This window comes from Daphnia pulicaria, chromosome 6, assembly GCF_021234035.1.
Source record: "Daphnia pulicaria isolate SC F1-1A chromosome 6, SC_F0-13Bv2, whole genome shotgun sequence".
NCBI lineage: Eukaryota > Metazoa > Arthropoda > Branchiopoda > Diplostraca > Daphniidae > Daphnia > Daphnia pulicaria.
Window position 1 is genome coordinate 3779015 of NC_060918.1, and position 60948 is coordinate 3839962.

At 39.3% G+C, this 60948-nt stretch overlaps 3 protein-coding genes and 1 long non-coding RNA gene across 4 annotated transcripts; 3 read left to right on the forward strand and 1 right to left on the reverse strand.

Moving 5' to 3' along the window:
- Positions 1-21545: 21545 nt before the first annotated feature.
- On the forward strand, positions 21546-23460 carry LOC124342446. The gene is made up of 2 exons (XM_046795436.1): positions 21546-21915; positions 22230-23460. The coding sequence occupies exons 1-2, from the start codon at positions 21777-21779 to the stop codon at positions 22835-22837; spliced, it is 747 nt and encodes a 248-aa protein (XP_046651392.1). The 5' UTR covers positions 21546-21776; the 3' UTR covers positions 22838-23460.
- Positions 23461-23953: 493 nt separating this feature from the next.
- LOC124341687 lies at positions 23954-24774 on the forward strand. Its single transcript, XM_046794621.1, has 2 exons — positions 23954-24289; positions 24368-24774. The coding sequence occupies exons 1-2, from the start codon at positions 23971-23973 to the stop codon at positions 24772-24774; spliced, it is 726 nt and encodes a 241-aa protein (XP_046650577.1). The 5' UTR covers positions 23954-23970.
- A 154-nt stretch (positions 24775-24928) lies between these two features.
- On the forward strand, positions 24929-26346 carry LOC124341696 (spectrin beta chain-like). The gene is made up of 3 exons (XM_046794630.1): positions 24929-25077; positions 25149-25634; positions 25705-26346. The coding sequence occupies exons 1-3, from the start codon at positions 24964-24966 to the stop codon at positions 26344-26346; spliced, it is 1242 nt and encodes a 413-aa protein (XP_046650586.1). The 5' UTR covers positions 24929-24963.
- Positions 26347-49004: 22658 nt separating this feature from the next.
- Positions 49005-57525, reverse strand: LOC124342514. Its single transcript, XR_006918896.1, has 3 exons — positions 57363-57525; positions 53750-54017; positions 49005-49089 (listed from the first exon to the last, which is right to left on the reverse strand). It is a non-coding gene; the product is annotated as an uncharacterized LOC124342514 (long non-coding RNA).
- Between the last annotated feature and the right edge of the window lie 3423 nt (positions 57526-60948).

Here is a 60948-nt window from a genome sequence, read left to right on the forward strand (position 1 = left end):
AAAGAATTGAAAAACTCCGGGCGGAAAGACGAATGTCTTTCGAAATGGAGGGAGTGAGTCATTAAGACGTAAGAAGTTTAGATATATTATTTGGAAGTTGTCTATTATAGTCCTAATATATATAAGACTCTCTCTGTTGCGTCAATATAGCGAGAATAAGAAACCAAACGGTTGACATCGTTGGCCGTCGTCGTCGATCGGATCAAATTGGTCGACGCCAACTCCAGCTGCAATAGCGTGAAGCGTCCGATTTATTCGATGCGGATGGGCAAGTGGTTGGCCGCGGGACAACCAGAGAGAGTCCCGTCTCTCTTCAACAGCACGGGGAAACTATACACAAGTAGGCCTATATGTAGCCTATAGTATAAATAAGTAATATACTTAAAAGATATCGTCAAAAAGAAAGAAGAAGAAGAACGAGTATTGGTCGATAGCTCCGATTGGCGTTTGTTTCCGATATCATCAAAGCGCATACACATAAGCGGGGAACAACCCATGCTAATACAGGGGAAAACCGTAACGTATGTTAGTCAAGGGTTTCCCGTGACGTTCGGTATGCTTTTACGAAAGAGGAGCAGAAAAAAAGCGGGTTACATAGGGAAGAAATTTGAACCGCCAAAAATTTAGCAACCAAATTACACTAACCAAATAATCAAAAAATTATCAGTTAAACAAAATAAATGCATAATCTTATTAAAAAAACCGAAAAATGCATTTTCTGTTCACATTTACTTAGTTAAAAACTCACAGATCCTCCCCAACTCTCTCTATTTAAAATTAGGCGCTTAGGATGCAGCGTTGCCATTTTCACAATTTACTGAAATTTCGTAAAATTTCTTACACACCGACGTCTGATGGCCCCAAGGCCCCAGATTATGACGTCTGTCTGTCGGAAATTAAATAAAGTTGATATCCCTCTATTTTTTAAGATATAATTTGGGCTTGCTAAACAAAGTTGATTTTTTTACCGTTCACGCCGATTTCGGGATCGCGTCACGCTTGAACGCCCCGGCCGCCAGTCGACAGACGTGGCTTTTCGTGTGTGTCATACCCCCCTTTACCATATTTTAACCTCAAACCTTTTGCTAAATCAATGTCATCTTTTTGGGGCCCAGCTCCCAGACTATTAGGGGAAAGTGGGTGAATTGGGTAAGTTGTCACTTATAGGTACGAAATAGGTGCATCCAGAGACTAGGGACTAGGGTTCGAACCCCCTAGTGAGCATTGTTGGTTGTTCATACATCCGCCCACCCGCTCTGGCGCCACTGTGGCGTCACATGTAAGATTAGGCTATCTATAATGTTCATATTATGTGGGAAGCAATTATGTAGCATCAACTGTTTCAACAAATTGCCACAACCAAGGCAGACCATCGCCGGTACTGCTTGCAGACTGTTGCGTACGGGCATACTTGGGGCAGTTTAAACTATGGGTCCCAAGCAGGGGTTAAGGGATTGTTGCACGTAAAAGAGTATCTTGTGGTTCCTTACGTGTCCTTGCGTGTACCGCGCAGGCTGTTAACAAATGTGGCAAGTAACATCACGTTGATGGTATCAAGTCATCTTTCACCACCGGGTCTGTCGGCCGACCCGTGATGCCTAGTAGAGGCCGTGTGAGCATACATACAAAATGACAATACGAGACGCCAAGTTTTTTGTTTTTATTATTTATTCTGATGCCACCATAGTTGAAGCCACCAGTACTTAATTTCACGTTTAATCTTTGTAAATGCGTTTTGATTTCATCTGAAAATTGGTTGGGATTTCCCTTTTCATGTTGGTGGGATTGATTATGTCCGTTGTGTCCATGTGTCTTGCTTCCAGCAAGATCTTTTTTATTTTAATTTTTATAAAATTGGTGAATCAATTGATTTCGATGATTTCAATGTCGTTGATTTAGTTTCTACATTTCTTTCCTTTTTGTTGTTAGGAAAATTCCTTCCACACCATCCTCAATCAAGTTTTTGAAGTATCTCCATATTAATTTTTTTTCATTAATTGAATGATTCCCTCCAGCCTTTTACTTAAACTTTTCTATGTTATAAAGCAGACAAATAACTAATGAAATGCACATGCATGATTGCATAATGTGTACATATTTGCGTATTTTTTTTCAGAATCTTTTCCTGATTCTACTCCGATTCATTTATTTCCAGATCATTTATAGACGTCAGTAGATAAATAAGGTACATAAATTACACTTAACCGTTCAAATCACTTTCACAGTTTGCTCTCTATTGGCTCATTGGCTGTTTTCAGCGTCAATAAGAAGGGGAAACAGGAGAAAACATATGGCTTATCAGTAGAACCCAAAACAAAGACGATTGATTATATTCATTTTCATGTTTTTTGAATTTTTGTTTTTTATTCAGGATCTGTTACTTAGTTCATTTTAAAGCATTGAAGGAAACGATCAACAGATGGTGCTAGATTACTAGTAAATAGTCGATCATTTTTTGTCACTATATGAAAGGAAAAACAAAATAATAATCAGAGTCCTTAATTAGGGATCTGTAATGTATGGACTATTGCTAATTTTGACGTACAGTATCCTGCACGGAAACTGGGACAGCCGCTAGAGATTTTACACAGCATACTCGTAAGAACCACCTAGCGGCTGTCCCAGTTTCCGTGCAGGATACTGTACAACTTTGAACAATACCAACGTCTCATAGAATGTGGCCAGCTGTGTTCCTATGGAACGCCATTGGATGCGAGAGAGCACTAAATTTTGAGCACTTCTTTTTGGAGAGCACTAAATTAGTGCTAACTTTGGAGCAGTTGATTTTTTGTCCCAATGGCGTTCCATATGTTCCTCGAAACTGTTTTCCCTGTCGTCAGACAAGAACAATGAAAAATGCAATCTGTCAGTATGGTAACTAGTATCACTGACGGCAAAGAAAACAACTGCCAGCGACAATTAACTGTTTTTGAGGTTTACGATTCCCCGCCGATTATTACTAATACAAATACTAAGAATTCTTAAATTTCACAGCAGTGATTAAAAGACTCAAAATTTACAACATGATGACTAAAAGATTCAAAATAAATATCATAACAACCAGAAAGCAGCCAAAAAGAACCAGCATTAAACATTCTAAACAGTAGATATGAACATTTTGATGTTTCTAAATTAAATTAGCCATAAAAAAAGGTGAAAGTCTTTCCTCGTGCATGGAACTCTTGGAAAATTCAATCTTTCTTTAGTTTCTTTAAAAATACGTGCCACCAAATTTCAATCACGATTGAAATTTTTTAATATACTGAAATTGATCCGAAAATTTGATAAATTAATAAGAGAGGTTTCCAAAATAAGTTTAATTTTAATTTCTAATCCATCTATTAATATGTTCTGAAATCGTATACTACATTAGTGTCTGTTTGGATTTTTTTGATATATTACGGAGTGAGATGACTTATTACAGTTGATTTAATTCTTTGCGACTGCTTGAAAACAGGAGGACGAAAAAAGGATGTGTTCGAACTTCGACCACCTTTGAAACACTCGTGATACTCTACAGAATACAGTGCAGATACATGTTGTACACAAAGCAGGCATGAATATGAAAGGCATATAAAGTAGGCATGAAAAAAATATATGTAGCAGTAAATCGCCCCATCAAAATATCTATTGTTGAATTTCACATTCTGTTATCTATGACTTATAATATGAGCCTTGCTGTCCCATCAATTAGCGTAATTATACAAACGCATTTCTCTAGACACTGTGCTGCTGAACTGTTAACGATCGTATTTAACTGCGTAATCTTCGTGTATAATGTAACATGTGTTTTTTTTTCAATATCTTCGTATTTTTCCATACAATCAGGGGGTACCCGGGGGTGAACCGAAGGCAACTTGGTTGCAGTCGGAAGCTCTCCCACTGAGCTATACTACCAATAAATGTCGACACAAACAACAAATGCGAAAAGCAGCAAGGCAGCAAGAATATTCAATGATTGGAATAAAATTAAAAATTGCGCCACAATACATGGGGTATTGTTGTGCGAAGAGAACAAAACCATGTAGAAGTACACACTAATAGAAATCGAAAAATATAACAATACGAGCTCTGTATGTTGAGAATAGAAACGAACAATGCTGCCCAACGAAATGATGGGATCAAATACGAGTTACTGTGTATGTCAACGCAGGATTTTCAATAAAGTGCTTTGAGGATATGACTTGACAGGCAACGTATTCGTTGAGACATTTTCACCCTCCAACGATTTCACGGGAATTTATGAAGGGCGATTTAATTGAAAATTGCATAATTTAGCTGCTACTCAACGAAAGAAAAATGACAAACAATGGATAATACGTTGTCATGTCCAAATCATGGTTGCCAAGCAAATACGGTAACACAAATGACTATAAATTTGTGTTCTCATTTAAGCACTGCATCAGCAGGCCTCACGAAGCTCAGGACTCATCAAGATCATTTTTCGTCATTTTTGTTGAAGTCTGACAACTTGAATTTAAAGGTAAAAATCTAAAAAATAGCAATGTGTGTATGTTTTTTAAAGAATTTGTTATGCCCCAATCCTTCACAATAAATTCCTTTTGTTTTCTGTAGAAGTCATAAGTTAACGTACAAAAACGTAAAAACTGTCCAAAGAGGTTCTCACGATGAAGCTAGCGTGGTCCATCCTCTTCTTGGTTATTTGTAATGCGGAACAAGTCATCGGCACATGGTGGCGTAATAGCGTCGATCATCCAACGACAGCTATTGCTCCGGTCAACGGAAAACATCTTCGTTTGCTTGCTAGTCCAGTAAGTCGCGTTTTATTGTAGTCCAGAATGATGATATTTTATGAAATTTGTTCGATATTTCTATTGGGACACGAAGCTCGAGGGAATTTTCGATTTGAAAAGAAACTCGACTGGTCATGTCGTCCAGTTTGCAGGACCCCTTCCTCTCGCACTCGATTGGCTTTCACGTCGCTACAACTTCACGTAAAACATAGCATATTTTTAATAAACCACGAATTTCGACTTAGAAGGATTAGGCTACTTATATTTTCTTTAGTTATTCATACGTCCCCATTATTGGGCCTTATTTACTCGTCGATGACTTGCCCGACAAACGTGGAGGAATGAGCTTCTTACTTAAAGGGGTTAACTCTAGTTTACAGTTTACACTTTATACAGAACAAGACTATTGACTGTTGACTAATAGCAAGCACATGAATTTTAGGAGGCTGACTTGTTCGTCGGTGCTGTTGTCGGAACTCTAAACAGATTCAAAGATTCAGATTTTTCAGCTCCGTGGATGGCTGGTCCATTCAGTATCCTTATTCCAATCCCCGAATCTTCTGTTAATATTGGCGCATTGGTTGAACCGATGAGCACAGAAGTAATAACCTAATCAAGCTCTAAACAATTGATTTAACAATTTTCACAGTACTACATTATTCTGAAATGTGTGATGGGACCGATTTGGCACTATTTGCCATTTATTCAGGTGTGGATTTGTATAGCTGTATCTGTACTGGCCGTCATTGCAAGTTTGATTGGTCTGAGTAAATGTATTAACGCACTGAACGAAAGAATAGAACCAAAAAAAACAGAAAAAAATTCTGGTGGCAGCAGTTTTCACATTATCGACTACGTCATCAGCGTCCTTCTTTCTCAAGGTGCCAATCTGTTAAGACACATTAATATAAAAAATAACACGGAAAATTTAACGCGGAAAAAATTCCTTATGTCAGGTGCATATTGCGAAAAGAGACAACTTGCGATTCGTATAGCAGCGGCTGCCTGGTGTCTGGCTTGTTTCGTTCTTGTTCAAGCCTACAGTTCGACGCTGATCGCTTTCATCACGTCACCCAATACTAAACCCATAATCAATTCAGTAAACGACATTCCCAATGTCCCGGGTCTAAAAATCACAGTCTCTAGAAACCTCGGAGCAGATTTAAAGCTACAGGTATTTTCTTAAGCGTTTATACCTTGAGAACAATTTGTTTATTTTTGTTATTTTAATCAATCTTTCTTCTTTGGTGTAAGCAGCAAACTGATTATGGTATTTACAAAAAACTTGGTGATTCACTTAGAGAAGATCCGAGTCTTCGTTGCATTGAAACGGAAATTTGCCTGGACAAAGTTCGATCTGGAAATTTCGTTTACATTCACGTAAGTTGGCAAAGAAATTAGTTTCTGGTCGTCATATTACGAAAAGGAATTTTTGTCTCATCATTGTTTCATCAAATAGGGAAACCTGGTCATCCAGAAAATTATTGCCATGGAACGAGAGCGGACAGGGTCGTGCCATTTTACTGTTGCCTCAGAATCCTTTATGACGGGCTATCTTCATTGGCTGTTATCAAAGAAAAGTCCCTACACAGAAACCATTAATCGAGGGTATTAAATTAATATATTCTGCGTGCAGCATAGTTTAAAAATAAACTTCATATTTTTATTGTATTGCCAGTATTTTAAAGATGCAGGAAACTGGTTTATTGGGAAAGTGGATGGACACATTCAACCCTGAAGCGAACGAATGTTTAATAAAGAATATCGTTAAGAAAAAACGAAATCCTCGAATTAGCCTAAAAAATTTGACAAGCGCTTTCATTCTTTTGATTTTTGGAATCTGTGTTTCATTTATTGTCTTTATTTTCGAATTCACGAATCACAGATTCGGACGCGACTCTAATTGTAAGAGATCTCGAATATCTCGCAGTTTTAACTAGGGTTTATGTATTTCAAACGTGCGGGTGCAAGTTTGAAATTAGGCCTAGATAGATCCCTCACGTTTGAGCTATACTATTTATCCTTTTAGAATGTAACTGATGGTGCTAAATGAGTCACGATGTCACACTAAATGTTACACAAAAATAATCACTTGCGCAGCTGACAGCGCTACAAAAGTCGTGAATCAAGTTCAAAGAATCATCAAGTGCCTGAGTTGTGCCTGGTTGGGCGGCTGACGGCTCTGAATCAAATATTCCCGCCGGGGCATTTACATTTTTTGTTAAAAGCAAATCAGCTGTCAGCATAACAACTAGTATCACCTAACCGCAAAGAAAACAACTACGAAAACCAACTAACAAGTGAAAGTTGAAAATCTTCAAGAGCTTTCCGATTCCCTGATCCCTGATGATTCTTACAAGAATTTGTTTTATATATTTACTATATTTATACTATTTTATTATATATTACTGTATATTATTACTATACTATACTATATTTATTTTACTTACAAGAACTTTTTGAGCACATACAGTAAACAAACTGAAAATAAATAACCAGCATTTTAGTTAGAACATGTGTTTGTTTGTATGGTGAAATGATGTAACTATGAGGCCTACTATATTTACAGGCGAGAAAAAGGCTCAGACCCAACCAAAGGGGGGGGGCACCCGCTTGCTGATTATATTTTTCTAGAGTGCTTATTGTGTCTGCGATACATGAATTTTTTTATCGCCACCGATTTTCTTTAGAAAATTTTGAAAAACTGGTAGTAGCGCCAAATATTTTTATTTTAAAAAGGGACCCCGGTAATGGCAGCTGCTGACGGGTTTTTGGGGGTGAGAGCAACGGCTATATAACGGCGTCCATGCATGGCATTTAGACTTGCGTGTGCGATGTGTGTGTGTGTGTTTCTCTGTTACCATAGCTGCCATCGTTGAATCATTAGCCATTCAATGAACTCTGACTTCCTTTTCATTTTTGGACCAAATTCTCCGTCATTTTTCATTGTTTAAAAAAATAAAAAAACAGCGGATGTCACAAAATCCGGATTATTCAGTAAAATCTGTGAATGTTTTTAAATTCAATAAAAAAAATACAAAAGTAAATCTCAAGTTCAATGTCAGAGAACACACAGGATGTTTCCACAAATCACGACGAGAGAGAAGAAAGACTAAAGCCGAGAGGAAAATCGCTCTGTGTGTCTATCGATCCTTTTCTAGTTGTATTTGTTTGCGCGTATAAAAGACTCTACTAGACGAGATGAAAAAGAAGACTGTCTTCCACTCTTGTTTATTTATTATGGCCGTCGTCTAGTATATAACCAATGCTCAAGTGCTGCAGTGCTACTAAATTCTCTTCTTCTCGTCTCCTTGTGTTTTTATTATTTCACTTTTCTTTTTTTTTCCTGGCTGCTGCGTTTGTTATAATGCCCAGCTCCACTCTCTCCGGCTGGTTGGGTTGCTCGCCTATAGACTCCAACAAGCCAAGTTCATTTATATCATTGTGGTTCACGTCTTGTTGGAACTCTTACCCAAATACCCCAAATGGTCGGAAAAGTTTAGTCGAGGACACCCAACAAAAAAATTTTAAATACAAAAAAAATGTCAATTCTGCACTTTTTTTCTATTTTCCCTTCTGATGTGATCCAACGACTGCTGTATACACACGCGAACCAACGAACCGGTTTTTCGTTTGTCTTCGCATGTTGACGTTTGACGTAAAGACTTTTTCTTCTTCTTCTTCTGCTCTTTTTTGGGTTTTTCCTTTTTTTGTTTTAGCTTGTCACCCGCGTTTGCCATCGGAAATGTGTGAGGATTGCGTGCTGTTGTCCACCGGGTCGGCGGAATAAATATTTATGACTTATTGGGAATCAGCTGTTTGGCTACATTCCAGCCAACAACAACAACACAAAAAGGTCTTTCTTGTGTTGTGCGCCATCACGAAAGTCCGACTTGTGGAAGTCGATTTATTTCGGGTCGATTGGATGTTCGTTAGTTAGCTACTTGCCGGTGTGTTTTATTGTTTCGGAGTCTTCTTAGCGACGGGGTCACGCCTTTCTCATTTCCATCGCCTTGTTTTAAAAAACTCACTCGAGTGGCATGTTGATGGACGTCGCGCAGGTTGTAAAAGCATCTCGGATTGACACCCGCTTTTGGTCCCCTTTCTTCTCCGTCCAAATAGACGCCAACAAGGAGTGACGAATTGGGCGGAGGCCATTCTTTTCGGGGTTCGGCCGTCCATCTTCAACCCATGTTGTATAGTAGCGCTAGCGCTACAGGGTCGCGGTGGCCTAGTTGTTTTTCTTCTTTTCCTAGAAAAACAGTTTGTCATTCCGCTTGTGTAGGCCAAGCTGATTGTCATCAACCTGGCAACACTGAAACACCGACAAAACCGGTTATCAAATAAGGCTTGTTTAGACTGCGGTCTTTGAACTATTGTGTTATATATCTGTATATACAATATATAACTATATATATATATAACAATATATAACAATATATAATATTCATAATTGACGTGTGCAAGTTGGAAAAATGGAGGGGGGAAAGAACCTTAGAACCTCTTTAGCTGGGCTGGCCCATTGGCTGTCATCGCGTGTTCTCGAAATATCCGGCCCTCGGGCTAGCTAGCGCTGCTCCCTCGATCCTCACGCGCACTCCCTCTGGCCAAGTAAACCGTACATGTCTAGGCTGTGTATCATGTTCCAGCAAAGGGGGAAGAGCAGCAAGGCCGGATGGGGGTCTCTCTTGGCCGGCAGGGTTACTGCTCTCTCTCTCTTTCTCTTGATGACGATCATAACATCTGAAGATATGAGCTATTGTTTCCCCATGCGTTATTTACGTTGGTTAACGAAGATGGCGACCCGACGCCCAGACGCCGGGCGATTGCGTCGGTGGCCGTGGCCCACAGCGGGCGATGGCGCTGCGCTGCCACCCCGGAGAAAAAAACAAAAGAGAAAAACGTTTGCGTTTGCGGTCGGGCTTCTTCTCCATCGAAACAAATGGGAAACGGGAACAACATTTTTCTTCGTGACCGTTGCCTTCCGGCCAAAAAAATTCGTACACTATACGCACACACATTAAGCACACCTTTAACTTAAAAGAAGAAACAAACTTTTCATCGGATTCGACGTCCGTGTAATGTAGGTTTCACTGCGGTTTTACATAGGTAACCCGCAATGAAATTAGTTATTTTTTGTATCGAATGGATAATCAGCGAAGCGGATCACACTCCCGTTGTGTCCAATATACTTACGTGTGTTTTATCACTTATCTATATATACTGATGTAATTCGAAAATCATATGATCCACATTTTTTTTGGGTCCGGTGTTACTCGCTCAACTATCAACTATGTATAGTTAGGTGTATTTTTTATACCGTTATGAAAATCGACCGAAACGACAACACGTTCAAAAGCCGTGGAACCGTGAACAACTCGCAGCGTGTTATTCTTTTTTTTTCAAAAAGGAAAAGATAAAAACGTAAATTTTTGTTTTTTTTTTTCATCGTGTGTATGTATGCTGTGTGTTCCTGTTATACTATGATGAATATATGGGCATTCCTTTTGTTTGTTGCTCTCTAAAATAAAATAAAAACCTCCCTTCGCTTCTTCTTAATTAGAAAAAAATGCAGGGGAAGAAGAAAAAGAAACAGAAAAAAAGGAAACGAAAAAACGAAAAAAAAAAAAAACACTCACAAATGAAATAAAAAAGGTCGGTGAACCCCCGGAGCAACCAAATAAGAGACCCCGGCGGGGCATGAGTTGGCGCGTTCATTTTATATACATGACGTTATATAAGTAACCCCCTTCTGATGAGGTTTCCTAGACATATTGGAATGCCAATGAGACGAGATTATTATTGTTGTTTAGAAAAGAAGCGATTGAGTCATCACGAATGGGGAATTCAAAAAAAATATATATTTACCAAGCAGTCAGTCGGATAGATTTATCTTCCGATTTAATGGTGATTGTTTTTTTTAGCTCCGAGAACAACTACCACGCGCAAGCTGCATTCTTTTCGTCTCTTTCATCCAGTCTGAGTGCCTGTTAACAAAAATGGCACTCGCAATAGCGACAGAGAAAATGAAGAAAAGAATTGTGACAGAACCTCATTTTTGGGATAGGAAAAGTGTTGTTAGTTTATTGCTCCGAAAAAAAGTGGAGACAAGCGAAGCGACTGCCCAACTTTGGGGCTCGTGAACAACCTCGTGAAAACGGGAGAAAGAAAAAGGAAACGAGAACGTGGGGCGTCCCTACAGGAAACATACTTTCCTATCAACATGTGCGGTGGTCCACATGTGTAGTATGTCATGCTTGCCAGACAGCTGTGTGTATTCGGTTGCCGTATAAATACGTATCTGTGTGTTCTATCGAACATTTCTTTTGGGTCTATGCATCGTCTATCGCTCGATTCAACTTCTTTTTTGGTTGCTTCACTTTGCCCTTTTCGCCTTCGCCAAAATAACGAACCGTACTACAACGTTGTCCGATTCGTCAGGAAATAAATCTTGCAGCGTGATTTACCGAGTGGAGAATCAAACGCATTTTTACGAGACATTCGAAAAATAAAATAAAATAAAAAAGGTGCCAAGCTCGACATGGGCCAGATCTAGGCTTCTAGCGATCTCTAAAACCAGATAGGAGCTAGCATAAGACCGCGCGTGATTCAAAACATGTTTTTGTTTTGCCGCGGGAAATCACGGGCAGGCTACAAAAGGCAATACGCGCGGTCGGCACAAATACAAATCTAAACGTGGTATGTGTCAGTGTCGTAAATAAAAACGCGCGTTGAACCCAAGACCAGCACAGCTGTTCGATTTGACGAGATGCTGTAATCCTCCGCGGGCCTCGGCTGAATGAGGCACTTGCCCAGTTCGGGCGCAGTTTCTCAGCTGCCGCTTTATTTTATACATTATACTACCACAGGGGAACAACCAAACGGGCCTATTATACAGCGCCGGCTTTAACTTGATTGCCACGGCCCCGGCGTTGGCTTATAAGTTGGTTGGATCGGGGGTAGTCTATAGTTTGACACGGGAGAAATGGCCCATTGAGAAAACCTCGACACATATCACACACACTACTATTGGCCGTCTAAGTTATATATTAGCCGCGCCAGGGAGGCACAGGAAGGTTGGTACTTGGTAGTAGCCAACGCGTGTCACACGAGAGTTTCGTCTGATATATATGACGATCGTTGCTTTCTTTTCCTCGGGTTGAGGTACAGTGACGAGTCGACCTGTGCACCACAGGGGGTGTCTCCTGCATTATTTCTTACTCGCATCTCTTTCCAATTCTTTATTTTTAAAACATGTCGTCATCGTCAGAGAGCTAGGCTGCTGCTGCCAACTTGTCGGGATTCATTTCCCCAACAGAGTTCTGGTTTTTTGTCTTTTTGTCGGCCTCGGTAGTATAATGGTCGCCGGCCCACTAAACGTACTATATACGCCGTCTGAAAACGAGCTAGACACGGGTGGTCATTATCACCCGTGAATGATGACCCTGTGCTTTCTTTTCGCGTCTTTTTTTCTTCGTCTCAAAGGCTCTTTAGAGATGGGAAGTTGTGAAAACAGATGGAAAATACTGAGAGAGAACACAGTTCGCTTTCTGGTCAACGCTCCAGCGGATTTATGAAGTAAGAGACCCGCCACCCAATAATACATAGACGAAAGAAAAAAAAAGAAAAAAAAACGAGTACTTGGGGGAAAAAAAGAAAAGAAAATAGTCGAATTATCTAGATGTTACGTATTTTTTTTTCTTTATCTCCTCTCCGTAATCTATTTTGAAAATTTTGCGACAGGAGGGAAAAGACGGATCGGCCTTCTTGGCACCTTGTGTGACGCTGTCGTCTCTGCTTTATATATTTTGTCACCAGTAGTACAGAGGGCCTGGACAGCACCCAACAGGGTCACAAAATTACATAATCGTAGAATGAATCTTGAAATCAAAATGAATCGCCGTCACCGTGGTGTATTTTCGGCTCTGTCAGGCCGCCAGTAATTTATTTGTTTGTTTGCGTTTGTCTGGCCGCTGACAACGACAGTAGGAAAGAAAAAAAAATAAGAAATTTTCGCTTTCTCCTCTAATAAGTTTATTGTAGGGGGATTATTCAACGCCCGTGTACACATCGCTAAACTTTACCTTCTTTTATTTATTCATGATGCATTTTGACTGGAAGGCAAACAGACGGCGATTTGCAAATTTGTGGAATAGATTTGGTTGATTTGGCTAACCAAAATAATCAAAAGATCGGTTAAACAAAATAAATGTATAATTTTATTTAAAAAAAAAAACAATTTACTGCATTTTCTGTTCACATTTACTTAGTTAAAAACTCACATATCCTACCCGAATCTCTCTATTTTAAATTATGCGCTTAGGATACAGCGTTGCCATTTTCAGAATTGACTGAAATTTTGTGAAATTTCTTACACACCGACGTCTGATGGCCCTAAGGCCCCAGATTATGACGTATGTCTGTCGGAAATTAAATAAAGTTTATACCCCTCTATTTTTAAGATATAGTCCAGATTTTTGAAACAAAAAGGATTTTTTTACCGTTCCCGCCGACTCCGGGATCGGGTCACGCTTGAACGCCCCAGCCGCCAGTCGACAAACGTGGCTTTTCGTGTGAGTCATACCCCCCTAACCATATTTTAGCCTCAGACCTTTTGCTAAATCATTTTCATTTTTTTGTCGCCCAGCTCCCAGACTATTACTGGTAATTCAAATATCGTGGAATATTCCCGGCGACTCGATTCACAGAACGTCACCGGAATTAACCACTCTTGTGAATTTCAGATCTCCTGGGGTTCGTTTAGTGCTAGCTCTAGAGTGCTCACTGTGAGTGGTATGCGATGTTGCCAAATAAGATATTAATGTTTTGAAAAAACAGAAAACAGAACGTTGTGCCCTATCTAAAACTCCTTAAAAACCCATAAAACAAATTAATATATTGATTGAAAATATATATATTTTTTTAAATTCTTACTGTGTAGAGTTGGCCCATTTTGAAGGTATTCGATGCCATTTACAACTCAGACATAGTCTATTACAATTTGGCGCGTCTGCGCAATTTGCTGGGACATGGCAGCTTTGTAAGGGGTATGGAGAGAAAGTTATGGGGATCTCTCCATACCCCTGGCTTTGTTAAACACGCTTTCCGTGCCATGTCGAGAGTAGGCATGGTCGAGAGTACTCAAGGCATCATCTTATTGGGTAAAATGTGGCGTCACGTGACTTTTGGCAACGTCTATTGGGAGTTTGACAGTGTGCAAACTTAACAAACCCCTGGACTTACCCCTTAACCTATATTCAATCACGACCACTAGATGCCATGATATGTTTTTATTTTTATTTTCTATACCAGCCGATAGAGGGTTGAGGTTGAGGCAGGGAGACTCCCGGAGGAAAGAAAAGTTCCCATTTCTTTCCTACTCGCCAAGCCGAGAGGGTATATCTGAGAGAAGGTGGGAAACTTCGGGAGCGAGAAATTGATGAAATCTGTCGTCGCAGATTCGGTTGATTTTATGGTGGAAAGGGTAGATAAGCCTAAAGTTTAAAATGTTGGTTGCTGAAACACTAATTCAACAGTAATCCTTGCTCAACTCATTTAAGTCCTTCAACAAAGGAACTAAGCCTGTAATGGCTTTTGTATATTTCTTCTCGTGTCCCAACATGTCGATTATCTGACTCATTTCAGAATCACTCTCATAAGATTTGGGAAGATTTTTATTATAGCTGTTGATACCTTACTCATTAAAACCTTTAGTTATTTTACCAATGAAAATTTAAAAACTGCAAGGTTTCAAAGGACGCGTTTATTTAACCAGAATGGCAGCTGGTTTGTTGAAATACTCCTTCCGCTTTTCATTGAGGTCATGTAGCAGGGGCACCACAATGAAATTGAAAACTCCAAATGAAATAAGGCCTATAATGACTTGAATAAAGCGCTCCTCCTCCCCCAACAAATTGATGATCTGATTCATCATTTCTGAATCTGAAAGTTCACTTTGTTAATAACAGAAGAACGAAGGAAAAAAATAAGACAGGAGGGCGCGAGAGGGCTTGATAGTAATTTAATTCGATTAGACCCGGCCCACCATCCTCGATGAATTATAAAATAATAAAAAAAAACTAAAAGCGAAAATTCCCTGAAAATGAAAAACACAGGTACAAAGGTAAAAACCGCATGTTTTGAAGGATGTGTTTATTTTTTAAAAAGGAAGGAAGGAAGGAAGGAAGGAAGGAAGGAAGGAAGGAATCAAAGGAATCAAAGGAATTAGATTTGAAACTTTTTTGATGTTTCGCTTCTTGATCTCCACATCCAATCTCCACATTTTCATTCCTTCTGTAAAAAAAAAATTAATAAATGAAAAGAATTGAAAATAAAAAAAATTTACTTGTTCCAACCGACAGCAGTATTAGGAGGCTCTGGAGCACTCATAGCCATAGGAGGCTCTGGAACCGGACCCGGATCAGTAGATGATGAAGTTTGATTTAGAGCATCACGAGCAGTGTTCCTCTTTCTCAAGTATTCTTTCCTCTGATCGTTGAGATCTTTGAGGAACGGAAAGACAATGTACTTAAAAACACCAAAGGTAAGAAGGCCCATTATTGTTTGTAGATAGCGTTCCTCGTGGCCCAACAAATTTATGATCTGATTGATCTCACTGTCGGTTGACTTTGCCATGAAATTTCCCATCTGAAATAAAGGAAAACAAGAAGTTCTACTTTAAAAAAAGTTCTTAAAGTAGAAGCTTAAATAACCTTAATTAAGAGTAATTTATTAACTTACTTTTACAAATTGTTTGAGGCTGCTGGCTGCTGAAACTGCGAAAAAATGATGTGATGATGTTACACCGTTGCCATTTCACCATTCTAGTTTCAATGATGGCTGAATGGCTGATTGGTGCGGTAATCGGTAAACGCGGGTTGTAGAAGTCGTATGCGGACCGGTATCCTTGCTGGGTCTGGATACCGGTCCGCATACGGTCGGGAAAGTGAGATTCTAACGAATCGTCAAAGTGCATGATGGGATTATCCTGTCTAACGTACGTCTCGTAGATTTTCTCGCAATCGGACGAGATAACGACGATGCGCATGATTGCAGGTCCAGAAGTCGTCAGGCAATAATCGCAATGTAAAGCGTAAATGGGGTAAATGCCGTCGTCATGCGTCCTTCTGGCCATCGTCCGCACAAACCCCTCTAAGTGGATGAGACTTCCGGATTCATTCAAATGCGGCTTGCCATCGGAAACGGTCTCGTCCCTAACACAAATTTTTGAAAAAAAATTTACAATTACTGTCGTAAAACTAGATGACTACAATGTAAACTCAACTGTTTTTCCGGACAGTCCCTCAACAGTTTCCATTGTGCGGAATAAAAGTGATGCATCGACAATGGCTGGGCCACTGTCATCTGGAGCCGGGCGCGGGTAACCAGTTTTCTCTTGTTCCGCAAGCGTGAGGACATGCTTTAGCATTTGTTTATATAACATTGAATCTGCGGATAAAAATTTAACTTTAGAAAGAAAAATTAGGGTAGAAATTAGAACTGCATTAGAACCTACTGCCAGGTGACGATTGAATAATTAAATCATCAGCTGGTTGTGCCCCGCTAGCGACGTTTTCCCACGGTGTAAAAATTTGAATCGCCTCTTGAAAGATTCTATGCCGATCAAGGCGCAACCGCTGAATAGGGTGATCACGGCCGAGACGAACCATGACGATTGGTGGGATTGGCACGTTTTCGGAAATTATAGCTTCCAGCCGCTCTTCTTCATCAATGGGTAAGACCCTCCAGATACGAGATAAATCATCCGAATGCCATTGCTTCAAACCCTCAAGCCAAGTTCATTGCTTTCCTATTTAGAATTTGAAAAGTGTCTGAGTATTCTTGTTGAAAAAAATTTTCTTACCTTGAACTTTTCTAAAGCCTCGTCCCTGGTCGACAAAGAGTCTGCCTTCATTTCAACATCGTTTTCGGTAGATGAAGAGCTAAACATTGGGGTAGAGATGGGAATGTACGGCGTATAGTCATCCTCTAACGAAAGACTTCAGGTCGTGGTGCTATAGTTCGGCATGGTGTCGAACTGTGTTGTCGTCATGGAGCTGGGAGAATACTCCACGTTTCCAAATCCAAAATATGGCACACTAGAAAATGTTTTGAAATTTAACTGGTGCTTTCACTAAAATTTATCGACTTGTAAATTTTTTGCACAGGACGACAAAAAAGATGTACATGTTAAAAGAATCCATATGTATATAAGAAAACGTTATATATATATGCAACTTGGGTGTACGAAGATTTGGGATTCTAGAAAGATTCTACAAGCTTCTTTGAGAGGAGAGATAGGGAGATTCTGGCCATGGCCAGGGAAACTCGCCAAGTAAAGCAAAGTTCCCATTTCTTTCCAATACGCCAAGCTGAGAGGGTATCTGAGAGGGAGCTTTGAATTATAAAAGCTATTATGAAAAAATCTTTTTTGGCATTTATGTGGAAGTACTTTTCTTCATCAGCCAACACGTCAATAATTTGTCGTATTTCAGAATCATTTTCAGATTTGGCAAGTCATCAAAATTGTCAACCCATCTGAAATTAAGGAAAACAAATCAATTACCTTAATTAAGTTGACTGACAAAATGTATACTTACTTTAAGAAACTTGCAAAACTGAAAACCACTGCTGAAACTATTAAAATTGCGGCTGCGACGTTCGAGCTATATGTATGGCACGCCGAAAGGAAAAAAAAATTATTAAAAAAAAAACAATTAAAAACAGCATATTTTCAAAGGACAGTAGTATTTTCAAAAAGGAAGGAAGGAAGGAAAGAAAGAAAGAAAGAAGGAAGGAAAGAAGGAAGGAATTGTATTTTAAAGTTTTTTTTAATTTTTGGCTTGCTGATCCACCAAAATGTCCACATGTTCATTCATTCTGTAAAAAAAAAAACAAAAAAAAAATTAATAAATGAAAAGAATTGAAAATAAAAAAAAATTACTTTTTCAATTGACGGCAGTAGGCTGTGGAGCACTCACAATAGGCTCTGGAGCCCTAACCGGATCAGTAGGTGGTGGAGATGTTGGAGTCAGTGGAGATCAGGAGCAGTGTTTTTTTTTAAAGAAATATTCTTTTCTTTGATCATTTAGATTTTTGAGGAAGGGGTACACTAAAAATTTAAAAACACCAAAGGTAATTGTAGAGAGAAGTGTAGAGCACCACAGATCTCATACATTTCTCGCCTAGCTTCCTTACTGACAAGAGAAAAACGAGCTACCTAGTGATTTTTATGCAGCGTTTATCATAAGCATGTACACTTGGGTTACCTGCGCTTCGCATCTCTCCTTATGTATTATGCTTTTTGCAAAGTAGAAAGGCTTTTGCAGCTTCACTTCCAATCAGGAAACGCCTAGTTACGGAATTCTTTTGACTCGATAATATCCACAGTTGTGGAAAATGGGATCGTTGGCTTACCCAATATTTGCTGCTACTAGCACAAAACAAAACAATACCTTTCTATATTTTTGAGTACATCGAAATACGGTATCACATTGAAGCTAATATATACCAAAACGATGTCCTGTAGAAATTAAAAACTAAGCAGTAGAAACTTTAATTAATTTTTACTTACCCAATTCTCTCAATTCTCCTTCCGGTGTCTCCAACTCCGATTTCTCCCTTGATTATGATATCCATTTTCATCCCTTGCAGAAATACCAGGAGAACCAGTCCACCCTGGAGAAAAAAAAACAAATAAGTGTACTGAACAGATTTTACTATTAACATGCGATCTCAACGGGGAAAAAATTGGCGAAGCTGTTTTGGCAAAAAAATCCGGAAGGGAATTGTGAAAATCAAGATCAGGTCTATCCAGTGCGACCCAGTTCAGACCCAGTTCACCGGCCCTGTTGGTTCTGCTGGTCCTTCCAACACCCCAGCAACGAAAGCTCCTTACCCCACTCCCGCCTACACAACCGCCTCACCCAGCGCACTCTACTACAGAGAAGCTCCAAAGGACACTCGGTTCAGTTGGTAAAAGTTGTTCCAATTTGAATATTTCGGCTGAGAACTCTAGCACCAACCCTATTTAATGATGCAAAATAGCTACTTTCGCTAAGAATCTTTCTAGAAAGTAATAACACACCGATGTATTGAAAATCTCTGAACTTTTCCCTGTGTACATTGCAAAAAGGATTCGCACGAAATGTGGGAATAAATAGTATTTAATCTTATCCTGCAAGTGTGTGTTTGGGGCGAAAGCTTTAACAAGTGTGGGATATAATAATGATCAAAAACTTAGCTCTCAAAGTTAGTTGTCTAATTTTTTTACGATTAAACAACTTAATTCAGTAATTTGACAACTAAAACCAACGGCGTTTCAAACTTCCAAGCTAATAATATTTTCTGCTAAAAAATAATCAGAACTTGTGTATCAGATAACGAATGGGAGTCTTCCGAGAAAATGGGCAAGATTTCAAGATTCGTCGATAAATAAATCTGATTGAAATGGACGGCAAGGCGTCGTCGTGAACCTGAAGGGATGGCTACTGTTCTTCTCATAATTCACCAATTTTACAACGTTCAAATTTAAATCCAATTCAAATTTAAATTCATGTTGCCTACGTGTAGGTTTTGCGTTGCTCAACTGTGTGTTTTTTTTTTGGTTAGAAATAACGGCATGTTCGGCGGACGTAGTTTTCCAGGCTACCCCCTTGAGCTACAGCTAGTGGGGAAATTCGCGAGCGCGGCCGGAGCTCCTGCGCCTTTGTCGGCGATGAGCATTCCAACTCTTCAGCAGGAAGTAGACGTGGCAACTCTAAACATGTTAACCGAGTACATCATCAACGCCTACCGGCCGGGTGACGTCATTCTAATTGCCATGAGCCAGTCTGCAAGCATCTGCATAGGCCATCAAGATCTGGTAATATTTTTGGGGGGATTTTTATTTCGGGTTTTGTTTGGTAGGGGTTGCCGGCGGTGCGAGATGGTTGACGAAAGCAGGTTTCCGAATGCGTTTTCCCTTGGGCATTTAAAAAAAACCATGGAAAAGCAGTTTACTTTTTTGCCTTCTCCCCGTCAAAGTCCGTCTATATTTTTACACTGTTTAAACGTAGTCTTCCAAGAAACGTTTATCTGTGAGTGCTTAAGTCTTTAGTTGAATGTGTAAATTTTAGACGCGATCTACGTTTGCGGTCGTAACATTAGCCTGTGCTTTACACACAATTTCGAGGCTTCTGGACAATGTGATTAGAAAAGAGGTGCCAGTTGGAGCCCTAATAAAGGGAAAGGGCAGAAGTGTTCATTTTGCTTCGTAACGGTGCTGCTGTGTGTAAGCTGATGGTAATGATGATGTGCTTTACACGAAGTGATAATCAGCTCCCAATTGATTGCAGCAAAGTTCCGTGACCGTAGTGCTCGTAGTTTCTACTGTATCGCCTTTTTTTCTGCGTTGAGAATGTATACTCTGCAATCTCCCCTTATTTCATCGGCGTTGGCTGGGTTATAGCGAGAGCATTTTTTCTACTCTTATAGCATGTCCCCCCACATCCCCCCACGAAACACACACCCAGACGGACACACACATAACTCTCTCATTTGTGTGTGTTTGTGTCTTCACATCGCTTTTGCATCTGACATCTCGTTTTCTGTTTGTTTCTTTCCTTTTCGACTTGTTTCGTTCTGAAATGGTTTTTTAATCAAACGAAAGGAATTGAGACTAGGCCAAGTCCCATTATCTTTGGAGCTTTGAAGAATAGTTGGAAGTCATTGCCATGATGATCGATGCCTTCCTTTATTATTTTGGGGGGAGTTAAGAACGAGGCTCAGAGGTAGCGGACAACATAGGCTGGATTGTCCCGTTTACATGGCGGCGGTTGTTAGATTCCGTGCCTCACATCAGGTCCTATCCATCCATGACGATGTACGGCTGTACGCAATCACGTTTCACGTCACCGACTCGTCGTTGGTGTTTGGCCTTTAGAACAACCTGCATTTTGCGGAAAATGCAGGATACACAGCTTAAACTATTCATCCAACTAGGCTTTTGTGAAGCTGCGCACATGATGCACCCGTAGAGAATAGACGTCAGGCATATTATTTTCGACATTCTTTTTGCGGGTTTGAAGTAATAGGAATACTTTGACCAATTGAAATGTTTTCCTCGATCCATTCTGTAATTGGGTAGAAATTTAGGTTTGAAATGAACAAAAAAATTTCATATTTATACCTAAACTAACAGCATTTTTTTGCGGAAAAGCCCATGTATCTTCTAATACAATTTTCGAACTTTACAAAGGAAACGTTCATTCGTGAGCTCTTTGAGCGTGGAATCCCGCCGGAAGCGTGCTATTTTTATTGCCGCGGGTTAAAGTCTTTGAACGGCACAACGCTTTGCAACGAAACGACATTTTTGGCTGCCGAATTGCGTAACGCAATACTCGACAAGATGCCTCGCTACGGCGTTAGACCAGCTGTCTCGGCCTACCTACATGCCGCAAACGTAGGTCAGTAATCAAAATTGGTAGAAAACGAGGGGTTGACAACTCATTTGAATATGGTACACCTTTTCTTGTTTTCTTGAATCAGTGTTAATCTTAGCCCAAACATGATAAAAATTGAAGCTACATTTCTGCCCAAACCTTTTAATCTTAAACAAAAATTTGTTTTTTGACGAGTTTCGAGGAGTTACCAACACCTCGGTCAAACAGAAGCGTATACAAGATGACAACCTCATGTTTTCTTGCTGGAGAACAGGTATTTTTCAGCGTGTTAACCTTCCGTCGAAAGAACGTAACGTTAAGAAGGGTACTTCCGTTGCTGCTGGACCTATTTCTTCACACACGTTGCGGAAGCTATCTGCCTGAACACGAGAAAAATGCGGGACGAGGCGGTTGGTCGAAAGTAATGATAACTTTTTTTTTTTTAGTTTGATCGAGATGCGCAGGCAAGTGCCAATTCCCTGAATGCCGGGGAATACTTGGATCATATTTTGCTGTTCATTGTGGTCCCTGTGATCGTTGGTTTCACGGAAGCTGTGTAAAGTTGACGGCAACAACCGCGGATGGTATTGACTCACGCTACATGGAGTGGGTGTGTGGTTGTTGCGCAATTCCGGTCGTGCTGGGCAAGTACCTTCTTCGACATGAACAGTTGGCGTTGGCTGTAGAGTACTGTATGTTTCATGACGACAGTAGCATCTACCTGGACATCTGCAAGTTAGGTAAGACTTTCTATGATTCCCAGAGTTTGTTTAAAGCAATTGGCCCAAAACTGTCACTATTTCCATTGGGGTGTATATGTGAGGGGTTAAACATTAAAATTTGGTCGTGCATCCTGCCAAAACAACTCAAATGTTAAGTCTATGTAAAAACGATTACTTTACGCAAAAATTACGCCAAATACGCCAATGTTTGTGCATCCCAAAAACTCGGTGGTAGTAAACTGGTGAACCCCTCGGGTGTAGTAGACTTTTCCTTTATCGGCATCGAGTTCCTCGGTGTACAATTAATTTGTTTATTTATCTGCTCTTTGCAGCGCAGGATCTATCCGATTTGGCCACGCTCGTCGAATTTCTTGGCCACTTTGCCGGTATGTGCAGTAAACTGGATGTGCACTGTCTGTACGCGTGCTCACGTGACAGCAACTGGGAAGAATTCCAACGTGTGATATATGTGGCGAACCTTGAGCGCTCACAGATCGCCATGGTGGCGAAGAGTATCGAGATGGAAAGATATTGCCATCCTGCGGCATCGAAGTTTGCCGCGTATCTGCGAGCTGTATTGGACGCCAGATGCGTCACGCCTTTGCTAACGTCGCCTGAACATCACCGCATTGCTAGTTCGGAGACAGATTCCGATGACAGAGAAACTGTAGAGGTGTCACAATTGGGATCACTCTCCATTTCGGACGATGGCCACAGTGTTGGCCGCAGTGGAAGTCAGGCAAAAGTTTCGGACGGGGAAGTTGACTCGCCGCCAGATTCTCCAGCCGCGTCAAACAATCACCCGCCAGCCAAAAGGAGGCGCCTGTCGTCATCATCATCTTCGTCCTTGGAAATGCCTCCGCCTCGGCCGCAAACTGCCTTGTCGTCTGGTCGTGCATTACAGAGTCGTCTGAGCCTTAGTGGTCGGTGTCGTGCTTAGAATCACGCATTCATCTGCTTAGTTTCACGGCGTTGTCGAAGAACACAAGGGATGTAGGCTTCATTGTTGGACATGTGCGCTCATTATTGCCTTCGTTATTATCGAGGGGTCGGCAACTATTTTAAATCTCGTACACTTTGTTTTGGGTGTGCGAACGTAATGTAGAAAATCATTTCATTTATTCACCTATGTCAATTAGCTTTAGGGAAGACTGGGGACTTTTGGGGCTATGTCAGACATTATTTTTTACGCTGCCTTTCTTTTTTTCAGCCAAAATATTGAAAAATAGAAATACGACAGTTATTCCCGGGCCTTTATTTACTTTCTGTAACTTTTTATTTCATTTTTTCCGTCGAACTGTGTATTAGTTTTTAAATAAAATGAGAAAAGGGAAACATTACAAAAAAGAATGAGTGTTATAAACTTCTCCCTTTAAGAATGACAGTTATGCAATCAATTTCAATAAGGGAGATATTCGCCATCTACTGACAGAAATGTGAACTATGTTTATGTAATGGAGAACTAGAAATGTTTAATCTGCTCAAATTGTCGTTAACACACTATTGTTATTGTGTAGTTGACTACTGCGAGACTTTGTTATCTGTGGCACAGACTAAGATTATAAAGACGACTATCTCCTATACAACCAGTGAGGATCATGCTCGTGGCTCCCGCTGCGGCGCTGCGATCGACTTGGAGGAGACTTTTCTGCGATTTTTCCTTTATCCCTACTGATTAGAGTCTTCGCACACCTTAATTTTAAAAAATTACTATTTGTGCTACATTTTTACTTTTCCCTGTGTAATTTTGTTTGTGATTTCTTGATTATGTAATAAAAATGTCAAATAGATTGGTTTATTTTTTTGTGCCTTAAAAAATTGGTTTTTTAGACACCCTTTCTCGCTTATTTTGTGACGATTTATAATGAATCGTGAAACGATAGATTCTGGTGTTGTTAGGAATAAAGGACAATTTAGGCGCCAAATGAAATAGTCTTATTTTTCTTATTAGTAGTGGTGGTCTTAGTCTTAGTCAGCCGTACTGGCCGTACCATGGCAAAGCAGCTGAAATAGAATAGCAGTTTTTACGAATGTGTCGTCATTTGTTAAACAAATGTTGTCCAAGGACAAGAGATGCCGGAATATTGTTTCATTCAAGGTTGTCCTAATCATTATCGTGGGAAGAAAACCTTGGGTGCTACTACTAATGTAACAGATCCCACAAAATCACGATTGTTTCGTGTACCAAAAAACGACATTTCAAAGAAAATCTGGTCTGAGAAAATTCCTATCAATGGCACTGACTTAAAAATAACTTCTAGTTTGTGTGAATTTCACTTTAAAGAAGAAGACATCGTAAAAGAAGAGAAATTTATCATTGATGGACAAGTAAAATGTATTCCACGACAAAATTGGACATTAAAAAAGGATGCTTATCCACAGATTTTCCCATGTAAGAAATAATAACCATTGCTAATTATTATAACTTTTTTGTACATAAACCTTACACATGTTTTTTTTCTACATACAGTCACAGATACAGTGCAGAGAAAACCACCAGCTGAAAGAAAGCCACTCAACGACACAACCAATACTTACAAGGGACTAACCCCATCCAGATCAAGAACGAGTAAAGAAAAAGAGAAGAAAGAGAAAAAAGCTGAGAAAAACAGAGTGTTTTTAAGAGATGCCTTTGAGGCAGTTTGGGTAGCAGTTGCTGAGAGAAACTTACCATTGATTGGGTGTATCAGTCACCAAAAAGAAATGATGACAGCTGCAATTTTCCAATATCTCATTTTACGTTTCAGGTGTTTTCAAAAGCGAAATTCATTGAGATCGTCGAACAAAAAAAACAGAATCACACGCTCAGATGAAAAAAAAACTTGCCAAATTTGTTTGGCGTTAAAATTATTTCATTTTTACGATACAATGTTGTGATAAAAGTTGATCACATATGTAAAACAGTCAAAATAAATAAAGTCAATTTAATGATAAAATTTGTAACATATTGATTAATTTAATGAATAACATAATATTTCTGGGTTTTGTTACTTGATTCGTACAACATAAATATCATAATTCACACATCTCAAGGCCCTGCGTGACGGCTGGGAGGAATTGCATCAAATGTGGGAGAACCGCCAGCAGTTGCTCTCTCAGTCCCTCAACTTGCAAATGTTCTTGCGAGATGCCAAACAAGCGGAAGTTCTTCTCGCTCACCAAGAACACGTTCTCTCCAAGGTATTAAGATTGACCCCGATTATTTGACTAAATGTATATCTCACGTCTTTTTGTATCTTGTGTTTTTATAGGATGAAATGCCAGCCAATTTGGAACAAGCAGAGAATGCCATTAAGCGCCACGAAGCATTCCTTACCACAATGGACGCCAACGACGATAAGGTCAACAACGTAATCCAGTTTGCTCAGCGTTTGGAAGACGAGGGCCACTTTGCAGCCGACAAGGCCCAACGAAAAGCAGAAAACATTAGTGAACGTCGTGAGGCTAACCGCCAGAGAGCCGTTCAACTTATGGAGAAGCTGCGTGACGCCCTCCAACTTCAACAGTTCTTGCAAGACTGCGAAGAGCTTTCTGAATGGATCCAAGAAAAGAACATAATTGCCCAGGACGAGACTTATCGCAGCGCTAAAACAGTTCACTCCAAGTGGACTCGTCACCAGGCTTTTGAGGCTGAAATAGCTTCAAACAAAGACCGACTCTACCATATCCAGCAGGCTGGGGAGCAATTAATTACTGAAAAGCCAGAAATTATTTCAACCATTGATCCGCGTATCCAGGTATTTACTTGAAAAACTATTAAAACAATTTCAATTTCATTCTAAACGTTTTTTTTAAATGTAATTTCAGGAATTGAGTCACCAGTTTGATGACCTCGAGAGGACAACACGCGAAAAGGGTGAACGCTTATTCGACGCTAATAGGCAAGTCCTTTACGAGCAAACCTGCGATGACATCGATACCTGGATGTCTGACCTGGAGAAACAGATGGTGACTGGAGGCACTGGCGAGGACTTGGCCTCTGTCAACATCTTGATGCAGAAGCAGCAGATGATTGAAACGCAGATGGCAATCAAAGCCCAGCAAGTGTCTGAATTGGGCGCACAGGCCGAGTATTTGGAGCGCATGACGCCCGAGAAGGTGGAAGACATTCAACAGAAAAAGGAAGCTGTCGAAAGAAGATTCGATGAGCTGAAAGCACCACTGGTCAGACGCCAACGCGATTTGGAGAAGAAGAAGGAAGCATACCAATTCCGTCGCGACGTCGAGGACGAGAAGCTCTGGATCTCAGATAAAATGCCGTTGGCCACTGCCAGCGACAATGGCAATTCACTCTTCAACGTCAACGTCTTGAAAAAGAAGAACCAGTCACTGAGAACAGAAATCGACAACCATGAACAGCGCATTCACTTGGTATGCAACAACGGACAGAAATTGATCGACGACCAATACTTACAAGGGACTAACCCCATCCAGATCAAGAACGAGTAAAGAAAAAGAGAAGAAAGAGAAAAAAGCTGAGAAAAACAGAGTGTTTTTAAGAGATGCCTTTGAGGCAGTTTGGGTAGCAGTTGCTGAGAGAAACTTACCATTGATTGGGTGTATCAGTCACCAAAAAGAAATGATGACAGCTGCAATTTTCCAATATCTCATTTTACGTTTCAGGTGTTTTCAAAAGCGAAATTCATTGAGATCGTCGAACAAAAAAAACAGAATCACACGCTCAGATGAAAAAAAAACTTGCCAAATTTGTTTGGCGTTAAAATTATTTCATTTTTACGATACAATGTTGTGATAAAAGTTGATCACATATGTAAAACAGTCAAAATAAATAAAGTCAATTTAATGATAAAATTTGTAACATATTGATTAATTTAATGAATAACATAATATTTCTGGGTTTTGTTACTTGATTCGTACAACATAAATATCATAATTCACACATCGCGCCTAAATTTTCCTGAATTCCAAACGACACAAGAATCCAGCGTTTCACGATTCATTATAATTCGTCACAAAATAAGCGAGAAAGGGTGTCTATAAAACCAATTTATTACGGCACAAATAAATAAACCAATATTTTTTACATTTTCAATACGGGATCAAGAAATCACGAACAAAATAACAAAGTAAAAAGTAAAAATGTAGCACAAAAAGTCAATTTTTAAAATTAAGGTGTGCGAAGACTCCAATCAGTAGGGATAAAGGAAAATTCACAGAAAAGTCTCCTCCAAGTCGATCGCAGCGCCGCAGCGGGAGCCACGAGCATGATCAAGACGGTTCCTCTCAGGCCTATAGGGACGATCGTGGTCTTTCCCCTCTTAGTCTGTGTCTGTGGTTTGAAATATCTAATACAAAAAAGTGTTACGTATCCTTCCCGCCATACCATATCAACAAACTTTTGCCAAAGGTAAGAACACTTGTAATTGATTGTGAGTTATGAGTTTGACTGTGTGACTCGTTTATTTTTTGTTGAGAGAGTTTTTCGGAATGTGGCAATTTGCACACTTGACAATAAAATGACTGGCCTTCAACGGTGAATGTAACTTAAAAGCAGAGTACAGCACATCACATTGATTACACTTTTTTGGTTTTTTATATCGTTAAAAATGAACCACTCTAGATTTATTTACCATACTTCCAAACTTTTTATCTTTAGAAAAATAATAAATTGTCCATTTTTTGGTTAAATGTTTGGTAATTTAAAAATAATATTTTACTATTTTCCCCAACTGCCCCACTTCACACACTAGTCTGTTTCACCTTCACCCCACTCTCTTCTATATTTATTGTTATATATACTTGCCTTGAATAATATATCTTGTATCATTTGTAAGTAACGGGTGATTGATGAGGTAAGTGGCAAAAGGGAATGTCAGACGATTCGGCAAAAACCGTTTCGGCAAAAGGGGCGTAGCCGATTCGGCAAAATTGCCGAATTGTTACCTAATGTACCTACCGATTCGGCCAAAGTCGATTCGGCAACTACGTATGAAATAATATATAAAACTTTATAGAATGTCAGGTTTTTGAAAAAAAAAGTCCAGCTTAAGCAAGTTCCCTTTGTTTTGTTTTTATGTCCGGAAGGACAAATCTTGGAGATATTGGGTGGGGAATGTTCCGTAAAGGAGTTCGTAACTGACTTTGAGCGCGCAATTTGGAGAGGGGTGAAAGAAAGGCTGCCAGATGTTACCATTATCGGGTGTGGTTTCCATTGGTGTCAGGCTGTATTTCGTAACTTGAAAAGGATCGGCCTCGTTGGCTTATACAAAAGTCACCATACTGTTCACAAGTTTCTAAAGCGTTTCTTATGCCTACACTTGATTCCAATGGAAAAAATCCCCAAAATGTTTAAGTACCTTGAAAGGGAGACACTTGCTTTGTGGACGACGGACGAGGAATTAAAAAAGAAAAAAACCCAACTAGCTCTAGTCAAACAATTTACATAAATGTAAAACTTGAAAACATAAAATAAAACATTGAAAGCCAAATGAGATCAGTCCCTAAACACTAGAGACAGAAACCCTAAACACTCCCTACTCACTGGTGGTGATTCGGCAAATTTTGCCGAATTGGTTGTCCGGTTCGGCAAAATAAATAAAAAATCCAATTCGGCCAAAACCAATTCGGCAAACGTCAAATTTGCCGAATCGTCTGTATACCGGCAAAAGGAACAGCAAGACTGGTATCATTATCTAAAACACAATCAATGCAGTTACGTACGTCATTTTGTTCTAGTAGCAATTAGCAAACATAAGATATCTCGTGATCAAGCAATAAGGCATATTCGAAGCCCCAGAAGAATATTGTAGTTGTTGTTTCTTTGAGGAATCCAGAATCTTGGTTTATTTGTAGAATATGTCCGATTACTTGTGATTGATTATTTATTGGATACACAGCAATTGGAATGAAAGGCTTTTTTTCTTGTATTGCAAAAAATATAATTCTTCATTACTAATTATCAGCTGGGCAACTGTTGTGACATTTTTGTTGTCAAAGTTTGTAATTATGATCATGACATTTTATTTGAAACTTATACCTACAAATGTTTTAAATGAACGCACGAAGGGAGGGGAAGAAACAACTGTATGCTTATTTTTAAATATTATCAACTAGTATTGTTTAAACAACTCAGATGTCAGGGTAAGGGATATTTGTCCAGGTTTGTCCTGGTTGTCCTAATTTTTATTTTTATTTTCTCTCTCATTTACTTATATCAATACATTTGAAATGTCTTTAAATCTTAAAAATAACATACTTTCGTGTTTATTCTTTTTTTTAAATGCCAGTTTTTATTCAAAGCGTTATTTATGTTATAAAATGAAATCAGAATGCCCCAATAACCAATGAGCCCCTACAATGGAGTAAGTTGCTCTTCCTTGTACTTCTTATGGGAGCCACAATCATTCTTTTAACAGCAAACATAAAGGAACGATTTGACATTTGAATTTTGATCAATAAATTCATCATAACAACGATTCACTTTTCCAGTGTACAGTGGGTAAAAAAAGTATTCATACGGCTGAGAGGATTAGTAGAGAAAATGCGTTTCTGAAACGCCCCCATTAATTGAATTCTCAATGGAATTCACTGAAATTTTTTCCTATGGTTCATATAAGGGTGGGCTTTGATGTAATTTTTTTTTTTTTGGGGGGGGGGATTTTTCAACAACGCGATATGATGTTTTTATTGCGTTGCGTAAGTTTCCGTTTACGGTCAAGAGAATCAGTAGAGAATGGACTTACTTTGGATGCCTGTTATTCTTTGGGAAATATAAGGTGGGAAAGGTCTTAAAAAAGACCTGCATTGAAGCATTTGAGCTGGAATACGTGTGGTCATAAGATCATATTTTTACAATTTCATTTATAGTAATGAAATAAAATATCAAAACATGGATTAAAATTTTTTTCATTTTTTCCCCTCTTGAGAATTCAATAATGGGAACGTTTTTAAAAACGCAATTTCCCTACTTATCCTCGGATACTTTCGGTACTTACTGCATATAACTTAAATTTTTTTCCTTTTTTTTAGTTTTCGTATAAAAGTACAGTGTCCACCCTAAGTTTGGAAAAACGACGAGTGTTTCCGCACTTTTAACATGCAGCTAACGGGCCAAAGTGTTCCCCTTTTTTCGCAATAACTCACGTTTGAGTTACCACAAAGAAAAACTAAAAAAATTCTTTTGTAGAGGGAATAACAAGCTTTCACCATAATTTGTTTAAATCATTGTGAATAGCAGTTTGCCCGCAAATTAATAGATTTATAGTTTGGAAACATCGGCGCTACCGCCATATGTTTCCATGCATCATGTGTGTAAAGTTAAACAAATGTCGAAAAGAGAAAGAGAACGAAACAACCAAAAAATCCCTAGTTAGTCTCATTTTAAAGCCCATTAACAATTTACTTTGTTTAAATCAGATTTCTTATAGAGAACACAGTAGAAAATAAATTTCAATTTGAAGTTAGATTATCTTCCAAAACTGCTTAGTTGAGATTGTCGTTCGAATACAAACAAAATAGTTGACGTATTGAAATTTAAATCTTTTATACTAATACGTTTATAAAACATATAACATTCGAAAAAACAGAAAAATGAAATTAAAATTAAGCTACCCAGTCCTTGCTCTTTCAGAAACTTCAAACAAAGAGTTTCTAGCTGAAATGAGTGCACGTAAGTAGTCACGTCGTCATTAAAGGATCGATTAATCACCCCAAAAATTTTATTCTTACGTAACACTGGCCTTATCGGCATATCTGAAAAAGAGAGCCTGAAGGAAAATGTTGACCAAATTTTTGCCACAGACAAACACATTTTGAAGATGGCTGTCAAAGAACAATTGTGTACTGTGCTTTTGCTGCAGATTAAACTTGGTGATGTAAATATTCAAGACCAATTCTGCAATTGAAGTTTTATAAGAAATTCGATCGACGTTCAAGACAACAAAAGTTCGAGACTGTCAACCAGAGAAGAAGGAGGGCAAAAGCCACACCTCTTGAAGACCGAGCCGAATATTTAGTCTGGAAATTAACCCATCGCCGAAACTTTTCTCTTCTGGCAGGAATTAAGCCGTATCAGATCAATTCAGATCAACAACCTCCACCCCGTCGATCTGCTCGAAGTATTCGGGTTAAAAAAGACGAGTTGATGATTAGCCGACTCCACCCACATCGAGAAGGGAGAGACCAGTCGAGGAGCGATCGTTATTTAGACTAATATTGAGCAAATCCGAATCTGAGCCAAGTTTCTTCAACGTCAGCAATGCCGCGAGAAGCAGTTGATCACATAAGCTGAAAGGCGAGAATTGTCAGACAAACGTTTTCCTAAATCCAATAGTTTTTTTATCTTTGCAATTTCAAACCTTTTTTACCCCCAAAATAAACGGTTGAATTTGCAAAATTATACATCCCGCTGTACAGTCCTTAGTTAGCACAGGGCTAGACCAAAAGCAAGTGACTGGGTGATTAAAGCAACCTCCTTGTTATCATAACCTGCGTATTTTTTTTTCATCCTCCTCCAGCTACAGCCCCAGTCCAGTCCCTTGTCCTCCTCCTATGGGTTTGTTCTTCAATAATCTATTAAAATAAACCAAGATTATTATTATTATTTTGTTGTTTATGAGAAATCACATTTTGAACATATTATTAAAACTGAAGAATGCCCCAAATAAAATAGGTAACTTCACTGTTCGACTCTTGAATTTACTACATCTCAATCAACATGTATAAATGGAGCCAGGTCACAATTCCCATCAATCCGCAAACATCAATTCTTGTCTGTCTGAGTTTTTCTTCAATGAATTGTGTAAGCTCATCATTAAGAGGTTACTTACCAATTTTTTCTTTTCAATTTGGAAGTTAACTTTATTATGTTTTGGTTGTGGTATTGTGGTACAGGGATTTCGCTCCATCTCGAGATGAGTTGAGATGTTGATCGATATTCTATCAATCGATTTTCAAAGCAAACACCTAAAAATGACAGTCTGAATCTTTTCTTCTGCATTTGGGGCAATAATTGGGCTCCTCCTACCAAAGATGGCTTCTCTAAAATACTTGGAATCCCGTACTGGGAAAAGGTCCTCTCCCTCAGATCTTGTTTAATTTGTTTATTAATTAAAGAATGTTCACTATAGAACTGCCTTACTTAGTTATTTTATTTACTTTGATCATTGAAAGGGAAGAACAACAGAGAAAAAAGAGCAGGAGAACAATGGTGGATCACACTGAGTTTTAACGTATTGACAAGTACACAAGAAAAAAAGGAACGATTTACGTCACAGAAAAATGGGATATGAGTAAACAGCATCCTTGTCTAACACTTCCCCTCAATCAAATTGATTGAAGGGAACTGAGTTGACACAAATAGAGTAAGAGTAAGTTATCATATTCTTTATTAATGGTGGCGCTTTCCGGGGTCTAGATGTCGACTTCCCCTCAAGCTTTATGTTGCAAGAGTGACGGGTTCCAGAACGCCAATTCTCTAGCGGTTCAGTTTGAATGCCGGACCAGCAAGTGGCTTCGTGAGGGTGTCGGCGAGCTGGTCGCAGGAGGGAACTGGAATCAGTTGCAGATTTCCAACTTTGCTTCCCCGTGTCAGTGTGATACTTCACTTCAATGTTCTTGGTGCGATCGTGGAATTCCGGATTGTACACCATTCGAATAGCGCTCTGGTTGTCGCAATGAAGTGGAGTTGGGCCAGATTGACCGAAGTTGAGGTGACGTAGGATATCCCGAAGCCAGACATTGTCGCTGCTTGCATTTCCAGAAGCATTGTATTCCGATTCCACTGTCGATTGGGTAACCGGTTTTTAAGACGAGATTTCCAAGTTACAGGTGCCTGGTTCAAGAGATACAGAACGCCAGTTGTAGAGTGACGAGTGTCGGGACAGCCGGTAAAGTCGGAGTCAGTAAATCCTGTAAGAACGTTGTAGGAATCGCTGCTAGAGAAGCACAGGCCGTAGTTAATCGTGCCAAGAAGATACGCGAGAATGTGTTTTGATGCCTTCCAGTGAGCTGGACCAGGATATTGACAACAACGAGAAACAGCGACAACAGCGAAAGCATTATCGGGACTTGTCAGCATGATATACAATAATGCACCCACTAGCGCACGGTAGGAAGTGCTGTTTGAAATGTTGAAGTTCACTCCCGTTGGGTAAATTGCTACGATGAGACGAGAGCAGGGCTCGGCGGGGACGTCAGGCGTGTTGCAGTCGTTCATCCAAAATTTCATTATCAGTTTCTCGACAAAGATGGATTGGGTGAGGTAGCGCTTCTTTCGTGTGCAATCTCTGGTGATTTCAAGACCGATAAAGCAGCCAGCCGATCCCGAGGTCATTTCAAAAAAGCGCTTCAGATGGGTAACGATTGCAAGAGCTTTAGCTTTTGATTTGCTGGCAGTAAGGCAGTCGTCAACCCAGAGTCCGATTACGACGAGGTCGTTGGGATCGTCACAGAAGCAGAAGTAAATACATGGATCAGCGGTTGATCGAGTAAGGCCGTACAGGACGAGAAAACAGTCAAATTTCTCGTTCGATTTAAATGGATCAGCGGTTGATCGAGTAAGGCCGTACAGGACGAGAAAACAGTCAAATTTCTCGTTCGATTTTCTGAGCGGTGACAATGGATAGCAGAATGCGAAGAGAGTCGTGTTTAATGACTGGCGCGTAGATCTTTGTCTCGTTGTAGTCTATCCCGGCCACCTGAGAGAAGCCCTTGGTGACAAATCAAGCTGTGTAAGTTGGTGGTCTGGTCTTAAATCTAGGTTTGAGTGAACGTCCATCTACTCTTGATTAGGGAATGATAAGTTGGAATTGACACGAGAACCCAACTGACATTCTTGGTCAGAGAATCAAATTCTCGTTTAGTTGCGGCAATCCACTCGGACGCATTTTTGGACGTCTTGGCGGCTTGGTTGATTTTGACTTGATCGGGATCCACTTCCCCTGTGGCAAGAGCGGCGGAAATGGAGAGAAATGCCTGCTTTTGACGTGAGTGGCCATCCTGACAGAACAGAGCTGGATGAGTTTCGTTGCTGTCCCGCTGGGCTCGTAGACGAGCCGATCGGCATCGGCTAGGTTCGATGAAAGACACAGGCTCTGAAGGAACGGACGACTGCAGCTGGGGAAGATGGCCAAGTTGCTCTGGATCGGAAGAAAAGTCAGCCGGTTCCATGGCAACTCAATCCCTGTTGAGAAGCGTCGACAGAATCTCTGTGACTGGATCGAATAGCGTAGTAGTAGCTGGGTCTGTGGGAGAGCCAGCTGGAGTAGCAACGGTCGTAGGAAACACATCGACGCCTTTCTGGAAGTTGGGCCGAGAAAGACGAGGCATCATAGTGGTGACCAACGGGAGAGACGTCTTGGCTGACTTTGACATTGCCAGTGGTCGGTACCGATCACCCTTTTGAATATCGGAATTTCTGACAAAAAAGCAGAGCAGCCCTTTGGCGTCCAGTTTGCATCTTAGCTGATGGGGAATCAAACCGTAGAATTTGGAACCGAAGACTCGAAGATTCGATACATCAGGCTTGAATCCATACCATGCTTCAATGGGTGTCATCAGAGAGTAGGCGGAAGTAACAGTTCGATTTGGAGTGGAGACGACGCAGTTGACAGCCTCCGCCCAGAGTTGAAGAGGTAAAGCCTTGTTGGAGTAGAGAAGAGTGCGGGCCCCTTCGACGAGCGTGCGGTTGTCACGTTCCGTGACACCGTTTTGTCGGGGAGTATAGCGAACAGTAGTCTCGTGTGAAATTCCTTTTTTCTTTAGCCAGGGGTCAAGGGGTAGATATTCAGTTTCTCCGTTGTGCGAAAAACGACAACATGTTCTTGCGTTTGCGTGTGTAGCATGGCGAAGATGACGTTGCAACAATCAGTCATGTTGGATTTTAATTTGATGAAGTAAACGGCTCTAAATCCGCTTAGCCGTCCCGGAAGGAAATGTAATATTTCTCTCCCCCAAAGCTGTTCACAGGCATCGGTCCGCAGACGTCGCTGTGGACGAGTGAGCCGATTCGTTGTGATTTAGTGATGCTAGAAGGAAAAATGCACCAAAACATTTTGACCGTGGCGCAATCATGGCAGTGATCAGTCGGAGGTTGGCCGGACGGTAGTACAAGACCGAGGATGGCTTCGGTGTGAGCCATTTTTATGATGGTCTGGTAGCTGATATGGTTTAGGCATCTGTGGAGGTCTTCGAACGAAAGAGAAGTTGAACGAGCGAGACAGGCGTTGTCCTCGCTCAAAATCAGAATGTCAAGGCCGTAGAGGTCTTTTTCGAGTCGACTGGCAGTTATTTCTAGTACTCCATTCCGTCCAATAAAAGCGTTGGAATCTGTGAAGTTTATGTCCATACTTTTTCCAGCAAATGCGCAGACCGAAAAAAGATTGATGCCAATACTGGGGGCGTAGAGAACGTTGTGAATCGTAAGGTGTCTGCTGACGCCGTTCACTAATGTTTAAATTTCAAGGTCCCCCTGCCCGATGACAAACACACATGCTTGTCCGATACCGTTGATCCATTTCGAGCCAGGTGGGAAGGATATATAGTTCTTTAGCATCGAAATCTAATATGTCATGTGGAAAGATGCTGCAGAATCCAGGAAGAAATTGGTGCGAGAGCGAGTGTTGCATGAGAAACCGGCAGCGTATCCTGTGTCTTCTGATTTATGTTTGGTTACAGGTGGGTTGCGTTGCTTTTTATAGCAGTCGTCTTCCTGGTGGCCAAAGATTTTGCAGAAATTGCAAGCTTCTTATGAAGACAGTTCTCTTCAGAGTGGCAGAAGATTTGGCAATTAGAGCAGAATCCAGACCTGTTGTTTTTGTCGCCAAAGCGATTATTATTTCTGAGGGCGTAGGGACCTGGCCTGTTGTTTCCTCTAGGTGTAGACTTGAAGTGCAATGGAGCTGTATTAGTTGGTGGCTGCGGTGGCACTTTGCCGAAGAAGGCCTTATCTTCGTGGTTTCCTTCTCCTCCACTGTGTAGATAAATTTTTTCTTCTTGTCTCATTTATGGGGTCGTCAGGGTGTCAAATGTCGTTTCTGCGATGGCGACACTTTCCCATGAAGTAATAAAGCTGTCATAGCTGGAAGGGAGAGAATTGATTATTCTGGATTGTGTGTCCTCTTCGTTCATCAACCCTCCAGCTTCTTTGAATTGTTGAATCCGTAATTTGATGGCCTCGATGTTGGATCTGACACCATTGTCTGGTCTGAACTTGTAGTTCAGAAGCTCTTGTCCAAGAGACTGTCTGCGTTCGGCAGTTTTCTGTTGGTATCTGCTTGTTAAGGATAGCCATATGGCATGAGCTGAAGTGCAGGTCAGTAGGGAGCGCTGTTGCTGTTCGTTGCAAGTATTGAAGAGATAGTGTTGGGCCAAATTGACGTCATGGATCCACTTATCAATAGCTTCTTGATTAGAAACCACTGCAGTATCGTTTATTCTCTAAGAAGTGTATAAGAGTTCTGTAAGCTCAGTCAGCACGAGTAGTTTTGGATTTAGTGATCTCTGTGGATCTGTATATTTACCGGTTGAAGTTTGGTTTTAGTTCCATCAACTATTGGAATGAGGTCGAAGTTTCTTAGTGCAATATTTACACTGAACTTCCAAGTTTCGAAGTTCTCTCAAATGAAATTCACGGTTTTTACTCTTGCATCGTCTCGTGTGTGCAAATTTTTCATTTTTATTTTTATTTTTGTGTGCTAAGGTAATGGGCCCATAACCAGTTCGTTTTGTTTATTAAAATTAGAATGTTCACTATGTAACTGCCTTACTTAGTTATTTTATTTATCTTGATCATTGAAAGGAAAGAGATAGAGAGACACAGAGAAAAAAAGAGCAGGAGAACAATGGCAAATCACACGGAGTTTAAACGTAGTGACAACGCAAGAAAAAAAAGGAACGATTTACGTCACAGAAAAAAGAAATAGGGGTAAATAGCATCCTTGTCTAATATATCTTCATCGATGGCAGGCCGGAATTGCCTAAAGTGGTCGGTCAATCTAACATTGACAGTTTTTTTTCGTGACCATTAAGAATTCCGTACCGAATAAGATCTAAATAATCTTACAAGACGAGTCTTCTCGGGGTATTTTGTGCATTCTGATATTGAAAATATCAAAATTAAAGTCTGTGAGAATATGTGATGAGTTTTCGAATTCCAAAGGGAAATTTCATCTGTCGCAAAGTTGTTCAGCATCAACCATTTGCATAACTGTGCCACAGCGTGTTTTTCCCGACTCAATGCACCGGAACAACTTAAATCGGCAATAACCAGTGCACCAGTGCAGTGCACATTCTGTGAAAGCTTTTTCAGATTCCTGCAATATCACCGATTCGGAAGAAGATAAAGATGAATTGGACGAAGATAAATTTGAATTGAAAAAACATTGACATCGAAAAAAAACTAAAACAAAGCGAGAAAAAGTGAGAGTTAATTTTTCTCGTCGCATTGTTTTGATATCTGCTAAGCTGTTCTGCTGTTAAATCCACAATTTCTTCTTAATTCATAATTTCTTAGCAAAGTTTTCTTCTTCTTCCAACAGACTTATGTTTTCACTAGTCAGAAGAAAGCGCAAAAGCAAAACACAAGACGGACAAACAGATCTTTTCTTTCTTTTTGAGTGTTGTTCCGCGATAAAAAAGATCTACCTTATCTTATTTCTTCGTTGTATGCTTGCCCTAGTGGTTTTTTATCCATCCATCCATCTATAGACAACCCCTTTTTTACGGTAGATATTGGCCCAGATTTTCCGCGTCGTGCTAACTGACTCGAATTTAACTTTCCTGTGCATTGCCATTTCGACTAATAAGTCGAAGAAGAGGATATAAAGAGGAGATAAAAGCCACTTCGGCTCTTGCCATAACTGACGTGTCCAGCAGTCCCAGTTTCTCCAACGCTCTCTGTTTTCTTTTTTTCCATTATGTGGAATATTGAATTTTTACAAACTGTAACCACCTACATGCATTTCAAATTATTATGTATCTCTGTACTCACACACACTCACGTTTTCATCATAAATACATTCGAGTGGTACTCGTTTTTCGGAATTGAGCCCAGATAAAAAATACGGATGTATCAGAACTTGTGTAATTGTAATCTTGGTCAACCGACCCTTCGATGACGAAGGGTTTTGTTTACACTTGACATTAGAATTTTCCATTCATATTATGATAGATCTCCATTATGAGCAAGAGCAAAAGTCATGCAGTTGCTTGCACTGCTTTTCAATTATTTTGTATTATTTGCATTAGGTATTGGATTTCTCTTAAAATTCTGTGTACATAGTCTACTGGCATAGCAGAGGTAATAAAGGACAAGATGCTGCCACACATTGCCATTTTTCGGCTTTTCGATGCTGGGGTGGGGTTTATCGGTCTTTATTGGGTTGGGGAATATTTAAGCTGCCTTTAAAAATAAAACAAAATAGGAATCGCGACAACTCCATGAAGTGGGATAGAAGGGGAAAATAGAATAAAAAAGTAATCACATTCATAAACATGAACATAAATTTTTAACAACAACATTACATTTTTCAAATTTGAAATAACCTATATATTGTAGGTCAAACTTGCGTTAGAGAACTCAGAAATTGGTCTGGAGACGTTGGAATTGGCCGGAAAGTCCAAGAATCGCAATCAGCCAACCGAATCTCCATTATTTATTTATGAATGAAGGAAGTTTGAACGACGTAAATGGACCTCCAAAGTGGCCCCATGGTAATCTGTAAGAATAAGATTCGTGACGATGGGTAAGGTCCTGTATTTTATCAGAACTGTCATACCGGATACCGTCATCAACGAATAAACACAAGGGGGAAAATCATCTTTCGGATCATTATGGATGATAAAAATGAAATTACTAGAGTCAATAGTGAGTTATTGGGTTCGGTAAAACAAAAGAAGAAAATAATTTATGTTTTATTTCATTTCCTAGGAGCTTACTTTTAGCCCGTATAATGACTTTAGCAAGCAAAGAACGGGATATTCCTGGTCTGGTATGATGCTTCCTTCCAGTTGGCGTGCATTCTGTCGAATTTCCAAAATTCAGGATTTGAGTTGCGACAATGCATAGTAGAATCCTATGTCAGCGGTCTGCGTTTACGGGGACGGAGAGCATGAACCGCATACAACTATCGATATAATCGAAAAATTGTTTAAGTTAAACGTATACGTTAACAGTCAGCACAGAATTACAAATACTTTAAGTCAACGTAAACTTAAAAAAGACACCACTGTCTTCAATCGATAAATAAGGACCTGGAGCGCCCACGAAGACGTGTCCCAAACTTGATACCGTTAAGTAAACATGTCCTTGAATTGACCGCCATGATGAGCCATTCCCTTTTAACGAACCTCGTGTGCCCTTTGGCGCCGACCAAGTGGAGGGTCGGAAAATAATCGCCGAGCCATCGGCCATGCAAAGACCAGAGGGGACGGCTGACTGTGGATATCCATCGGGTAAGGATTCTCGAAACAAGGGAAGCCCGGAGTCAGCAAGTCGACAATGATTGGTCGTTTTGCAGCAGGACTATAAGGGCGCGTAGATCTCGCTTTCCAACTACGGATAAAAAAAAACAATTGTAGCAGCTAAAAATTTAAAATCCATTTCATTCTTATAATTGAAATCAATAAAATCAACGGAGAAACTATAATTGCTAGTCCAGGGCTGTTGCTCAGAGCAATAAAGTTGAGGAATTTGGTTCATTTTCAATACTGACGAATTACACTCCCGTGAACGAAAAAGATGATGCTGAACGATCCACCAAGTCCAAGTCTAGTGGCAAACCACAAAAAAAAGTAGTTCCTGGAAAACGTAAATTGGGTTTCAGTCTACGGAACCGGAAAAACCAGGCCATGCTAATTAGAATTTTTTATTTTTCTTTTGGTTTGCCCGCAAGTCGATGATTTCAACTCAACTTCCTTGATTGCTTTGCATTGCGATTTGTCTTCTGGACCATCTTCGGCTGAACAATTAAACACACAAACACACATATGGCATTATCAAATTTTATTCGGTCTTGGTGGCGGAAATGAAGAGAGAGGCCTTGTTCAGGAATTCCGTGAAAATACGGGAGGGATGGGAGCTGGCATCAGCCCGGCTTCCATTGGACAGGATCCAAATATAATCCTATCCATAAACGACATTCATCCATATCACCCTTTTTTACTGCCTATAACCCTCTTTGGTCCTTTTGTCCTTTTTTCCTTTTTTCGCAAAATAAAGGACTAAAGGCGAAACATGAAAAGGGCGATTTGGATAGAGGGAGTCTGCAAATTCATCATAAATAAAGAATCGCCCACTAGATGGCGCGGGGACCGTTTCAAAGTGGGAGTAGCTTATTTAAACTTTAAATAAAAATTACTCACGCTTTATAGGTTTGTTTAAAAAAATAAAAAAAACCATGCAAATCCACGTAAAAAATTGAGTAGAAAAATGGTTAAACTGCCTGAAAATCCTGGTTTAAAAAAATGTCCCCTTCATCTTTATGCAAAAAATATTAAGCAATCGTAAAATTTTAAATTATATATAAAATTTAAATAAAATTTAAATAATTATATTTTTAATTAATTAAATGCTCGGTTTTAAATAACAGAACAGCTTAGAGAATCATTCCTATCCAATATTAAAAGGAATTGTTACAATAACAGCTAATTTATACGAAACCATCTTGTTTTCATTATGGTTCGCTTTATCCCTTCCGTCGAGGAGTACTGAACGTCTAGCGCCCTTTATTTGTAATTTTAATATCGTAGAATATTGCCGGCGATGCGATACGTAGAACGTTCCCTGAATTAACCCACTATTATGAATCTCAAATCTCCCCTTAACCTACATTCAATCACGACTACTAGATGTCATTTTGTATGTTTTTGTTTTGTTTTATATACCAGCTGATAGAGGGTTTAGGCGGAGGCAGGGAGACTTACCAAGAAAAGCAAAGTCTCCCACTTCCTTTTGATTCACCAAGCCGGGAGGGCTTCTTAGAGAAAGTTTTTAACTATCAAAGCACCCTTAAACTCAAAGCAAACCTCCAACCATCAAACAACTAGCTATCCCTTGCAAGAATTGTTGTTGAAAATATGTTTTGTTTAACTTTTATTTCTTATTATATCAAAAGTATATGAGAGAAAAATTAAATAATTCTTCTCTCATATCCTTTTGTGGTGCCATCAACAAAACACATAACTCAACCAAGGACATACTTGGGATAGGATTGGCGCAAATATAATTTTACTATCCTTATTTATTTATTTTTTTAAATTTATTTTTTTATTTAAATCCTCCTACTCAAATCCTCGCTATTCAATCAAGTGCCAATTAAACTTTACAAAAATAACATTCGATGGATAGGAAATAGAATAGACACCAAATAAACGAAAGCTGTGATGAAAATTTGGACACGAAATTAACGCTTTGGATTCCCAGTTTTGTGAGTAAAAATGACCAGAGAGGCAGAGACTTACCTAGACAAAGATTGTGCTAATGCTAATAATTGATGTATGATGGTGACGATATGAGAAAAAAAAATTTATCAATAAAATTAAATATTTGAGGTTGAGGTTACCTTCAGCAGGCGTCACCTTCCAAGCAGGGATGAGGGTCAGCATCTGTTCCAGAAACTTCCCACCCGTTCCCTCCCGGACAACATAATATACCTCAATTTTGTATAATGTATTATTAGGGAATATATTATTATTCCTCTATATTGACAACAAAACTACTATTTTGTCGTTTTCTAAAATAGTATTTTTTGTGGTTTGGATAATTCATCTTTTTTACGGATAACAAGTTAAATTCAAACATTACCCCGTGCTTTTCAGAAATTATATCATTTATTTTGGAAGCCCACAACCTTGTGTGAAGAAGTAGAACCCTTTTTGAAACCGAGTTTCCTCGATCGAGTTTGATCGATCACAATTTGTTGTCTCTAAAATGCCGGATGGGATGTTGAGCAAGAAACCCCGCCAAGAATTCGAAGAAGGAACCTCGGGTGGAAAATTTCATTGGCGATACGAAAAAAGTACGTTTGTTGAATTTATCAGGGGCCTATCCCGTGTGACATGCAAAGATACCATGAAAGGTAATGTTTGTATTCATCATCATTTTTAAATTGATAGTTTAATGATAAAAATTTTCTTTTTCAGAACACATGTGGACTGTTTTCTGAAGCTTGGCTGCTATGGCGCGACACCGCGGTCAAATTTGCGAAGCGTAAAATTGGTTCAAGAAGCACTTTAAATTAAAAAAGAAGATTGAGAGAAAAAGCATTTATTCCCAAGACAAATCCCAAAAATAGCACGCCAAAACAAGAAAAAAGCATTTTCCCCAAGACAAACCCCCCAAATAGCACACCAAAACAAGACAAACAGCAGAGAATTTTCAAAATGAAGATCAAATCAGGGGAAGTGTGGACGAAAGTGAAGTTCAACATCGTTTAATCTTCGATTTCCGAAGAGCTTGATGGATCCAAGTCTACCCATTTGTCCTCGAAGTCATCCTCCCAGTCACTCCAGTCGTCTGAGTCGCGGGAAGAGCATCGCGACGAAAACGAATCTGTCAGATCTCCAAGGTCGTCATCTGAGTCGATTGTAGGCAGACTTCTCTTTTCCAGTTTCTTAAAGCGTTTGGCCTCCTTAAGTCTCTGCAATGACTTCTTGCGCTTTACTTGCAGTTGGTCATCAGAGCTGGATGCATTCCAAAAGATGACAAATCGCTGCGCTGAAAAGTCAAAAGGGCCATAACAAGTCGCAACGTCCAAAAGTCGCAAACGGCCATAAGCACAAGAAATTAGCCATTTGACTCACTCAGCTTCTGCTCTAGAGCCGATTTTTTTTTAGTTGTCGTTGCTGAGGTGTGTTGAGTCTTCTTTGACGTAGTTTCTTTGACGGAGTCTTCTTTGACGGAGTCTTCTTTGACGGAGTCTTCTTTGACGGAGTCTTCTTTAAATCTTCCGGATTGACCCGACAGGCAATCCTCGTATTTAGTGACTCGTTGTACACTACTCCCCGCTGGCCACCATCCGCGCCACTCTCGACTTCTTTGGCTCTGGTCTGGATCTCTAGTCTGTTCATTTTTAGCACCGAATTTATATGCTTCACGTGATCAGGGGTAAGCGGCTGAAGACAGCGAAAACCTGTTCCTTCTTGGACCATACTAATACTTTAACAATTTTTGGTTCTTGAATGTTGGGTTGGTTTCGCTTTAGATGGAATGTAATCGTTTCCTTTTATTTGTTTGAGGAATTGTTTGGATCAGTTTCCAAGATCGAATCCTTTTTACGTCGCCCTAAGAAGGCAAATTATTTTTCATATTCCTTGCTTTTAAGTTTATTATATTTTTAACTTACAATTTCAATTTCCATCGCAAAATCTTCCTTTGTTATTGTGACATCGTATGCATTCTCAGACTGGAGGACTCCATCAATCATGTGTGGTGGTTTTTCCTCCACAGCAACCACTCTTGACTGAATAGAACTTAAGACATCAATTTTTCTCCTGTATTCTTCAGTCATGGATGGGTCTAAAATTATCTTTCTGTAAATCTGGTTCAAACTTGGGTGGGTTGGTCCCAAATTATCATCCCATCCTGGGTGGGATAAAATCAGGTCATGCACCTGAGTTAGGTGATGTTAGGGTATTAGATATTTAATTGCGTGCTTTAAGTAAGAATAGAACTTACCTCTTCAAAGTGATCTGGGGAGTGAATAATATCTGAAGGAAAGCCGTATGTTGGAGAACTGGACAAACCCAGTTCCTTCAGCATTTCTCTATCGATCAATTGTTGTTGAGGTAAACTTTTAGCTGTCTGAATTCTAATCTTCCACAAGTCAGCCACCCTTGAAGATGGGTTTTTCTCGACAAATTCTTTTATTAGATACCATTGCTTGACTGATAGAACCATCTTTAAGTAGCTATCAAGGAAAAAATTAGATCTAATAGGGAATTGCGTGATAATTGTGCTACGCGCCCGGATCAATTAAAAGTAGCAGACAAAAAAATTTATAGGCGAGGCGAATTATTACGCAATTACCTGTTCGCTCGAATTTTCATTCCCATTATCTTAAGGTAAATAATTGCATTGTAGTAAGGAAAATGTTATGTCATTTTTCACTTACCAGATGTTTTCTGAAGGACATTAGCATTTTGACATAGGACATAAAACATAGTACGAGTACGAGTTCTGTGGATCTTGATTGTACTCCACCTCCAATTATGGATTTTTCTCTAACTCCAATAAGTTTTCCATCTTATTTGTGAAGTTATGTTAAGATTTTATTATATCAGAACAAAAATACTTCAAGAATGAAGGAAGAATTATCTCTGCAAACTTATGTCACCACATTATTGTGACGATTTTTGTGATCCGTAGTTTAGTAATGTGTTGACGAGGCGAAAACGTTATTGTGGCTATAAAAGATCCTTGGGTGGTAGAAAATATAGAAATTGGTATAATATAATATATAATAACAGCTGAAACACAGTAACGAGCCATGTTCACAGGATCAGAAATATTTTCCAGAAATATACACATCCAATCCTACAAAACAAATATTGATACCAATTGAAAAATTTTCTTTTAAATGAGGTTAAGTAGCGGCCTATCCAATGTATAGTCAATATGGCTCTTAGTATAACTCAATAGTTACCTGAAGAAAGTAATGAAGAATAAAATGGAGGTTGTGCATTAGGAGAGTTTTTTATACAGCATGGAAGTATAATAATAATAAACTTTACCTTAGGGAAGCTACAACAAAATATAATTTTTTAGATGTGGACTACACAACTATTCTCTAATGTTGAAGTATATGTGTAATAAAAATTAAATTACTAATAATATCAACCAAACTTTAGAAATTTAATACTTTAATTCACAGAGGATGAGTAAGATATCTTGGAGGACGAAGTCTTGGACAACCATAAAGTTTCTGAAAATAGACACTTGTCTGAAGACAAAGAAATCTATGTGCCAGAAAATGAATCTGAAGCTTATCAATTGGAAAAATATGATTAATTAAACCTATCCAAGTATCAATACTATTTAAAGCCTTATGTAATTTAGAGATGATATTTACGAACAGGTAAACGAATATCCCAGCTGTTATTCACAGAGGCTTAAGTGACAGGAATGAATAAAAAAAACGAACAAAAACAAGCCAATGGGTGAAGAAAACTGGACTTGAATTCGTATAATCAAGTCAAGTGAAAAGAGACAAAAACTATGCAGATGAAGAAAAAAAAATTAATTTGAAAAAAATCATTTCAAAAGGAAGAAACTTCAAGAAAAGATAGACTGAACATCTGAAATAACTGCGAGCAAAAAGTTTTACTAACAAGTCATCTAAAGAAAGAAAAAAGTCAAAATCAACTTAAAATTAAAAAACACGAGTATACGTTAGTCACATGTTTATAGACAGTTTTTTGCGAAAAATGAAAATAAAAAATCTTAAAAACAAACTTAAACATAGACAGCTACAGTTAAATTTACTTCTTTAACCCATGGAATTCTCCACTCTACTACTGGATAACAAAATATACAGGTACAGGTAAGGGAAACATAAATTGCTATAATTATATTAACAATATTGAAAAATTAATACTTAAATTCAATTTAGATGATGGGGTCGATCACCTTGGTCGATTGTCCAACATCTCCCTTTAGGCCTGTTTCCCCAGGGGGTCCAATATCCGGTGAGATAGGTCGACATCTCCCTCTATTTCATTCGATGGACCAGTGTCTCCCTTTTGTCCAATGTCTCCCTTTTCGCCTGAGAATCCGAATGTGACATTTACATTTGTTTCTTCTATACATTTGTACAAGGTCAAATATTTAGATAATACAAAATTTCAAACTGATATAATGAAATAATGAAGAAAAAATTACTTAAATCATTGATAAAAAAATTAATAAAAGTACTTCTATCGTAAGAATTTGTATGCTAACCCAATTCTCTCTTATCACCTTTAGGTCTGACGGCTTCAACTCCAATTTCTCTCTTGCTACCGCCCAAGTGGCACACATCCCTGTAACAGACTCTGTTTCCCGTTTTTCTGAGAAACATACTGAAAACAGATCTGTAACACCTCTGAATTAGATGTTATTTTCAATGTCTGTAATCTGTATGTAACACTTGCCTGTACGTACACTGGTTATTCATTGTAATACATTGAATATATTTTCTTTGTATCACTGGCTTTAAACAGACAAGTAACACCTCTGTTTTAACAATTATATCCATACTTTGGCTTACAGACTTCATACAGGATATGGAAAATATTCTGTTTTACCCCTGTTTCACAAAATAACTATCACAGCTATGGGTCAGAACTGTAACATCTTTTGATAACGTACTCGGTGACACAGACTTTAAAAAGAGTATTTTAAAACAGTCTGGATTACCCTTTGTTCACAGAATAAGTTTCCCAGCACTGGATCAGAGACTCAACAACTTTGGGTAACGTACTCTGGATACAAGACTTCATACAAGGTATTTAAGAATAGTCTGTATTACCCTTGGTTTACAGAGAATGTTTCACAACAATGAAACAGAGCTGTAACAGCCATCAGCTTTCATACTTTTAATGACTAACATCACTAATGCAATAAGTGTGGAGCGCCTGCCATCAGTTATTATGATCTTTGCTTCCAGTGGGTATATCATATAGGATAATGGTTCAAACCACCCGGAAGAGTATTTTGAAGTTGAAAGTTTTCGTTTCTGTAATTTCAGAATGATTTTCACTGGTATAAAAAAGAATGTGTGATCCGTGATCTTTAATTACGTACTTTGGGTACATTAAAAAAACCGAACTGATAAGTAAAGTAACAACATGTTTATTTCGGTTCACATCAGAAAGCTCTTTGTCAATAATAAAATTGATTGCATCAGTTTTTCATCATGGAAAACCACGTCAATACTTTAGTCAGTGGGATGCACATAAATTTGCGCATAGTCAGTTAGCTGTCAGTCAGATTTTAAAATCAGTCAAACACAATTTCTACCGTTCAACATTGTATGAAGTAAAGGAACAACCAACCAGCATTTATCTTCTTTCTCAGAGTCTTGAAAAGGAAGGAGGGCTGTTTTAACCACTGTTATTGGAACAGTTGTTTTTCTTCTACTTAGTTTATCGCAAACATACATACCGAGATCGGTGGCTGGCATAGGGAATGTGAAAAAGTTAAATTTTAATCCATCTTAGCCTTCAATTATATAGAGTTCCTGGGCCACAATGACTTGACAGCATTTTTTCATTGTGCTAATTTTGTAAATGGAAGTGTAAGATATCATAATAAAAGAATCTCCCGATTCCTCTCGTAACAATCAAAAATACTAGTTTTATTATACTGATAAGGATTTGATTCCTCAAAGTGCAATCGTCTGTTGTACCGTCTGTAATATTGAGCCAAAGGTTTGTTGGTTCCATTAATTTCCTTCTTCATTTCTCCTAGATAAGACTCAAATGGGAAAGCACCAATATAATTAAAAGTGATGATTTATGGAAGCTACAGTCATCTGTCAGGTGAATTGAATTGTGAAAATTGTAAACAAGATGGTGAGCGCCATAAATAACACCAAAATCGTGGACATATTTCCGAAGACACCGGTTAGCGAACCCAATCTGATTTCTTTGGAGAACGTGACAATAAAAGTCTCACAGAAACAACGAAATACAAAAAATTATTACACTCATCTTCTGGCAAAACTTCTTTTGAAATAATTAAACCTGTTTACAAATAAAATGTCCGAAAATCTGTTGTTTTCCAGTGTCCCAACTTCTTTGATGGTTGTCTTTTGCGGTTGAATTCATTTGGAAGATATTTACAAAATAATTTGACTAATTCATCAAACATTTTAAGCACATGATTACTTAACTTGTGAATTCGATCCTCGTCGGAAACGTTGCCCTATAAAACAATTCCTAAATATCGCTTAAATGTACCCAGACAAGTCAAATGCATATAGTCAATCGGAAAATCTTTTACAATATCCATTCTAAACGTAAAGATGTTGGTTCGTTGTGATGTCGTCGATCTCGACCTGATCGGAAACTTTCATTGGTCCGAGGTCTAGAGCTCATCGCTGTAAATGTCATGTGGTTATTTACAGTCTCTCCAATTACTGTACACCTTTCGCATGCATGTTTACCAGAATGACCAATAATTCTTTTTACAAAACTTCTAGTTGGTGCATCACAAATAAAAGCAATTGATTTGACCACAAGATGTCTGTCGTTGACATCAATTCCATTTTCTTCTAAAGGTTTAAGTTCATTTAAAAAAGGTTTAAGATAAAGATTTAGATTGGTGGTTTCTCCCCATCTCCACAAAACATTTACACAGGGAAAGGGCGACTATACATCATTCGCATTCAAGACTCGGCAAAGAAATGGCCAGAAAGCTGTTGTTCCACTTTTATAAAGATTATACCCGTAAATACTGAATTGTTATGTGAATCCGTTCCCATTATTAATAATACCAGATTTCAGTTTGAGAAGAAGCCCTTTAATAAGTACAAAATGTTGAAAAGAATCGGAATTAATTTTTGTTCCAGGGGTTTTACAAATTGTACGTGCATCAGTATGGATGTTATGGCCAAGACTAACAAGACGATTAACAAGGTCTTTAATAGCCGACCGTGTAAGTTTGTGTTTGGTAACAATAGCTCATTCTCGGTTGTTTCTGTAGTGGTCTTCAGGTGGTTGTGTTGGAATTGGAAGGCCATTCTCTTCAACTGTCGAATCTAATGCACCGAACAATTTTTCTACCCTTCTGCGTAAAGTTCAAATAAAAAAGCCACATATCCAAAAACACGATGCATTGCTAAATATCTTGAATAATGATTCTGATGAATCTTTATGTCATTATTCTTATGAAACTACTTTATCGGGGCGAAATATTCTGGACCATGTTCGATTGAGACAACGGGAAGAAGATTTGCCAGAGGAAGAGGAAAGCCATTACAAGAAACCCCTAAAACCAGAAGAATTGATAGCCAAACTCGTTCAATAAATTCATCTGGCAGTGCAAGCGAGCACGTAAAAAGGACAGACACAGTAGTTGTTGGGGAAAAAAGTAGGTTTTTAGAATTCTATTTTTATTTATACACAGTCAATATAAATTTACACATTAACAAATAATAAAACTTTTTAAAATTCCAGTTCAACCTTCTTCGATGCTGCTGAACGTAGAAGAAGCCGAAACTGATGAAGAAGCTGTGGGGGGTTAACAGGTTACACCTAACACACCAAGTAACGAAAAAAAATTTAACTGTTATTATTTATTTACAATTTTTTTCAATAGAAGTATCAAGTAAAAGACTTCGTGTGAATGAAGAGGTGCAATCATTCAAGTTGCAAGAAAGCAATCAATCAAGAACTACATCAGCAGTATCCGAACTATTGAATCAGGACAAATACTACAGAATGATAGCTGCAACATATAAAAACAGTCAAGAAACGCTGAGACGTCAAGAGGATATGGCACTCAAACTTAATGCCCTTACTGAATTTGTTTCGAAGCTAAGGTTTAACGCAGATGAATCGAGCGACAAAAATCTAAGTTTCATTGCCGTAGATAACCTAATCAAAAAGTTCCCTATGAACGATTTATCCGACTTAGAAAATTTTGAAAGAAGGTTTAAAAGAAAGGTTCTGAACCAAGAGCTAGCTTATGGGAATTTGGTATGTTTACTTTTTTGTTGTAAAAAATATTTTAAAATAATTGTTTTTTTTTCAGAATTTGAGATTTGTGTTGATTGGAAGTTTAAACAAGGATAAACTTCTAAGTAATATTTTAAATTATTGCTTGACTATTTCCATTGCTAGGAAGTTCTGTTGGACTGTAAGGGAGGAAAAGTTCGATAAGGTTGGTCTTCACCGATTCAACGATACAGAGCTCTTTGTTCTTGTGAAGGGGGTCGTTCGAAAAGGCTTGAAAAAAAAACGTTATGCCGGAAAAATATTATGCCAGCATTAAATTTTTGTCAAAGATCAAAAAAGATTTTGCACAATAAAAAATGGGACTGGATAATAAGCTCTACCCCAACACGTCACATCAGTATTCAGTTTTTGGTCAAATTAAACAAAAGATGGGGCACAATGAAAACATTGAAATGGATAACCAGCTCTATCCCAACAAATAACATTCGGCACAATAAAAATAAATTAGACCAGATTATCTGCTTTAATCCAACGCATAGTATTTAACACAAATATCCATTAAGAAACACTAAAATAAAAATAAACGAAACTATCGGCCAAAAAATGGCACCTGCATGGGCTTCATTTGGAATTTCCCAAGAAAAAGCCAACGAACTATATATATCCCCCTTAGGTCCAATATCACCAGCAGTTTTTCCAAATTCAATTTCTTTCTTGTTACCTTTGGGTGCACTGCCACCCTTATTTCCGATTTCACTAGATGAACCCGTATCTCCCTTTATTCCTATTTTTCGAAATCCATTTTCCAATTTTTAAACATACTAATCTATTTCATTCTAAATATTTAAATGCTAAAATATGTTTTTATACTAACCCAAGTCTCCCTTAATACCATAAGGTACAGTTTCTTCAACTCCAGTTTCACCCTTGATACCCATATCTCCCTTAGGTCCAATCACCAGTGTTTTCAACTCCGATTTCTCCCTTATCACATTTGGGCCCACTATCACCCTTTACTCCAAAATCACCAGTTAAACCTGTATCTCCCTTTGAAATGATCAAAATAATGCGTAACAAATTGATTTAATTGAAAAAAATTCCAATTGACAGCCTTCACTAAAATTTCTAACTTTTATTTTGTGTTCTAGGTGTGGCAACAGATCAACCAGAGCAATGCAGATACATTTTGTTTAAGATGGTTCTTTCAGTCAAACAGTGGTGTATCTTACAAGAATTGTTGAAAAAAAACCATCTTCCAGGTTGTCTGAGTTGTGGAACATAAGAATTAATAAATCTAAAAGTTTGCAACAACAACAATCAGTGGATTGAGAATAAATGCTTGTGTAACTCGGTTTGTTCAGCACTCCAGCATACGGCTTTTCATCTGACATAATTCACTGCCCAGAACACTATGAAGAGGTAGGTTCTATTCTTAGTTAATACACAATTAAAATATCTAATAGGCCTACACACTAACATGACCTACTGTAACTCAGGTGCATGATCTGATTTTGTCTGACCCGGGATGGGATGATCGATTTAGACCAACCAACCCAACTTTGAACAAGATCTACAGAATGAGAATTCTAGTCCCAACTATGAATGAAGATTACAGGAGGAAATGGATGTCTTGAGTTCAATTCAATCAAGATTGGTTGATGTGGAGGAAATCCTACCACAAATCATTGACGGAGTACTCCAGGAGAGAGCATATGATGTAAATGTAACAAAGGAAGATTTTGCACTGGAAATGCAATGAATATGCAAAATATTTTGCCTTCTTAGGTTGATATAAAAAGGGTACAATCTTGGAAACTATTCAAATCCACTCCAATTTCTCAAGCAAGTAAAAAAAGGAAAAAATTCCCTTCTATCTGAAGAAATAGCAAAGTTTTGGATTTGGACCAACATTTAAGATGCATAAATTGTTCCCATTCACACGTAATAAAAATTCAAATCGTTCGAAATCTTTCTTTCTCATAAGCATCTTCCCATTATTTTCCAACCTGCAACCGACCTTTTTCCGCAAAAGGCCCCAGTCTTTGCCAGGGTCTTAGCTTTACGTTCCGCACTGATTGTTTTCACTTCCGCAAACCCGTCCTCTCCTAGCATGCAGATAGCCAGTTTCTGGACTGATTTCTCTGTTTCTTCTACTAACGATCCCGGCTCTATGAAATGTCGGAACTCGCTTAAGTCCATGATAAATGCCAGCATCAATCAGTCCTGGAACGCGGAGTGGATGACTTCGGCAAAGGGCTCGGCGACCCGTCTGTTTTTTCACTCGGCTTCCGAGATCCCGCCCATTTAAAATTTAAAAAATTACGCCTGTTTTTCTATACCGGTAGTTAGTTCAAAAAAATGGTTTAGAGAATTCAACAAAATGTTTTCTACTCACAAATTTTATTTCGACTGCTTCGACACGTTTAAAAGCAAAAGCGGCATTGACATATGTAAATAATCATGTGTCACGTGATGTTAAAGGTAAAATACTAAAAGTCACCGCCACCTATGAGGTAGATATTCACTAAAATTCAAGGCATTTATCGCGCGCGTTTGAAAAACATAAATTGACAAGCGCCTTATTGTTTTGATTTTTGGAATTTGTGTTTCTTTTCTTGTCTCTATTGTCGAATTCGACATTCGGGAGTTACCTTTTCGGACGCGATTCTACTTGTAAGAGATCTTTGATATCTCACCGTTTTAACTAGGGTCCATGCATGATTTAGACCTGCACGTTTGAAATTAGATAGATGCCTCACGTTTGAGCTATTTTTTTTTAGCCTTAGCTATATGTTTTAGTCCTTTTATAATGTAACATTGTAACTGATGGTGCTAAATGAGTCACGATGTCACAATATATGTTGCAACAAAATAATCACTTTTGCAGCTGATAGCGCTGCAGAAGTCGTGAATTAAGTTCAAAGAATCATCAAGGGTCTGAGCTGTGGACGGCTGTGAATCAAATATTTCCGCCGGGACATTTTTTGCTAAAAGCCAGTCAGCATGACAACTAGCTTCACCTAACAGCAAAGAAAACAACTACGAAAACAAGCAACAAGCGCGCTTGTTGCTGTCGCGACAGTAACAAAACAATCTCAAGAGCTTTCCGATTCCCTGATGAATGATTCTTAGGGGAGAGTAGTAAGGGTTGGCACCAATTTTTTTATTTCCTCTCCCATTTCCCTCCATCAATAACTTTTTTATATCTTTTGGTCTTAAAAAAGAGCAAAAATTCTTTTATCTTAAACGTATTTTTTTGAAAATTTCATTAGTTACAATTTCAGCGTTATTAAAGTTATAAAACAAAAAGAAAAATGACGCAACATGCCCCTTCAACGGGGCTAGTTGGCTTTCCCTGTAATTCTAATGGGAGAACAGCCGATACGGGGGTTATTATTATTAGAGGGTGTGTTACTCGTCTTAAGGCGATTGTTACCCGTATATTACCGTCAAAAGCATAAAAATAACGAATACATCACTGGACTAGAGATGGGAAAGGGAATATGAAAAACGCACGAAATGAACGAGAGATAATGTATGGCGATTTATGAAGATATAGGAAGAGAGAGAAGATAGAATGCTATGAAGGGGGTAGAATGATGTATAGAAAGGCCTCGAGCGACTAAAAAACATCTGACTGGTACCTCTCGTCCTGAGGCTGAGTACTGCAACGTACGTTTGGCCCCTGTCGAGGTACCAGAGATTATGTGGAGTAGACACGGCCGAAAAAAGAAAAAGAATTAGCAAAGTGGAAAGGCCTCAAACGACTAAGAACTGTAACATCGGCCTGGTACCTCTCGTCCTGAGACTGAGCACTGCAAAGTACGTCTAGCCCCGGTCTAGGTACCAGAGATTGTGACGAGTATTAAACACGGCTGAAAAGAATTTGCAGATGGGATAAAAGGAACTGAGTAACCGTATAACATTTATGGTCTCATAACATAAACCCAACTAGTTTTTAACTGGATGGCTTGACCAATCTTTTAGTTTGGGTGATAAAGGTCACGAAGGCCTTCCAAAGTATGGTGTTGCATAAAAATTCATTTAGATTAGGTGGCCAGTGTAAGGGAGTTATGTTGACGGCTTTGATCAGAGCATCGCGCTGCTGTGAAAATTTCATGCAAGAGAAAAGGAAATGTTGAGTTGTTTCGTCGTCCTGGTTACAAGAGCAGAGTGGAGAAGATTGAACTTTGATCTGGTGTATAAATTTATTAAGAAAGGAGTGCCCAGATAGTACTTGCATAACTTCAAAAGAGGGGTTGAGTTTGTTCAGCGTAAGAGCGGATTGGATAGAGGGGAAGAATTCTCTAGTGAGACAGCCGGAAGTACAGATGGACCATTCTTCGTTCCATTGATATAAGATTAATCTTCTTGTGGTGGCTTTTATAGTTGAAAGGGAGGGAGGATCTGGACGACTAGAGGTGACCATTGCCGATCTCGCTTTTCCCACTAGGATTGCGATCACAGACGATGAAGAGACTGGAATTAGAGCACCTGCCAAGAACCTATTACAAGTGATTTCAATGGTTAAAAGCTCAATTTTTAAAATTAAATACAGAGCTAAATAATTAAAAAGGAGCGACCCGCCCCAGGCTTTTTAGCCTCACTCTCCCCTACAAGAATTTGAACTTTTAAAGCATATTGATAACAGACTGAAAATTAATAACCAACATTTTAGTTAGAACATGTGTATGTTTGTATATGGTGAAATATGTAGGGGAGAGGGGAGCTAGTTGGCAGGTGGGGTAATTTGGCATTTTACTATTTAGACCCCTTACAGACCAAAACAAATCAAGCCTTTTACACCAAATCTGAAAGACAACACCCAGATTGCTCACACAAAATTTCAAAAGTATACGACTTTCCCAACAGGAGTTATAGCAAAAAGAAAAAAAACGGCAAAAAGTTTGTTTTGGGCCTCTCAGCACTTTTCATTTTTCTCATAGTATAAAACTCTAAGAGAGTCAGAAAACCCAAGCAAAATAGAATTAATGTTTGTCTTATTTTTAAAAGAAACCCCACATTTCTACATTAAAAAGTTATTTAGTTATCAATTTATTTGTTCGAAAAGCACCCTGTGGGGTTAGTTGGCAGAAATTTGGTGGGGCATGTTGGCATACAGATTTCTCACGAGATGCTGAGTTGCAAGTTTTCAAAATTCGACCTAGAAATTTTGGAGCAATGGAGAATCGTCAGCTGCCAACTTACCCAGTAGGTGGGGCAAGTTGGCAGACTTTTTTTTACAGTTTTTCTCAATTTCACAATTTCGTGTAAATGAACATTGTAAACAAATTCGATCAATTCATAGAGGATTAAAATCTGAATCTGATTCATTCATTCAATTTGCAAAACGTGTGGTCAAAAAATTCAAATAAATTCACAAAAAGTGACCCTGCCAACTAGCCCTCCTCTCCCCCCTAGGCCTAACTATGAGGTGTATCGCAAATAAATACTCGGCACTAATAAATCTAATTGAACTAACTCAAGGCGAATTCCGAATTGATAAATTCGACCGATGTAAAGTAATAGTTTCGTTTGCTACAAATAAATTTATCGCGATTTAATTTAAACTACGCGCCATCACATTTCGATAAAACTTAAAAAAAGGAAGGCATTTATTAGAAATAAGATTACATCCGACAATGTTCCGGGACTTCCGGCGCTACGCGATCTAAAAGTAAACTGCGTAAGTGATCGAAACGTTGAGCATTTGAGCCGTTGAATAATAAAAATAATGGACTGATGATTTATGGATTGATGGTCTGTTTGGATCTTATTCCTAGATGGCGTGACGGCTTAGTCACTAACTTTTCATCTAGTGAACTCGACGATGATGAAATGACGAATTGGTAATGGGACACGACACCCATAGAGTTTCATGTTATGTTTCACGTTATTAAAAGTTGGTATGGAGAGGGGGGGGGTATAGAAAAAGGGACAGGGAAGTGGATGGATATACTAAAGTGAGGAAATGCAATCCGCCCGTTATACACCAATCCACCCGCTCCGAGACCTAAACCGCACGAACGCGAGCCGGGGGTTCGCGTGACAGGATTTGTTCATGGAAAAATAATACCGATGCCTCGCGCATTCTTCTTGAGTTTTTTTTTTTTTCTCTCTCCCCTCTCTCTCTCTCTCTCTCTCGACAACTCGTGGTGTAATAATTCAGTTATAATTTTCTGTCTAGGTCTATGCAGCAAGACGATATGCTGACGCAATGTTTAATGGCTTCGGATTTTCACGTTCGAACGGATCTATAAGTTTGACGCTTTGCATCGACTGCAGGTTCTCTCGTTCGATCTGTATAGGGGTTCTTTCGTTCTAGACTTCGCTGGCGGGCCTGGCCGCCCAATGACTGATGACCTAATCATAATGCCGACGCGGTTTATTATAGTTTATATAAAATTTCGGGTCTTGTTCCCCTTATATCGTCTTTGCCCTGCAGTTATAAACTCGACTAACAAGAGGAGAAAAAAAAATAATCGACGACGATGAAACTTTGGCATTTCCAACAACGGAAAAGTTTCGATTGAGGCACGTTCCAGCCTAAGTACCGCGGGCGCGGTGGAGTAAAACAGACCGAGCGACGGACGGCCGTGCGCATCCTGTGTAGCTGTCACCGATTAATCAACCGCCCGTCTCGAGTTGCCAAAGAATCCGTGGACCCTGGCTAGTATATGTGTTTCATCGGAACCACTAATCTGCTTAACAAAGGAGATGGAGTCCTGTATATGTGCCACAGTCACTAGGCCTGTCTGAGCTCTGTGTGACAGCCGAGAGAAGAAAAACAAAAAACAAACCAAACTAATGAATAGGCAAGAAGGCAGGGATTTCAGGGGGTCTTCTATATACCCACTTAATATTTTCCTTTTTCCTTTCACTCTCTTCTTCGCGCATATATTTTTTAGCTGCTGGAACGGAGCCAAAACTCAAACTGCTGGCGTGGTCTTGGATTCGACACACAGTTACAACTATACCTATACAATTTGTTACTGTGATCTACGACTTTGCTGCTATACTACTACCGCGAATGTATTAGACGAACGAATGCTCTTCTTTCCCCTTTTTGATGGCATTTCACGAAGATCTATTGCCCATCTAGATATATATACGGTGGAGTGGGTATATAAAAGCACGGACCATCTTCATTTCATCGGATAGATATGGGGGCCTTGACGAAGGACGTTCGTGTATAAATTTGGCTGGGCCATTAAGCGCGGAGGAAACTTTCTAAAACCGTATAGATACTTTTGATATGAACGTACACATTTCATTGCTTCTATAGCTACGTACACACGTTGGAATTGTCAATTCGATTGACCTTGTATGGAGTGACGATGCAATGAAAGAAGGCCTCGCACCGTTACACCAACGTATAAACAATCCCGTAGCGATCAGCTGATCTATTTCGAGGAAGAGGATGTGAATGTGTGTTTCCAAAAATAGGGGCAAACTAACTCATGAACACAGTCGACGCATAGGTATATACAAGTGGCGAATTTCCTCTCTCTCTCTATTATCTCTGAAGGCATGCGCTTTGGCTCCTTTTGGTTTAGAATTCCAGGATTCCTATAAAACTCTGAGTGTGTATCGTATATACCGCCCAAGAGTTTGGAATGCGCGCCGTGAGAAACTGAGAAATGCGATCGTTATACAGTTTGGAGCTGATTCGTTTGTTTGTAATTTCCTTTTCCATCGTAAAAAAGGAAAAATCGTAATTGGTTTCTTCTCAGAATTAAGGCCAACGAAATGAAACCCTCAACTGAAATCACACGCACAGCAGCAGAGAGCCTGGAACACAACTAAATGAAAGAAAAACAAAAAAGGACGAAGATTAATTGTGGTCTCACCTGATTCGGCTTAAATAGGACTTGTCCACCAACTTCCGCTACAATCTAAAACCGAGCTGGAGCTAAACAAAGATCATATATATACATAGCCCTTGTGTATAAAAAGAGCGAATCGTCACAGCATTGCTCCTTGAATTATTTTTTGCTTTCGAGGAGATGTTGGTCTCCCGCCTCTGAATCATTCCTTATTATATTCTCTCCCGCATAGCACCCAACAGCCGCAGCCCTTGACAATAGCATTAAATTAACCCCCCCGCAACATGCGCTGACACATCGTCGACGAATTGTTAAAAGTGTTTTCTTTTTTTTGAAAATTTTCTTGCGCACTCTTCCTTTCGTTTGTCCCTGCCTACTTTCCGACGCGTGCCGGGCGGTTCTCGGCTATTTCGCGAAAGATATAAACAAAATGAAAATGAGGCTCCTGAAATAGCCCCCAAAGGAAGGAGGAAAAAGGCTACTACGGTACCACTTGGAAGAGAGAAAGACAACGCCTTCATTCATTCGCAACCGGTTCCTCAAAAGTCGTGCCGTGGAGAAATGCACAGCACGCCAGGATGTGGAAGCGGACCGGGCCAGCAGCTTATAACAGCAGTAGTCGTGTGTTCCAGTGGGCGTCGCGCGATTGTCTCTTTCTCTCCCTTCTTATATAAAGACTGCTGATGATTACGAAAACACGCACAGAAGACGTGCTGGACATTGTTGGGTCATGATTTCATTGAGTATATCCGCGCGCCTTATGTTACTGTGCGGCATTCTTGGATCAGCCGGGCGATTCGCGTATACGGAACGGCGAATACGGAAGAATTTTTTTTCTTTTCATTTTCTTTTGGAGAGGCAGCAGTGCCAAGGAGACAGTGACAGATGGGAGTTGATAATCTTCACGATGTATGTCACACGCCGCGAAGAGAGCGCGCGAATGCGGTAAGAATTGCGGGCGGGATGGAGATGATGCCCCTATGCACGACATGAGAGAAAGGGCCGAGAATCAAGACACGAAAAACCGTATATATACATTCCGTCTATAATAGAAATATGGGAAGATGAAAAAAAAAAACTATTGTTGGTAATCGTTTTTTTTTTCTCAGTGTTTCTGACGGTTCCAATTTGCGGCTGCTGGGTAGGACTCTAGTCGACAAGGAGAACAGGTCAGAGAAAGTGCCTGAGGTCTACATTCAATGTAAACAAACAGGAAAATCAAACTTTCCAGTATATATATGCTGCATTTGCCAGCAACTTATCGATTGGCATTGAAATACTGCCAAATTCCTCTATAATCCTGTCTCTGGAATATAAAAATGCGTTCAATCGTCTAGGCACTGGAGGACTGAGATAAGTTATTCGCGATATCCGAGTTCCCTTTGTATTGGAAGAGAAGAAAATGATCAAACGGTGAAAGCAAATGGCCAGAAAAATAATAAACGAGGTAGACAGTCTGATGGCTTTTGAACATTTCCAGACGTGACTGATGACTTAACTGGACACGCTCTTTTGATTCAGAAGACTATGCGAAATGATATGACGAAATTCCTGGACACTATACGGTACGTTACGTTACTTTTACAGCAAGTCATTTCGCGTGACGGGGGGTGATTTAAAACACAGCGTGAACGAAAAAGTGGCGAACAAGAAAGTCAAGTGAGATTTCTTATAAGTAAATCAACGTTACAAACCCGTTTGGAAATGGAAATCAGATGCAGTTCACTGATTCAGACAGCCCAGCACTTTTGGTTTCTAAACAAAAATGGTGTGAATTCCGGATGACGTTGTATCGCTCTATCGCAATCAAACAACCTCTCCGATTACCGCGGCCAGTAAAAATTATTCCGTTTCTCGACAAGTTTTTCGAGTTTTGTATAGTAGATTCATCACGATTGTGTTTTGGAGATTTCGTTAATCAAAATTCCTGCACGTGAGTGGGATGTGAAAACCTGAATGGACCAACCTGCTGATGGAGTCGATATTAAAAACAATCCCGGTAGAATAAGAGACATGGATTTTATAATAACCGGATTCGCGCAACTGGAATAAAACGACGGACCTAATGGACTCGCGTTATCCTTCCAGAGGTTGGGAGAAATCTCCGCGTATTGGACACCGAAGACGCGATGACTCATTTAATGACCATTGCCTTTGTTTGGTCTGCACAGCAGTTTTCCTCCACGTATGAGCTAATATTTCGGATGAGTCAATCATCAATTCGTAGTGGGAAGAAACGGCGAGGCGTCGGTTAACCATTCATTTCAATTTTTCAACCCAACCAGAGAAGAGAAGAGATAAAATCTGGTTGTTTTTTTATTGCCGAATTTCTCTCTCCTCCATTCTCATTCGGCGTGGGCTACAAATCCTACAAATCGCATGATGCAATATGGCGGAAGTGGTCCAGCGCATACATTATATTCTGCGCCCGGCAATCCCATTTCCCTTCTCCCGTTTAAAAAGCCCAGCATCATCATTCGGGTGCTGTGCATTAGTCAAACATTCTAAAAATCGCACGTCAAGTCTCATCGAAATGGTCACGGACGAAAAACCCACGCACCACCAGTCGAAAAAAGAAAACGAAAAGGAAACTTTCTTTTTCGGTTATTTCTCAATCGAAAAGAAGAAGAAGACGAGAAGCTTATTCGTGCTGAAAGTGAGTTGGAATATATGGTAGCTATACTATACCCCGCCGGCATGATATTACCCGCGTTCAACTTATAGATATACTGACGTGCAATTTCATTCTTAATGCAACACTCACACGCTCCATTTCCAGTTGTTTCATTGAACAAAACTGCGAATTGAGCCATTCGTTTTCGCAAGTTCTTTTTTGTTTTATTGTCGTTGTCGTTGGGAAAAATGAGACCTCCTTATTTGGTTCATATGTAGGACAAAAACCAATAATGGCGAGAAACAGGCGAAAATATATCATTTGACCATTCATATATTGCGCAGCACGTATAGACTAGTGTGTGAGGTCAACAAGCATACACAAGCAGTAACCCAATAGCCCGAAACATTTGTGCTGCTTCGAATATTCTTTGATATTCTTAGCTGGAGAAACGTTGAGCAATAATGACAGGGGATCTGGAATTCTTTCTTCCGTGAATGATTTGAGATTTGTGTTTTTGTCCACTATTGTGGATCTACTCACTCGTGACACGATTATTGTGAGACAGAGCTGGTGGTGTCGCGTAGACACACTTTGACACCACGGGGTCGTCCATTGAACCGCGATGAGATATGGAATGAATTCGATTTCATATCGTCGAGAAATTGAGCAGCCGAGTTCCATTAACAGAAAAGGGCAGCAGCACTCGTCAGGTTTCTTTTCAAGCGACGCAGTTGCTGTCCACCTTCCAGCCAGCGGCTGGCTGCCGCCCCATCCGCCCCATCAATAGGGCGAGGGAGTGCAATATCACACGACGAAACGAACTTTATATGGTCATAGAGTGAGGCAATATGGCAGGAGGAAATGATGACGTCGTATGAGTTGCCAGCAGAGTTGCCCCCCTTGCCTTTCATTCTATAATGTAGCGATGATGAAATACTCCAACCTACTTATGCATGGATGCACGCCAAAACTTATTTAAATAAACAAAAACAA

Excerpts from the sequence above, each read along its gene's own strand:
- LOC124341687 (XM_046794621.1), top strand. The coding sequence starts at position 23,971 with ATGCCGGAATATTGTTTCATTCAAGGTTGTCCTAATCATTATCGTGGG. Across the intron at positions 24,290-24,367 it reads TTATCCACAGATTTTCCCAT|TCACAGATACAGTGCAGAGA; the intron begins GTAAGAAATAAT and ends TTCTACATACAG.
- LOC124341696 (XM_046794630.1), top strand. The coding sequence starts at position 24,964 with ATGTGGGAGAACCGCCAGCAGTTGCTCTCTCAGTCCCTCAACTTGCAA. Across the intron at positions 25,078-25,148 it reads AAGAACACGTTCTCTCCAAG|GATGAAATGCCAGCCAATTT; the intron begins GTATTAAGATTG and ends GTGTTTTTATAG. Across the intron at positions 25,635-25,704 it reads CCATTGATCCGCGTATCCAG|GAATTGAGTCACCAGTTTGA; the intron begins GTATTTACTTGA and ends ATGTAATTTCAG.
- LOC124342446 (XM_046795436.1), top strand. The coding sequence starts at position 21,777 with ATGGAGTGGGTGTGTGGTTGTTGCGCAATTCCGGTCGTGCTGGGCAAG. Across the intron at positions 21,916-22,229 it reads CCTGGACATCTGCAAGTTAG|CGCAGGATCTATCCGATTTG; the intron begins GTAAGACTTTCT and ends TGCTCTTTGCAG.